Below are 72,089 nucleotides of genomic sequence, written 5' to 3' on the forward strand. Positions count from 1 at the left end.
TGCTTTCATGCAGCACCTCAGCTGGCTGGGCTCTATTCTCTGGTGATACAACCAACATTTTCATGCTGGAGAGGTTGGAGCTCTTGGTGATTCTGCTTATATGGGGCCATGGCAAAGTTTTGGGGGTGCCTCTTTTTAATTGTGATAAACTATACATAACATAAAATTTACCATTTTGACCATGTGTCAGCGTATATTTCAGTGGCATTAAAGACATTTGCAATGTTGTGTATCCATCACTGTTTCTGTCCAGAACTTTTTCATCATCCCAAATGGGAACTCTAGACTCATTGGGCAGTAGCTCCCCATTTCACCCTCCAACACTTGCCTGTAGAGAATTCTGTTGTACTTTCTGTCTTTTTTGAATTTGCATATTCCAGGTTCTTTCTTTAAGTGGAATCATACAGTATTTGCTCTTTTATTTCTGGCTTATTTCAATCAACGTAACGTTTGCTATGTTGTAGCAAGTATCAGAATTTCATTCCTTTTTTTGTCCGAATAATACTCTGTCGTATGCATAGATCCATTTTATCTGTCCATTCCTATGCTGATGGACAGTCGGGTTGCTTTACCTTTGGGCTGTTGTGAGTGCTGCTGTAACTCTCGGTGTAGAGTGTCCATCCGGGTCCCTGCTTTCAACTCTTCTGGTTTCATACTGAGAAGTGGAATCGTTAGATCACATGGTGCTTCTGTGTTCAACTTTTTGAGGACCCGTCACGCTGTTTTCCACAGTGGCTTCACCTGGTCCTCTCAAACCCAGCCTGCAGTACGTATTCCGGGCAGACGCTGAAGCAGCTTTCACTGCTGTGCCCACCTCCTGGTCATAGTCAGACCCTCAGCGCCTTCACGTCCAACCAAGTCAGGCAGCCAGCCTCAGGCTTCTCTTCCTCGCACCTGAAAAGCCACCTCTACCACCGGTTACTGTATCCATCCATCGGGATATCCATCTAACCCGTTTAAACGGACACTAGGTAGTCTGGAGAATCTTCAGGAGGGCCGAAGAGCGGGGCTTGGGGGTTGCTTCACCGCTAGGAACAGAGCAGCCTTGAGAGAGACGTAAGTCCGACACAGAAATGTTTTGAAGAAAACGCTCCTGTTATCACGTTCTGTCGTGTGGAACCTGTCACTGTAGGAACTGGAAACTCCAGAAACTCTCTCACGGCGGCCCTGGAAGAATGGACGTTTCTTCTTTTCAGGAGACCTGGTGTCCCTGCGCAGGTCCGCCACTCACATTCTTCACCTTCGTCTTGAAATTCTGAACGGTCATATCTGCTTGGCGGAAGCTAGATCCCATTAGGACCGCTAAACTGCAAGGGAGTGTGGGAAGCGTGGTGTCCAGCATCTGGCCTATGGCAGAAGAAGTCGAGCTACAGAGAGGTTATGTATGGCCGAGGCACTCAGCTGAGGGTTGTTCACACTCGTCGGGGGAGCCATCATACCTCTGACCCTTTCCTCCATTTAATTCAACTCAGCAGATCGCATAGGCAGGACGGTGGGAGTCAGGGAGGCCAAATTAGCTGTGGGTCATCTCTTCTTAAAGATTTAGAAGGAAGAGAGGAGCTATCCACAAGGTACTAGAATTAAAATATAAAAATAGAAAGCAGATGTGTCAAACATCACAGCAAGGAAGGAAGAGAAGTCAATATTTACAAAACAAAGAACGAATGGCATCCCCCCTCCCCCAATCTTTAAGGTATGGCAGTAGCACAGCCAAGAATAACAAAGAACAGGATGCAGTTTCTCTTAATTTCCATTCACATCCAAATCCTCTGTTCTTAGATTCTTTTTAAATAAAAACAGCAATAGGAACTTTGCTTTGGGCTAAAACTAGAAACAATTCAGGTGGCTATACTTTATTGAAAACAAGATTTGATTTTTTCAGATTCAAATAAACACAATTCAAAGTGATGTAATGATAATCACGAATGAAGGACAAGTGTGGGAGGGGTGTTAGGATCCGAAAGAGATGCTCAGATTGCAATTAATTTGGGTGCAAGTTCGCATCTGCTTCATCTAAAATGTCGGGATCGTAAAATCAGGATGCGAAAGTTAAAAGGAGCCTAGAAACCAGTCTGACTCCTCACTGCAAGGCAGAATCCTTTTTACTACATCCCCGACAAACGATTCATCTTTTGTCGTCGTTTCTGGGGATGAAGAACAAATGACCACATTGGTTATCAAGTGAGCGATCCGTGTGGTTCCCTATAACTTTTTCTTAGGGAAGCTTTACTGTTCGTCATCCGATGATTACCATTTTCTCAGTTTTCACAATCTATTCGGTCTCTTATTTATTAATGTTGTTACACAGTTATTAGACTTCTTAATAGGTGTGAAAGGATTTTTTTTTTAAACCAATTTCAACGTGTTATGTCTTCTACTTACAATCAAAATTAAACATGTTAAGAGCATTAGCCCCTTGGGTAGTTTCTAACCTTCCCACCTAAACCCCACATATAGTACTCTGTGGTAAACAACAGGCACCGTCAAAGAAGTTCTCAAACCCGCAAAGAGAATAAAAATTCATTCATGTGTTTTATTTTAATGTAGTACATGTCGAAGAGGAAAAGGCAGGGGAAGTGGAAAGGTTGTTTATAAGGTCGATTTATACTGATTCAGCTGTTACTGAAAGAAGTATGGACCCCACTGATAGCAAAACCCAAAGTAAATTCAGTTACATAAATATCATCTCCTGTGAGACTTACCTCTTCCCACCGTGGCAACGTACCTGTCAAGATTCTTTTGGATCGTAAATGGCAGAAAATCATTAAACTGGCTGATTCAAAAGAAGGAATTTATTGGTTCCATCCAGATGCTCATATGATACGATTAACAAACTCACTCTGGTTCTATCACTTGCCTTTGGCCGACTCTTTCCGGTTGATGACGGTCAGAGTCAAGTGCAGCCCCAGGCCCATATGCCACCATTCAATCCACCTCACTAGGAAGTTAAGAATGCCTCTTTTCTAATAATTCCAGCGAAAGACCTGCATGAACTCATCTCGGTTCTTATGCTTGTTCCTGGAACTCTGCATGGCGGCCTGAGAGGTTGACGAGGCCGATTTGCCAGCATGAGTATTCTGCTGGGAACAGGAGGGGCTGAGACCACCACCGTGGCACAGCGCCCCCAGCTGGCGGCAGGCAGCCCAGGTAGGATGTGTTTTTCTAATTTGCGCGCAGGCATCCTGGGGACTAGCTGTGGCCCTGGAGCCATGGACGCCAACCAAGCGGACTGTGAGTGGGGGACGGCTGGTCCTCTGGATGAAAATCAGGAGCTGTTTCTATGGACACTGGGCCAGGCCTCTCCGATGTACGCTACGGAAGAAATGCTGTCGCACTGATGCCGTTAGTGCAATTCTGAATGTCTTGCCTTGTAGATCCAACGCGAGTCAATTAAATCTACTCAACTCAGCCCAGTCCAATCCTACAATTATTGATCTCTTATTCTAGGCCAAAAAGGGGTGTGTGTGTGTGTGTGTGTAAAAGGTGTGTGTGTGTTGCAGGGTGGTGTATGAGGTACTACTAAAAAAAAAAAAAGAAAGAAAAAGAAAAAAGAAAAGGGTAGAAGAGACCGCTTCCTTAAAGAACATAAAATATTCTAACTTTAAAGTATGTCGACTATGAAATGTCTTTCTCCTTTTTAACTAAAATTCTACTTTGCTTCATCAAATAATTTTAAAATTGTCATGTGAAATCAAAGATGGTAGAGTGTAAATATTCCTTTAGTTGCTTTTTAGCATAATAACCTGTACATCAGTGAATTACACATCTATTGTATTTCAAATTTGAATATAGTCTGTTAAAGTTACAAAATGAAAGAGTTTAAAATAAATATTCACTTCGTTATGTTTGTTGGAGTTATAGCAATCTTTACTTTCTAATAGTCTGAAAAACAGCCAGTTAGGTATCTTATAGGAAGTCATCTTATGTTTTCGGGTGACTTTTAAATACCATTTAGTTTTATTCTTAAATTATTGCCAGTACTCATAGTTTATTAAAAAAAATTACCTCTAATATCTGTAAAGAAAATACCTTTATGAAGCCCCGTTACATACAGCAGGAGTGTCAACAATGCGTGTGTGGACTTTAAACCTTCGGGGAAAACGCCAAATAAACAGCAGGCTGATAGCATCATCTCGGCAAAGAAAAACAAGGACGAGAGGGCGGCCACCGGCCACCGGCCACCGGCCACCAACCAAATGCCCATGGGATGAGTTTTCACTTAAGCCTTTACCGAGCATCAGCCAGAACTGTCTCCTCAACTGAAAATATCTAGCCCCCGAAAAAATTTAAGTCTGGTTCCTTCTGGATCAAAGAGAACAGAACAATTTAAGTGAATAAATACTTAAGGTTAAGTGAGTAAATACTTGGGGGCGGGAAGCGAACCGCTACTTTGGAGCTTTGGAACATTGTGTTTGTTTTGAACTCGGCAGTGAAGTGAATGTTTCTGTTCCATGGCCAGTAACGGGGATCCTGCGTGGAAAGTCTCGGGACACCTTTAGGGGCCGGGGAGGGTGGAGAGTGAGAAGGATGAATGACCACGGTGACTGGAAGATGATTTACAGAACTTACGAGGACAGCAGAACTCGCCGGGCGGGTTCATCCCGCGGAGGGGTGGGGAGTGGGGTGCGGGGCGCGGGAGTGGGGGGCTGGGGCTGGGGCTGGGGGCGGCCCAGGCCGCTCCATTTGCATTTCAATGAGACCCGCTTGTTGACTCAGAGCCCGGCGCTTCCGCAGCGCCCAGCAGAATCTGCCTTTGTTGGTTTTCGCTCCGGTCAAGTCCACTTGTGGCCGCGGGGGAGCGGCGCGCATTGAGCGTGTGTAGCCAGGCGGAACGGGGGACAGGAAGGAAGGAGGAAGGGGCTCCGCGCGGCCATTGTCTGGCCCCGGGGCTTAGGCAGCCGAGTGACTGTTTAATCTGTAAGGTGCACTCGAAGCCCCCGCAAATCCTCTCAGTGTGGGGCGGGGGCACCCAGGCAGGGACAGATGGTGCGGAACCTCTTTGTTTCAAAATATGGAAATGCCCCCTTTTCATTTACTGAAGGTCGTCCTTCTCTTTAACTGTTGCTTTTTCCCCTGGTCTCATTGTCCAGGGCGGACCCGAAGTTGCCGGCGGGGTCCGCTCGGCCCAGCCCAAGCGCCTCTGCAATTAAAAAAAAAAGTAATTGCTGGCAGTGAGTCTGCTCCGTTTGCTAAGCCGTCCTACTAGTGGGGACCCTTTTAAGCTCAGGCGAGAGCGGGATTTGTTCAAAGCCTTGCGCGATCTCTTTTTCAGAGCTGCCCCCCCCCCCCCTACAGCCCGTTTTTATCTTTTTCATATTAAACATCAGGTTCTGCCGTCTGAGATGCTTCACGTGCAGCTGGGCGGGGGAAACGTCCGACGGTCCTGTCCTCGGGGTCCCCTGCTGCTTTGCAGTGACCTCTTGGGCCAGCAACAGTGAAGGAAGGACCCGCCTGGGCTCCGGGAGCGGGAAGATGCTGCGGCCCGCGCACGTGTTTCTGCCGCCGGGGCTGTGATTTAGAGACTGTGCGTCACAGGCCGTGGAGCGTCCGCGTGTCCTTGCGGTACGTCCGAAAAGCGGAAGGATGCCCCAAATCCCTTGGACATGTTGGCAGCTCACAGAATGGGTTTTCTGATTATCCTGAAAATATAGAGGACTCCACTTTAAGTGGGGCTCTGGGAATAGCGGAATGCACCCCGAGTCAGTCTGAAATGAGGTCAACCAACTGTCCACACACGTGACCCATTTTTTCCCCGCCCCAGCTTTTGTGGAAAACATGCCAGTTGGTCCTGCTGGCCTCTTCTAGAATCGAGTAAAGGAAAAATCTGAACGGACAGGTGTCTGCTAAAGATCAGATAATTTTCCGTTTTCAGCACAGATTACACAGGAAGCAGATTATTGTCTTGTGTTTTTTTTTAGGTAGGTTTAGAAATGGAATGAAGTATTTTAATCTTGGGGTGTTTAAACCTTGGGCATGTTAATTCACATTTAAAGAGACACATGTCTGTTTGGTCTCTAGTTCTAATGCAAACATGCGACTATGTGAAATGCTCACAATCCCTGTTTCTATTTTTCTTAAAAGGCACTGTCTCTTACCTGCCACCGTGGCTGCAGAATCTTTGCCCCCACCTTGTCCTGATATGCCCCTCTGAGAACACACACCACACACGCACAACACCTGGATCTGTGGACTAATTGCTACCTAGGCTACCGTGAGAGGCTTTCCAAGCGACGGTGCAAATCTTGCCTCTTATCCATGACCATTGTCTCCTCCAAGCCACAAGTCCGTGAACTGACCCTAAACTAAGAATTCCTGCTTCATTTCCATTTAGAGCAGGAAAGAGCCAGAATCACGTGTCAGCCAGCAGGTGTGGTTTATAATCCATATTTTTCGCAGAGAAATCTAAGTTGACTTCAAGGTATCGTGTTAGAAATTAGTGAAAAGTGTGGGGCTGGGAGGACCGGTGTTTTTATACGCTTAAGCATTGTTCAGGAAACAAATTTGGTTAGAAAAGAAAAAAACAAGAGAACTATGCTCGGAGTTTTAAAATTTTATGTTTTCCTTCCAAATGGTGAAAGATGGAATACATCATCGTCATCATCGTCATCATCGTCATCATCATCGTCATCATCCCATAGGCAGGCGTGAGCTTGAGCATGCTCAGTTTCTTAGCTTCTTTTAGTTTTCGCTAATGACCTTTTGTTGGACATGGCGGTGATGGTCTCCCTCTCAGATTCCGATTAAACCGTGAAACTCCACGCACTCGCTGACATCGTCATGTCGTTTCGGTTGGTAAGTGAATTTTGATGAAGCTGTGATGTCGCAAATTCCCTAAGGCCCTGGGAAGCCGTGACGAGGAAACCGCCCCATCCAGCAAAGAGATTGGTTTTCGCCGATCTGCGGCCTCGTGCTCACTCATGCTGGGTAAATGGCGCCTACTCGCTCGCTCGGGGGTGAGGTGGGGGTCACCCACGCTCTGTTGGGTGTCGAAGGCTCAGGAGGCGCCTGAGGCCAGGCTGTTGTATGGGAGGGACCAGCCTCTGTCAGAGATCAGAGAATGAGACCCTAGGCTCCGAAAGCCACCCCGGCTCTCACTCTGTTGGTGGGACAGGATTTCGCCAGCTGGGACGTGACTTCCGAGGCTTTCCTTACGAAGCGATTCCTCTAAGGCGCATGTCTGGGCTGAAGGTGTTTAAATGGAGCTGTTATTTTCATTTCTGCATTGCTCGGGTTTGTCCAAAGTGAAAATAATCATGGGGCCTTCCACAGCAGAACGAGGCCTGTTTGGCTCTGGGCCTGACACTTCTGCTGGGGCCTGGGCTTTGCTTAGGGACGTTCTGCAAGCCGAAGCTGATTTCCCCAGGGCAGGGCCGTTTCCTGGCTGACCTCTGCAGGGGTTGACACGTGGACCGCGGCCTCCTCGGGGAGCCTCCTCTGGCTTTGGTGACAGGACACCGTCCCGGTCTCTCCCTCTGTCTGTAGGCCTGGCCTCCTTCATCCTCTGCGCGGGCTCTGCACTGTACTCCCATCTTATTCTGTGCTCTCGCGGAGGTTCTGTCTTTGGCTCTTAACTCTTCGGTACATTATCCATCGGTGAGATTCCTAGGAGACCTTTCTTAAATATATTCCGCACCCTCTTGGCTCTGGGCCTTCGCGTATACAGTTTCCTCTGCTTGGGCTGTCCTCTCCCCAGATATGAGGGTGCCTGGGTGGTATCTTTATTTAGTTCTCTACTCAAATGTCAGCTTTCCAATGAGACCTTCCCTGGTTGTCCATAGATGATGGCGGGACTGGGGCGAGACAAGTGAGGTACTCAGGGCACAAAATTAAAGGAGGCAAGTTCAGGGTCCGCGCCTGAGATCGCGCGCCTCCTCACATTTGGGGCTGAGCGCCTCGCTGGCCTCACCTCCGCTGGCTCCGCACCTGTACTCAGCCACTCTCCAGCCTCTTCATTTAGTTTGTTTTCCTTCACAAATATTATATCTAACACGTATCATCGGTAAATGTGTGTCTCCCCGCCCTTACCCCACTCCCACCATCGGAACGTGGGGCCCTTGTCTGTTTTGGATTTTGCTGTTTCCCCAGAACCTAGACCACAGCTCAGAACGCAGCAGGCACTCATTACGTACGTACAGGTAAATACTGTGACGTATACGTGACTGTCACTCACATTCTTCAGCCCTCTCACACGCACATCGGCAGGTCTGTAAACGGCCCTCCCCCGCAGGTGTTCCACAAGCTTTCCACATTCAGCGTATCTAAAATTGCATTTATCCCTCTTTTACGCCCAAACCTACTGCACGCTTGAATTCTCTCTTCTGATGGATGGCACCTCCATCCAGCTCAGCACAAAATACTAGACGTGTGGGGGAGGGGGGGAGAAGCTCGAGGTGTGGTAACTCAGGCCCACCAGTTCATCCCCGGACCACCCCCACCCTCCCTCCTCCCTCCCTCAAGCCTCGCTGTCACTCAGTCTCTCCCTTCTCTGGAGAAACTGTACTGCATTCCTGTTTACCCGCCCTTCTCCATGATACCTTGAGCACCTTAAGGACAGAAATCCGGCCTTGCTTGCACACCCCGTATAGTGTTGGCCTTCCATACTGTTTGTCAAAGGAATGTGTAAATTCATCTAAAGGTTATTTTATGTGGCATAAGGTATGGATCTAAATGACTTTTTTCCTTACTTACTATTTATTCCAACATTATGTTAAAAACCTTTCCTTGCTCCCTTGTGTGGAGTTTACTTGGTCATATGTCACCACCTTATAGATAGTTGGACGTCGTTCCAGTTTTCCATTCGGTCCTATTGATTTAAGTATTCATCTCTGCATCACCAATGCAGCAGCCCGGACTCTCTCGGAATATTTTTCCAAAATATTCTTTGGCCTTTGTCCATATTTGTTTTCCTAAATACATGTCGGTATCGAACGTTTTATTGATTTTTTTTTAAATACAAAAATCCAGCTTGAGTTTGAATTGGCCGAAATGATCTGAAAATTAACGTCGAAAACAACAGATCTCGTCCTCATTTCGGTTTCTTCACCATGAAGTGGGTCAGAGGCTAGTCTGAGAGGAACCAGGTCACAGAAAAACCACATCAAAAACTGGCGGCAAGCGATAGCCACGCTTTAAGCTAAGCGCTCGACTTTCTCATGACAGAATTCACGTGCCGTGACATGCTCTTTCCATACCCTGAATGGATGACCCACTCAGGGAGCTGACGTATTTGTCTTTTCAAACTCTTTATCGAAGATAGGCAAGGTCTTTCACGTGCCATTTCAGTGTCGGATGGAATATCACGATGGGAAGTTCTTCCTTTTGTCCAAACCTAGTATTTAAAAATAAATTCGGCCGATTTGCTTGGTGCGGATGAGAAACAGCTGGCCGTCATCTCCGTTTCCACAAACTTTTCTTATACTTTTTGATCGGTAACAGCGAAATACATCTTGAGCTCAGTTTGTCTGAAAATTTATGTCGTGGGACTTTCTGAACATCCCTAAGTTTTACACAAACCGTTCAAGCGTTTTACGTGACGACTCCTCTGTTGTTTATCTAATGCAAGATGCTGCGGACTCTCTCAAGGGCCGTGACCTTGGGGACTTCCGGGTTCAGTGACCACGGCATCATCAGCCTTTTCCATCCTTTCGTTTATATTATGGATGAAAATCACTGTCATTTTGTTTTTCATTTTGCTTATATTAAGTCCCTAGTGTCTTTTTTCTTTTTCTTTTTTTCCTGGGAATAGAGTCTAAACTTTCTAATTTAAGCAAAGGAGTTTCTGAGCCTCTGGGGCAAAGATGTCATTCCACAGCCCTGGAGTTGGAAGCAGGAAGATGATTTGGTTCATTGATTTTTCTTCTGAGTCAATTTCTTTCTAGTTCTCTAGCGCCTGATCCCTATCTGCCAGGGGAGTAGTTAATAATTTTTTCTCATATCCTCTGGTTTTCAATTAATAAGTGCTCAGGTGATCAGATTTAAGGCAAGTCTTAAGTTTGCACAAGCCACTTCCATGAGCCCAAAGCTACAATTTATTCCAGGTAAAGTTACTGATAGTGTATAAAGATGGCAAAACTTGGTTAACATTATCATGAAATCATATAATTTTTAAACGTGGTTATTTCTACGAAAATAGATACAGTTTTTTTTATAGCTATGGAAATCCACTTTCGCCTTCACTTCTGTGTAGTATATATTTTTTAAACTGTTTGAGACAGCCAAGTGTTAAGTCACTGTCAAAGAAAAACAAAACAACGAACAAACAAACTCAACTTATTCACTTGGACCACTGTCTACCTGCTTTTCCTCCATTTCTCTGAGAGACATGAAGAGTGCAGGTCAGTTTTTAACCCCGAAACAGCTTTATAAAGCAGCGCGTGCATGCAGCAGGGGGTGCCCTGGGCCGCGTAGGTTCCGTCCCGACTTGTGAGCGTGCAGAGTTGGGGGGGCGTAGGGACAAAACATAGCAGAACATGTTCCTCTGCAGTGAGGACTCTGGAAAGCTCTATGCTCATCTCAGGGATGATGCTATGACTGAAGATTCTTCGATTGTTTGTTTTTGAGACTCCCTGTAGGAAATGCCTTCAGACTTTCTAACCCAAAATATTTCTTAAATCTGTCTATTTCTTTTCATCTCTACAGCTCACGTCCTGGTTTAGATGCTTGCCATCTCTTAAGCTCGTCCGTGGAAGCCTCTTCTCACCGCTTTTATGCCCAGTTTTTCTACTCCTTCGGTTAACGTTTTACTCTGTTGCTAGAGTGATCTTTTCTCTCTTAACCGTATCCTTCAGCGTGACGCCCAAGGCTTTCCACAATCCAGTCTTGTATTACTTTCCTAGCCTTTTCTTCCCTCTGTCCCATCCATATGTGTTATTTCCAGGCAGGTATTAAAACCCAGACTGACCCTACATCCCCATTCGCCTGAGACAGTCTAGGTTTACACCTGCTGTTGTGGGGCCCTGTCTCGTTTAACATTTTCAGCACTTTCAAAAGTGTCCCCGTTGGGATGATAAATTACATGGTCACTCCTTCGTATTTTTTAACAGCTTTATTGAGACATAATTACATATCATTAAGTTCTCCCATCTAAAGTGTACGATCCAGTGGTTTTAAGTATTTATACGGAGTTGTGAAATTTTAGAACATTGTCATCACCCCAAAAAGAAACTTTGGATCCATTAGCGGTCACATCTCATCTTCCGCCAATTCTCCCCAGCTTTAGGCAACCTGCTTTTGCCAATCTGCTTTTGCTCTCTACGGATTCGCCTATTCTGAATATTTAAAATAAATGTCGTTCAGTATGTGGTTTTGTGTATGTGGGCGTGGCTTCCTTCCCTTAGCATGATGTTTTTGATGTGTGTATCCTGTGTCAGTACTTCCTACCTTTCTACGACTGGATAATGTTCCCTCGTATGGGTTTAGCACGTTCGTTTATCCATCTATCAGTTGAAGGACATTCGGATAATGAATAAAGCTACTATGAGCATTAGTCTTTGTGTGGTTATACGTTTTAATTTCTCTCGGGTATGGTATATACTTATGAGTAGAATACCTTGGTCATCTGGTAACTCTACATGTCACATTTTGGGAAGACTGCAAAACTGTTTTCCATAGCAACTGCACCATTTACATTCCCACTAATGCATGAGGATTCCAATTTCTCCACATCCTCATCAACACTTGTTATTGTCTGTCTTTTTGATTATAGCCATCTTATATGCGAGGTAGTATCGCCCTGTGGTTTTGATTTGCATTTCTCTAACGAGTAACAATGTCAGGCATCTTTGCACATGCTCATTAGCCCTTCACTTATCTTCTTTAGAGAAACGTCTATTCAAATCCTTTGCCTGTTTTTAAATTGCGTCTTTTGTCTTTTAATTATTGAGTCATAAGAATTCTTTATATATTCTCAGTGTGAATCTCTTATCAGATATACGATTTGCAAATATTTTCTCCCAGTCTGTGGTTTGCCTTTTCACTATCTTGATTGCATTTTGAAGCACAAATGTTTTTCATTTTAATTTAGTCTGACTTACCAATTCTCTTCGATGGCTTGTGCTTTTGGCATCAATATCTAAGAAATCATTGCCTAAGCCAAGGTCACAGAGATTTACTCCTGAGTTTTCGTTGAAGAGTATTATATTTTAGATATTTCATCTAAGTCTACGATCCACTTTGAGTTACTTTTTGTGTATAGTGTGAAGTTAGGGATCCAAATTCATATTTTGCATGTGGATTTTCAGTCTTCAGACCATTTGTGGAAATGACTAATTTCCCTCTGTTACATTGTCTTTGCCTCCTACTTCTATGCATCTTTATAGTTTATTTATATTGTTACCTCAACCTAGAAAATTGTTTTATATCATTTTTTTCTTCCTATTGACATTTCACTAATTAATTCCTTCAAGGATACATTCAGATTTATCATGTCGATGAATAGTCCCTAACACCCACGCCGGATTATTGTTCCCTCCTTTGTGTTACCGTAAGTAGCATTTATTTTATATCTTGAATATGGCGTGTACTTCTTTGTCTTTTGATTAGCTGTGTGCACTGCTGTCCCTTCTATTGCCCTGTGTGCCCCTTATGGGAGGACTTTCGCGTGCTCTGGATGGATGATGCTATTTTGAGCCAAAGGGCAAACTCTGGAGGCCATTCCAAAGGAGGACAGCATGATGTTTAGACCGATGGTGGCGCTTTCGAAATAACTTCTCCAGATGCCTCCACCGAGGTGGACAGCATTTGAATAGACGAGTGAGGGCCAGTTCGTTGGTTTAAGAGCCTCATTATTTAGTTGTCACATCCTCCTCCCCCGCCTGGATATCTGCCCTTGACCAGGGTACTGGGGGACATAGCGCCAGCGTGGAAGTTATGACGGAGGGATGTCACGGGCTTCTGCTTGGCCCGTACCTCACCGCCTCCCCTGCTCACCTGTCACGGCGCCTTCCTCCCTGCTCTTCGGCCCATGAGCCCGGGTTTGGTGGCCGCAGTATTTGCTTCCCCGTGTTCCTTCCCCGTGAGACACCGGAACTGAGGCATCCTCTCTGGAAGGTCACCTTCAGAAAGCCATGCTGCCCACTCTGGGAAAGCACATGGCGTTTAGGCTTTTCCTTGGCATTAGCCGAGCTTAGCGGATCTGGCTCGTCTGTCGTTATGTAGGTTACATTAGAGCACAGGAAGTGGGTTGATGGAGGCAGCGGCTGGTGGTGGCAGATGTCTGAGGTGGTTGGTGCTAATAGACGTCGTGGCCTATATGACCTTGAGAAAATACGTCGCTCTTTTGCAGGCATGGGGGCTCTCCTGGTCCCCAGCTATCAGGCGAAGCCGGAGAGAGCTGGTGGTCAGGAAAACCGGGTTCAGCTCCAAGCCCGTGCTTGGCGCGTTAGGTGCTGAGATAGTGCAACCCACTGCGACCACGTTACCGGCTCTCAGTGTCACAGAGAGAGAGCTCACTTTGCACCACCGCCTACCGGGGGATTTAATCTGCAGTATAACCGAATCCCTAGAAAAGCCAGGCCTGGGCCTCCTATGGGTTTTTACTATATTTATTCCAAACCAAAGCCACAAAAACTAATAAGAATCTTTTGTAGATCATCGAAAGTAGAGTTAGTCAGGCGTTGGCACTGTATAATCATGTTCTTCTCAAGCTGTGTATATGGCGTCTGAGTATCCGCAAAGCAGCATTACAAAGAGGGGTGTCTGGGAATGAATGAACGGCAGCCGGATAACCCAAAAAACAATGAAAACGTCCAGCTCACAGAGTCACAAATGGGCGCTCTGCTGAAATGACTAACAACTCTTGCCAGATCAGCACATAGAAATCACAAGACACCGGCGCTCCTTTCGTGCGCTTAAATTCACATTTATTCAAATAAACAATTGTTCATTTGCATAAAAAACTAATTCTTATATGTTATAGCATCCATACGAGGCTTAATGTAGTCAAGGACTATATTCATTTAAATACCATAAATCTGTATCAGAATTAAAGATCCAATGCTCTCCATTGTCCACAGGTGGGAAGAATAATTGGAAAAGTATCAGATTATTTAGGATTCTACTGTTAGGCTAATTCACATAAGTTAGAAGACTCAAGTTGTTTAAAAACATGTAGTAAATAAAAGCCTAGGTGATTTTCACAAATCTTGCTATTTATCCAAATACGGCATGCCTAGCAAACCCTGATCTGAGAGGGAGTTCTCATATAATAACAGATTCATTTTGAAAATAAAACAGAAAATAATTCATGCATTTTCTATCCATTTAAACAGCGATTTTAATTTGTTTAGTCACATCAAGAAGGGCCTGTGCAGAGACATTAGGCATTTATGTACATAGCAAGACAGGCATATTCTGCTCATTAGGGCACTTTGCGAACCTCTATTATTTACCAACTGTCCAATATTATTTCACATCACTTGAACTTGTCCTCTAGAGCCAATGATGAATGGTCTGTATGAAGATGCCTGTGGGGGATAAGAACTGAGACTAGATGAGCGAGCCCCAAATGACGGGGTGCCACAAAATCACCTGGGGAGTATCTGTATTTTGACCGAGCTCACCCAGGTGATTTGGCACGCACCAATATTTGTGAAATACTGATTTAGGTGACTTATAAGGTCTTTTTCAACTCGAAGGTGATATGACCTTATAAAACAGAAGTATATATGTCTTGAAATATCACAAGTTATCAAAGCTCAAAGAAAATAAAACTTATTTGAAAGTCTCGTATAAAGAAAACCATTTTAGTGATTCTTCTGTATTCCTGGTTTTCTCCCCACTGACTTCCTGTCACCTTTCTCAGTCTGTATTTGTCCTATTTCCATGCGATTTCCATGTGTTACACAAAGTTTGAGGACATATGACGTAAGCTTTATGAAATGGTGCGGGGTTTTAGGGATCAGCTTCTCTGCTCTCCATGTATCAGCCCACCCTCTGACATGGGTTGAGGCTAACAACCCCTTAGAGCTAATTAGAAAATTTTCGGGAAACACAGAAGAGCTCCTTGCTTTAGAAAATATAGCTTTTCTCTTGCTCAGAACTGGTTACAGCCTCGGCAAACTGCGGGGGATTTGAAGCAGAGGCCTCGGGAGGCCGAGGAGCCCGAGCGAGCAGATGCAGCCTGTCCTGCTGAAGCCCAGGACCAACGAGATCTGGCTCCTCTCTTTGCTGCTTTCCAGAAGGCCGGAACCTGTTTTCTGTATTAGTGGAAATTAAATCTGTAAGACGTGACAGTGTAATTCCAGGAGGGAGGGTCGAATGCTACTTAAGAAAATATCCTTTTCCCAATTTAACCTTCTATTGCCCAGGCAAGAAAGATATAACCCCAATGAAGCTAACGATGCAGCTGGAGTGAAATTCTTTCACGAACGTTGGGGAAGAGAATATTCCATTTTGTAATGTCAAATGTGTCTTTGCCACATGAGTGAGCATTACGTGGCCTGGTGAGTAAGAAACAACTTTGCTGTTATTTTTTAAATTATCAGCATACGGAAACTCATGTCGATTTCCTGGCACAGAAAGAGAAATGGCCGATTCTAAATAGGCTATGGCTTTAGCATCGAATCACTCCCATGCTGTAAAACGATTAGCTCCCTGGCAGAACCAGAACACGATGTTTGCTTCGCTCTGATTGCATTTCTCTGAAGGCATTTGGGAATCTCTGATGACAGACATCTTTTATGCGGAAAGTCAAGGTCCCCCAAACGGAATCACGTGTGTGCGTGCATGCTAGCTAAGTTCGTTATCTTAGTTCTGGACCGATTAAACTTTTGAGAACGTTCGGTATAGAAAGGAAATAAGCCTAGCCTGTGGCTGCTTAAATACTGAATAGAGAAAACGGGATAATTTCAACCCGTGAAAGGAGAATGTGTATAACAAGGATGCTAGGCCGAGCGAAAGAACTGAAGTCCCCACTGCAGGCGGCCCACGTACCCAAAACACTACACAATTTTTTAGTGGACTCATAGCATGTGAAGTCTTAGAATGAAGGTGCTAGCATATGAAATAAAATTTCATAAATTTAAACCAATGAAGAATGACTTTGGAATGGAATAGTCAAACCTATTTAAAATATTTTAAATAAATAGATAGACCTGACTGTAAAAAAAATAGCTCCGTTAAAGAGAAAAACCATAGGCCCAAAATGGCATCATGTGTGCTAAAAGCTCATGATTCTAAATCTAAACTTAACACCCAACTAAATGGCAGTCTCCACCTCCACCAGAAAAGTAATCTCAATCAAGCCAGTCTGGAATTTTCCGGTCGACGCCAGTGAGGCAATCTGTCAGGGCCCTCTCCATTTCCCCCGTGGGAAGGAGAGGTGATCTGCATGATGAAATGCTTGCCTTTCCCTTCCCCCCAAAAGAAGATTCCCTGGTCAGAAAATAATCCTATTATTTTGCTAATAACTCCCTCGCTATACTCTTCTTCCTATTAAGACTCTTCCATTCCCTCTGAGTGTCCTTCTTGCGTTGGGGTGCTGCCGATTCACAAATCGCTTAATAAAGCAGATCAGATCTTCGAATGTACTCAGTTGAATGTTATTTTAGTTTGACAGATTTAATTATTCTTAAACAGACATGGGCCAGAACACATCGGACTAACTTCTGGGCTTTTTTTTAATCCAACGGCCCCCCTCTCCACACCTGGTTTAGAATCACTGCCAGGTGAGTGGAGGTTATTGACGGGAGGGTTGTACCTGTGTTTGGATGGGGCAGGAAACCAGGATGGGAGCTACTGGCCCATGATGGGAGGTTTTAAACATCTTCCAGACGATCTTATTTATTTACATCACTAAATTTCTTCATATGTGGTACAAGAGTAAGCTTCCACCTGCTGCTAAACTAAAGGGTTTATAAATGATTGGAATTGTAGGTAATGAAGTTTTAGTTAAAAATTTTTGTTTTAGAAACATACATAGATGTGATAGAATGTAGGAAATGTAGCAAAGTGAAATAGCCCCACCAGCTAGAGTCCCTGGTGTCATTTTGGGTGTCCGTCTAGGGCAGCCAGTCTGAGACGAACCGTCCCAGTTTGCCCAGGACTGAGGGCAGATTCTTCAGCGCTAACACTAAGAAAGTCCTGGACAAAGTGGGGTGAGGTCATCCTACAGTAGCCTCCAAATGGGACTAACATTAGAACTGCTCACTGTAGCCCAATACCCGGAGACGAGAGCGAGAACAAGATAGGTGTTGTTTTAAGTTAGCAGGTTTTGGGGTGGTTTGGTTCTATCTATCTATCTATCTATCTATCTATCTATCTATCTATCTATCTATCTATCTATATCTGTCTATCTTCTATCATCTATTTCTATCTATCTATATCTATCTATCTATCTATCTATCTATCTATCTATCTATCTATCTATCTATCTATCTATCTATCATCTCTCTATCTATTTATCTATCATCTATCTATCATCATCATCTATCTATATCAATCTATTATCTATCGGCTATCATCAGTCATCTACCTATCTATCATCTACCTACCTACCTACCTATCTATATTAGATTGTACACAGAACATTGTAATGGGATTTTTAAAATAACTACATTATGGACGGGTTTTCATGTTTTAAACTGTCCTTTACGACATCATTTTTAACGGCTTCATGGAATCCCATTGGAGGGGAAGCAGTCTGTTGAACAGCTTCCTTTTCATTGGATATTTATGTTGCTCCCCATTTTTCTCTCTTCCAGACTATGCCATCCCAAATATCCTCACAGCTAAACCTTTGCATACAAACTCCACAACCGCACCTTTAGAATTAATTCTTGGAAGAAGTCATATGAGGCGAAGGTATTATTTTGGAGGCTTTTGATGAGTATTGCCAGACTGCCCTTCTTATATGTTGTGCTAATTTACAGACCCACTGACCATGTATGAGCATGCTTATTTTGCAATCACTGGGTTTATAACAACAAAACAAGCTCCCAAACTCTGTCCACTTGACAAGTTAATGAGACTTTCTTATATTCTACCACGGCGAGATCCTTCTGGTCAGTTTAAAGCTGTGCCCTGAGAATACGTTCTGTGCAGCAGCTGTTGATGTTTACATAAATCATTACTTAAGCCCTCAAATCATCAAATATTTATTTAATATCCACGGAGGGTTAAGAATTGCAACCACGGGCCCCGGTGCAACTTAGAATCTGAAGGAGAAGAGAGAGCCACACTTCCCGTCCTTGCCTTGGGAGTATTTTTATTAACTTCCTTCCCCCTCCCCGCGTGAGAGCTTTATAGAATCAAATTATGGGGGAAAACATTGTAATTAAAAAAAGTAAGCATTTTACATTATGCATTATAAGATACTTTTACAAAAGATCGTAATACATACGTCTACATTACCAAATGGTTAAAAATTGAACTTGGAATAAAACAGTAAATTACCATCCAACTCAAGAGATGGAACATTACCAAAATGTGAGAGCCCAGCCCGCCCCCAGACCCCCACGCCCACGTGTCCTTGTGGAATTGCGATCTTCCTGCCACAGGAAGGTGACCACGGCTGCACCTCTGTTAATCTTTTCCTTTTTCTCTCTCGTTCTATAAGAAAATTGTAATGAATTACTCTTCTGATTCGTTGGTTCTGCTCAGCATTATGCAAAATTTATCCATTTTGTCGTGGGTGGTTGTATACTATTCCACATTTATAAATATCCCACACATTTTAATCCATTCTGTCAGTGGATTTGGGTTGTTACCAATTTTTGGTAAGATTCATGGTTTAACCATGCAGCAGATGCTTTGAGGCAATCAACTTCAGAGTAAATGATAAATCTTTAAAAGATTAGTTTCTTTGTGATGAATTGTTCTCCTTCAGTCCTTTCAGCTATGATGATTTGTTTTAGCTATAGTTTTGATTGTGAATCCTACTATCTCGAATCCTAATATCAGTGAAAAACTTAGAGTTCTGGAAAATCTGTGGGTTCAGAGTGAGTTGGAGTTGAAGGAATTGACCTGGGAAGAGAAAGTAGAGCCACCGAATCAGAGGTTTCTTTAGATTAGAAAACATCATATTTTAAGAAAACAGTGGTCTTTTGGAAAGTTGGGGAGTCGTCAGTATGTAGCAAAAAGGGATTTTTACCCAATTCGATCTGAGTTCAAATCTGTTTCCACCATTTAATCATTACATAATAATGAGTGATTTACTCACCTAAGAATCTTTCTTCTCTTTCAAAACCAGGATAACAAAACATATCTTGAAAAAAATTAAGGAGTGAATACAAGTAGTTAGACGTATTTATGGTTTGAAATATAGAATGTCGATAATATTCAGTTGTTAGCTTTTAAAAATAACTTTCAAAGCTTATGGAATTTTAGGTATAGAAATGACATAATTTAATTTGGACTTCAGTCCTTCCGATTGTTTTTTAAAATCTGTCATATTGAAAAGACTATTGCCCTGTGACCTTTTATTTTTGTCTCTTTGGGTTGAATATTGTACTTATTACCATGTAATTTAATAATTCAGTGGGCAGATTCCCTACCAGAAAATGATTAGAATGTAAGATTAAATTATAGCATGGAACACAGAATGAAAACTTTGTACGTAAAAGATAGTATTATCCATTTGGTTATATTAGTTTCTTTCCCTATCTTAAAAAATATACATATCTGTGTCAGCCTTACAACTATAGCCATGAGGATGATAATGGGAAAAGCGATGTGAAATGCCTCAGATTAAAGTAGTTTACATAAAGCGAAATCTTTCTTTATCCCTCTTATTTGTGAGGTGGTTAAATGTAACTTAGTTGTATTTATTGTGTCTTAATCCTTCATGACCACAGAAAGACCAGGTACTATTTATATTTAGAAATTCATAACATTTGGGATGAAAGAACCAGTTTCACAGTTAACTTACAAATAAATACTTCATCAAAAACAACAACAACAAAAAAAACAAGGGAGATCATTGAATATAGGTGAGACGCTGTAGTATCTAGTGTTTCATGTTAAATACCTACTGCGAAGGGGCGTGGGGAGAGGCAGGGACACAGACGGAATATTGGACAGGGCTGATGGGTTGCTGGGAAGTTGGGTAGTGTTGGAACTGGTAAGTGTATTATGTTATTATCTCTCGTTTTGTGTATGTTTAAAAACTCCCATAATAAAAAGTGAAGAAAAAAGAGGATTAAATAAGATAATCAATTTAAAGCGTCAGTCCTAGTTCTAGTAGGAAACAGTAAGTGTCACCTCCTCACCTTCCATCATACGTTGGTGAGTGACAGACAGATCAGCACCGAACGAATGGCAGTCTTGATGGCGGCGAGGAAATGGAGATGTTTTACTGTGTGCCAATGATCGCGGAAGGTCTGAGGGAGGAAAAGGCGGGTAAGACCTGGTCCCGGTACCTACGGAGCTCTGGGTCAATGGAGAGAGACCGGAGCGTGGACGGACAGCGTGGCGCCTCAGTGCCACGGAGTGAGGAAGCTCACTCCAGCCTCAGAAAGCAGGGTGGGGTCGAAGAAAGGATGGCTGTCAGTGCAGACTTTATCCTCTGTAGAATTTTTCTTTGAACCAGCCTCATGTCCAGGGAAAAGGTGGGAGCAGATCTCTTTCCCTCTTCAATTCGTTTTCTCTGGAGTCGTACGGCTTTAATTCTGTGTCAAGAATGCATGCTGTGACCCTTCGTTTCCTTGAACAGCTGAACTATGGGTTGAACAGGACTTTGAGAGCAAACCCCACTATTTCCCGTGTCATTGAAGGGGCTTCTTAATCTCTGTTTGAATTCCCCACGAAAACTGGAAAGTCACCTGGTAGGAGCTGAAAACAAGCCAGACACCACAGTAGATGTCACGCGCGGGCGGCGTACCGAGCACGTGGAGAGACACAGGCTGACGCTATGCCAGAGTAAGACGCGGGCCAGGCCTTCCAAACACTGAGCTCGTTCAGATGCACGGCAAATGTGCGTGTGAACGTTGATGTGTTTCTGTGTAGGAGAAACGAGATCCTGGGAGGGTCAGAGGGCATCCATTCAGACCTGCCAACTACGGGTCTTAGGGCCCTTTTCAAAATGTGCAAACAGTCCCAATAGTTTGGTTCTGGTCCTAGGTGTAGTTCAGTTTCTTCTGACTGCCATTTACCTTTAGCCAGCTGCTCAGGGCCCCCGTCGGGGGGCATGGCGGGTGGTGGTGGTGGTGGTGGTGGTGAGGGGCGTGGGCCTTTAAATCATGATGCAAATAGCTCTTCGCCGCATAGGGTGCATTTTTGCGGTTAAGGAGGTTTTTCAACTGTCTCCTTCAAAGACAGGGATAACAAAGAACAATTTCTAAATTTTATCAGATTAGTTTCTGATAGAGTTCTGGATTCTTGATGGAAAAATCTGTCACAGGGGATCAACGTCCAATGAACCTGGCAAGTGAATCAGATACTGTTCCCATGAGACTCCCTAAAGTTCCTTCTGGTGGTTTCCATCACGCAGGGCGGGCCGCTCAAGCGTCCTCGTGGAATGAGGAGGACGACATGTGTCTTACTGGAAACTTAAAACGCATAATACACGGTGAACATTCAGCACGATGTCGCACGCACGAAACGTTTGTTCGTGTGGGATTCATTAGTCAGCTCATAGCATTCTCTTCACCGTTGGCAAGGGTAGGTGGGGCTCGTGAATACCTATCGGATAAATAGCTGATAAAGCTAGACAAGAGGTGTACAGCCGGATGGTCATGCCGCTACCTGAAGGGACTCGGTCTCACCGGTGGGTCTTCCCAAATGTGTGCCAGCAGCTGGTTCCTGTCCCCTTTGATCCTTCCCCTTCAGCTGCTCTGGTCCAGCAGGCGTGATGGGTGACCCCAGTGGCTGGTGGATACCCGGTGTGCGTTTAGGGTTCTCACGTGCGGGTTGGTACCTGGACTTGGTCTCTGTTCGGGTGACATCCCTTCAGTCCAGAGCAATGTGCCGACTCTGAAGACAGCACAGTGACACCTGCAGTGACACCCGCAGTGTGCTTCCACGGAGTGTATTTGTGTGTACGGAAGCCCGAGTTCCTGAATGACACTCTCACGAATGCTAGATGACGTTTATAGCTTGAGTTGCATAAGTTTTACAGCTGAACTTTTGTCATTGTGCCTTAGGTTCCAAAGGAATGACCCAGCGTTTTCTGTAAAGGAGCAGATAACAGATAGTTTGAACTTTGCAGGCTAAGTCTCAGTCTCTGTGACTTCTTTCTCTCTTCTTTTTTCCTTCCTTCCTTCCTTCCTTCCTTCCTTCCTTCCTTCCTTCCTTCCTTCCTTCCTTCCTTCCTCCTCCTCCTCCCTCCTCCCTCTCCTCCTTCCTCCCTCTCTTCTCTCCCTTCTCCTCCTCCTCCTCCCTTCCTTCCTTCCTTCTCTGTTTCTCTTTCCTTCTTTCTAAAAACAACCCTTTGAGAATGTAAAATAGTCATTCGCTGTGGGCTTGGGGGTGGGGAGGTGGCAGGAGGGAGGTCAGAGGCCCTGGGCCGTCCCTGTGTGACATCACCGTGGGGCATACAGGAAAGACGTGCTCGTGCTGTGCAGGCTGCCGGGCGTCTGTGCGAGCTGAGCGACTGAGCTCCCGTTCCTGAGTCACTCGCTCGGTGAAGGGGGGCTGAGCCGGTTATGTCACCACCAACCCGCCTTTGTAGCCGCATCATTATGGGGGACACTTGAGGTGACTGTAAATTTCTCTACTGTACATCATTAGTGAGTGTCTGAGTCCCGTGGTAACAATCTGTGAAGTCCTTTGAGGGGAAGGGTGAAATCGTAAATATTAATTATAGCCATTGTTTTGATGAAGGAGGATTACTGGAGGCGGAGAAGCCTCTAAATCTACCTATTAAACCGCGCTCCAGCTCTCAGGTCCTTGAAGGAAGAAGGGGTTAAATTACATTAGGAAAAAAAGTCCATGGGGTTCTTCTGTGGTCTGAAATCTAATAAAAGGCCGACTTTTCACATGACATTATTTTAGAAGTGCCTTCTAAAGCTTCCAGAATCATTTTCACGAGGAAAAAAAAATTCCATAAAGAAACATTTGAAGCTATTAGTGCTTTTCACCAGGAATGCAGAAATAGATTCAGGTTATTGGTGCAAAGCCTCAGACATCAGTGGGAAAATGAACCTCATCTACAGAGTGAAATTTTTAAGGAGGTATAAAACACACTTAAGGCTTTTTGAAATAGTTATGAAAGAGAAGGGAAAAAAAGCTTGAATAAACATTTTTCATATTTTATATGTGTTGCTATGGAGAAAAATAATTAGAAAGTTACTGAGTGACTTCATTTAGATCAAATGTTTCTTTTTGCACTGCTTCTCCAGCCAAAGAACCATAAAGTGTGCTGGCAGGAGGTGCCGATTATTGACTGTCTTTATAAATGTCATCTTTTAAAGTCCAAATGTTTGGAAGAGAAAGAGGATGGTATTTCATCACGTTAAAGGAAGCTTATTTAGGAATGAACGGGCGTGGTAAAATTCAGAAGGAATCAATGGGTGATTAGGTTTTAATTTGTACCTGGAAAAAGATTGGACCAAAGTCTTGGTTCTTAGTATCATTTTTCTTATTATAAAAGTAAAAATTATAAAATATGGAAAATGATGTTAAAAACCCATCTGTCTCTGCACCCCCTCAAAAAGCCACTATTAAAATGTTTTCCCTTTTTAAAATATAATGAATCGATACTGTGAATACTGTTTTGTAACTAGCTCTTTGTTACTTAATATATCAGATCATCTTTGCGTGCCATCTATTCATTTAATTTTTATTGAAAGTTATACTTTAATTAGATCATTTAATGGTCACACGAGTTTGAACCTTTGAGTATATTATGGTTGGCTTAGCCAATCTTGTTGGACATGTAGGTATATTGGTCAGAATCATTCAGTTGCCGTGACAGAAACTGATCTCAAAATAATTTATCCCAAAAAGGGAATTTGGTAGCTCTTGATATAGGGAAAGACCAAGAGGCAGTGACCTCAGAGTCACCCGGATTTAGAACCGGAAGTATCAGGACTGTCTTTCCATTTCTCAGCCTTAAGTCTCGGCTTCTTTCGTGCTCACCACTCATCCTCGGTCACTTCAGATGGCTTCCTGAATGGCGATGGCCACAGGCGGCCCCAGAGTTAGATGACAATCCTCGAGGAAAGCTTAGCAATACCAAAGGAGAGGAAGTTATTCCTCTCACCTTTAGTTTGGGGAACCTCTGAAAAAGAAAGGGCCAGAAAGGCCCACCTTCGGGCGGGGGCCCACTCCTGGACCAGCTGCGAGAGCCGGGGGGCTTTACTTCAGTGGTCCCCGCTACGGCCCACAGCACAGCTATGGGGGGGATTTACAGGCTCAGCCTCACGGCCGGGGTAAGGTAGGGTTTTCTTTGTAGGGAGTCAGGGGAAGGCTGGTCCTGGGAGACTGGAAAGCACAGCGCTGGGCAGGGATTTATGAGCCTTGTCCGCCACATAGGCCGTAGCCATTTATGCAATTAAACGTTTATGTTTATAGCTGAATTTTGAGAAAAAGTTTTAAAATAGAGGTCAAGTTGCTCTCTCCAGGTATCTGTTGCACTTTTTCTAAACAACCTCAGAGGATTAAAACAAAGCACGAGAGCGATATACAGTATAAAATCTGAAGGATCGTAGCGCCCTCGATATTCTACCCCAAACCCTCTTACAAACTGTGCTCTGGCTTCTAAGGACTTGGCCGTATCTGCTTTTCCTTTTATTAAATAAACTGGTTTCGATTTCGCCAACCCTTGTTTCCTGAGTTAAGAACTTCCTGCATTAAGAGGTTCATTATCCGAATTACAATTTGCTGTAATCATTCTGCGCACAAGCCAGCAAGGCGTTTCACTTGTCCAGGAGTCTGAGCGAGGATCTTTCCATCTGTTCTTTCCCTCGACAGAATCAGGTTTGTGTGTTGATGAAACAGATTGCACGTTATTGCTTTTCTCGTCTCCCTATTATTACGTGAAACGTCTTTTAAGATAGTGCGAAAGCCTCTGAGGAAATGGGGTGAGTCCCGGAAGTCTTGCAGAGTGTCCTTTAGGGAAAAGCGTCACGTGATGACACATGCTTTCTCCCCTCTCCTCGCCGCAAAGCACGGGTGACGACAGACTGACTCTGCCTCTTGCCACCAAACCTCACTGAGGGACCTCTTCCGGCAGTGGCCATTCCAAAAGAATGGTCTTCTTTATTTGATTGTGCTGAGTCTTATTGGGACGTCTAAGCATCTTTAACGTGTCACTTCATGGTTTGTTTAAATTGCAGTCCACGTTTACGGCAGTGCAGGAGGGAAAGCGTAAGTCGCCTCTGATTCAGTATGCCACCGCAGGTGCTGCATTCAAGGATTCCCACTGATGGGTCCGTTAAGTGCTAAATAACCAGATAATTGGCGTTTTAAATGTTCTGCAGCGCGCAGGAATCCTCGACGCGTTGTTGTGGAGATGTCCAAGGGTGTTTTAGTGATGTTTGTGGAAATCGGTTGGGATTTTCAGACACGCTGGGAATACCACCTTGTTTTTCTCATTCAAAACAATGAATTTATAGTTGCTGTCATCCAAAACGTTCGCTAACCCATTTTGGGGGAAGGATTAAACTTACTATGCAACGTATTTTCCATGATGGGATGATGAGGCATTCCTCTATAAACGAATTCAACTTGATATTATTTTGATTAAGCGATAGCAAACGTCTCGTAACTGAAATAAAGTGCATTGTGTGTCATTCCCCCCACCCATATCCTTTCCCGTATCAGATCCACGGAAATTTTTGCATAAATTCTTTTCTGGTAAGATCAGCATGCTATTCATCTTCGCACGTGAGTGAAGGAGATCAGAATGAGACACTCTGAACCGTGCTTCAGGCAGAAGGATTATTTTGAGCTAAAGGCAATGAAGAGAAGCCAATGCAGGAGCTCTCTGCTCTCCCCTCTTCTGCCTGAAACCAGGGCAAAATTTCTCTTTTGTAAAGAAAATTTACATCTCTCAAGGAAATTCTCATTCGTGGAGTTATTCTCTTCCGTAAGCCTGGTGAGATAAGTTTTATCACCTCGGATGGCTTGAGACCGCATAACAAACCTGACTACACACCTCTTAATTACCATCGAGTTCCCAGTCATCTTCCTAAAACTTACCCCCACCCACACTTTTCCTTTGTATAGTATTCATCGCCCTTTGTCAAAATGGTATATAAGACCCTGCCTCTAACTGCCTCTTTGGGCTTTTCATTTCTTTTCTGCGAAGCTCCCTCTGTATATCGAAAATAAGGCTTTTCTCCTATGACTCCGTTTTTTATCGGTTTAATTCACAGACTCCAGTCACTGATCCTGAGAGTAGAGGAAAGGATTTTTTTCTCCCATACATAGAGTTCACAGTCTGCTACAGCACATGCTCATTACATTATTTTTAAAGAGACGATTGTCTCAATTTATCAATCTTGATGCCTGTTGTGTCTACGCTATTCTAAGTGGAAACCTAAAAACGCTTATATTAATTGTAGCAGACGAATTGGATAATTCAGACACTACAAATGGATTAGGCCTCGATGTTTTGTCGCTGTATCTGGGATACTTACTACCTGAAGCTACTCATACCCATTGACAATTTAAGAAAGTAGGATCTTGGCTATGCTTAAAAATCATGAGGAGATAGTTATCTCATCCCTGACGAGTAATAAAATGTGATTGGTTTTAGATATGTTTATGCTAAGATGGCTACTTGAGAGAGGTATAGGGCTTAAAAGAAGTGATTCCCAAAATCAGAAGGAAAAAAAAAAAGTGCGATTAAAATATTAGATACGTTTACATTTCTGGAGGCACATTATGGTGGCAAGGCGCGTGGGAAGCAGAGTAGGGAGGGGACTTGGAGCTCGATAGAAAATGGTGGGCTCCAGAGATGACAAGAGGAAGCTATGGAGCAGGGGCAGCTCCAGGGGACAGACCTGGAGGTGTGTCCGGAAAAGTGGAGAAGCGAGTGGAATTGAGTGGAGTCCAGGCAAGGCACAGAGTTGTGATGTGGGTGGCTGGAAGGAAGATGCTTCGTTTGTAAAACGATCCCCCTAGTTGCTTCTTCTCTCCCCCCGCCCTCCACCTAGCCAGTGATTTAGCGCTCACTGCATTCCCTATGCCGTGCTCCCCATCCCCGTGACCACCTATCCACAGCTAATTCATTCTTTTCACCCTTCACCCCATTCTCCCAGTCCCCCAACCCCTCCTCCGTTAGTCACCAAATTGTCCTCTATCTATTGGGTCCGTTTTCGATTAGTTTCTTCTTTTTGTTCCTTAGATTCCACATACAAGTGAAATCATATTTATCTTTCTCTGTCTGACTTATTTCACTCAGCATAATAACCTCTATGTCCAACTATGTTAGAAAATGGTAAGATTTCATTTTTTTAATGGCTGAGTAATATTCCATTGTATATATGAAACATAACTTTATCCAGTCATCTGCTGATGGGCATTTAGGTTGCTTTCATATCTTGGCTATTGTAAATTGTGCTGCCGCGAACATTGGGGTGCATAGATCTTTACGAATTATTTGAACAGGATCTTTAAAATCCTGATCTGTGTCTATCTAGCTGAAGCTCAAGAAGCCCAGATACCTGGAAAGTATCCATTTTGTATCTTTGATATCACCTCAGTGTTCAGAGTTTACTCTAAGCAGTGACCACATGTGCTATGTCGTAGAGGCCTCAGGCAGAAGTAAGTACCCTTTATGAGTAAGAATATTCCCGGAGCACGGTCTCTGGAGGAGAAAGCCCAGTCCCCGAGGTAGTCCAGGCATAGGGTCACCTAAGAATGGACATCCTTCTTCACGGAGGCTTCAGGGACGTCGCTGACCTTTGTCACATAGAAAGCCCCCTACTTCTCCAGCAAAATGTGTTTATTCGGGAACAGCAAAGAATTGCAGTTGGGGCCATGTGGTCTAATGGTGACCGACGAGCCAGGCCAGAGAAACAAATGTGAAGAACGCTCTTTTATGGACGTGAGAGGGGCCGTTGTAAATGAAGAGTGCATAGTAAATGTAAACATCCTGATTCAGGGCTCGTGCACCTGGAAGACAGCAGCCGATCCCCACAACATCCTCTTATTATTCAGGAGTCATTCCTTTGAATTAAGTCCCTCTCCTGCCACCCTCTTTTTTTTTTTAAAGATATGTTTATTTGGCCATTATGACATTAACCCATGAAGCCCTTAGCTCAATAATACAGATTTTTATTTTTAAAGAAACTGGGGTGCCAAAGAGGAGAGGTCAGAGGGAGCACATGGAAAAGGGAAAAGTGGGAAAAGGAAGCCTACTGAGGGCTTCTAGAAAGCACTGGCCAATTCTCGATAAGGAACTCCATGAAAAATAACCGAGACGCAGGGACGAAGTTTGCCTGTTTCGCAGTTTTGTTTGAGGTGAGCCTTTTCAGGCTCTGAGAGCTGGTGATTTTATTTTCCTACCTAGGAAGATGCTAAACTTCCAGTGTAGCCTCAAATTAAATGATGATATAATCTGAAAGTCAATTCTTTTTAGTATTCTATTCAGTTTTAAAACTTTTTTGATATTAAAAACTGAAACATGATAAAAGAATGCACTTAGAATGAGTAGATTTAGTTTTCTTTCTAAAAATGGGTAGCTCAGCTTTTCTTAGAAATAATGAAACTGTGTTAAATTCCAAATACAAAACAGTATTTGCCCTTGCTTGCTATCTTTCGTCTAACCAAAAAACTACTCCTAACATAACGTAGAGCACTGGTTCCCACACTTGGCTGATGATCAGAACACCCGGAGAATTTAGTACAGATCCCCAGGTACCGCTCTTAGATGGTGCGGTATGGACGTCCAGGAATGGGGCCCTGGGAATCTATATTTTTAAAAGTTGTTCGATACACTGGCAGATCTGAGAACCTGGCCATAAAACCAATAGGGATTTACGATACTTGGTCTTATGGTTTTATCGCAGCCTCTCACTGAATGCACTCCCATAATGGTTTAAGGTTATAATGCCCTCCTTGCGGGCTGTTTCCTGTTGGTTAAGGACCAGCTGGAAGAAGGTATCTCTAAGCATCTTTCGATTCAGACTGCCAGTAACCACCCACCTAAAGATACGCCTGCGGTTCAAATCCTAAACTTCTCTGCAAGGAATACTGCACTCTTAGGTTGTCTTAATTGCATTCCTTTTCTAATGCATCTCTCAAACGCCGCAGTTGCTCTAAAACAGAAAAAAACAAACACAAGGATTAAAAGCGGATGCGTCCGCCGGAACCAACAGAAGCAAGAGGCTCTCGCTGGGTTTTGCTGCGTGGTCTATTTGCGTGGCAGTGATTTGTACCAGGTAACGTGAAGGAGGTGGCCCTCCCGTCCTTTACCGTGCTGCTGAGTGATTCGTAGGGAGTCACTCCCCTCAAACTCCTCTGCCAGCAGAGTGCTTGCACCTACGCGTCCCCTGAGCCAGGCTGGACAGCCACCGCCTTCCAAACCTGTCCCCGGCGCTCAGACTCGGTCTTGTTACCAAGCAACTGAGTTCCATTTGCCAATTGCCACCATTTCCTTCTCAGAGTATTATAGGCCTTATTATTAACATTTAGTTCAGAGAAATTGCTGTCATTATGTGAAGTAACTTCCTTTAGAGGTTATTCATTAACCTTAGGTATTTTACTGTGTAATTATAATTGCCAAGTGCCGCAGGTCTGGAAAACCTTTGAACTCCTCAAGGCATTAGGGGATGGCAGGAAGTTTCTTCCTTTCCCAGTTGTTTTAATCCGGGAGGTGCCCCATTCCCTTACACCCCCACCCCCCCAGAGGTATCCGCCTGCCTCGTGGGCTAACTCCCCCACCCGCTTCCTCCTGCGAGGGGAGCTCCGGAGGAACTTGGCAGCGAGTCTCATTTCCCCAGACGCTGCAGACCAGACTCAAACCGTTCCTCCTTTGTCCTACGGAGAAGCGTGGGGAGATTCAGAGGGCCCATGTGGTCGGCGGGCCCCCTCGTGCACGCGTGGGGCTCGGTGAGGGCCTCGCACAATACCTGGAACCGTGCGCTGCGCCCAGCCTTGCTCCGGCGCAACGGGAGGTGGCATCCATTGCTCACTCGATGGCTCTTCCAAAACCATCTTTCACTCGCTGGCTTGGCAGGGGCCAGGTGTGCGGTCCGTAACGCGCCCATTACAAGCCGCGCTCCGCAGCCCCAGCTTATACCGTGATGCCTCCGCTTTGCCCCATGACGGCGCGGTGGCCAATGAGTCGTCCCCACCCGGGACCACTTCACGTATGGATTTCACGTATGTTTCAGGCCAGGAAAAAAAAAAAACACCCTCCTCCTCTTTCTGTTTCGAGACAGTACCTGGCGCATTTCTTCCCTCCGCCGCATGCGCCGGCAGCACGGGCGCCCCAAAACCAGGAAACCCGCTTCCGTCCTCCCAGGCTGCTGGTTTCTGCACCGGGTCTCCCCAGCGCCCGGCCCTGCCCAGCGGGGAGCGCCCACATCCAGGTAACCTGACTCCCGCTGGGTGGGGCGGTGGCCACGTGACCGTCCCTGCCCCCACCAGGGGCGCGCGCACCGCAGCCGGAACACACGGGACAGGTGAGCCCGGAACATGGGAACAGATGAGCCCAGGAACACGGGACAGGTGGGCCGGAACACGGGACTGGGTGAGCCCGGAATATGGGACAGGTGAGCCCGGAACACGAGACAGGCGAGCCCGGAACATAGGGACAGGTGAGCCCGGAACACGGGACAGGTGAGCCCGCAACACGGGACAGGCGAGCCCGGAGAGCGCGCATCCGAGTCGGAGAGCCCGTGTTTAGGAAAAGGGCACCTGCTTCTGCGCGGGACAACCTCTCCCCTGGTCACGCAGCGTGGAAGGGCATGGCCGGCCGGGCTGGGGCTCTGCAGGCTGCAGGACAAAGGCCACCGATCCTGGGAGGAGAAGGCGGAGCGGGCTTTATGGGGCCGCTGCGCAAGCCGGGGCCCGCGGCTTCGGGGAGGGCGCAGCGCCGGGGCTGCCGGCCTGTCCCTGTCAGTCCCTCCTCTGTCCCCTGGCTCTCGTCCCTCCCTTGCCCTTGACAGCTCTCTTCTTTGATCTGTGAAATGGGAGAAAATGGGGACCCTTTGATAATCTTGGAAAGGCTCAGGGATTTGCCGCTTCTTCCCTGCGTGAGAGGCTTCTAGGGAGAGTCTTGCCTCTGCTGTCGCATGGAACCCGGGACCTGGGCCTGCTCTTCCGAAGCCCGTTAATCAATCATCCAGCACCGGGAGCCGCGAGTCGGGATGCCGCGGGCGGTGGAGAAGACGGGCCTACGGTCTCTGCCTTTAAGCCGCTGACAGTTTAGCCGGGGTGATGGAACATTGAGGTGTAAAGCATGACAACGGCCAACGTTTACTGAGTGCGTCCCACGTGCCAGCCTCTACGTGGCGCTCTCTTTTATTCCTCCTGAGGCCCCGTCGAGTGGGTGATCTATTATCATCTCCGTTTTGTAGACGCTTCGGCGAGCTCCTTTGCCGCGGGTCACTCCGTGTGTGGCTGGCAGGCGGTGCGCGCAGGTCTGGCGCACTCCGCGGGCGCAGCTGCGTTTGCCAGCCCCCATCTGGGTACCGTCTGAGGCGTGCGGCCAGCGGGCAGGTGCATGTGGCCGCAGCCTCCCCACTCCGACGCCGGACGCTTCTCCCTGCCCTCTCTCCGGAGAGCGAGGAGACTGCCCGCGGTCGCCCCTGGGGACATTTTAGCCCCCGCTGCCGTTTGGGACACCACACAAGGTCTGTTTCTCCCCCTTACTGTCTTTCCATTCTTGACAATCACTGCCCAGTTTATTTCTCCACGGGCAGCGTTAGCCCAGGACATCCATCTTGTCTTCTGTGACTTTATTATTCCAGTGGAGAGAAAGGACCTGATTCGAAACAGTCCAGGGTTTAAGGTATACGAGGCGGGACTTCGCCTCAGTGGGTGGGACTTGCGGTCTAAGTTCCTTCCTGGGACATTCAGTGACTCGTTCCCTCATCCCTTCGCCCGAAGCGCTGCCCTTCCTTACACAGTCACCTACAGTCAGGCTTCTCACCAGTTCCCCAAAGCCAGGTCTAGAGCACAACTTCTCCACTCGTGACGACGGAGGACCAAACAGTCGTGGTTTCCCAGGGAAGCCGGCATCCCGATGCTTTTTAATAGTGTGAAACAGCAGCCAACAGGGTTTTATGAGTGTCATGGGGAGACACATCCTTTGACCTGGTGTATAATCCCACAGCTCCGGACGCTGGGCTAATTACGGCAGCTCCCTTGGGCATGGGTCTGAATGGGAAACATTCTAGCGTTCAGAACATTCCAGTCTGATGGGAATGGACCCCACTGCCGCTGTCCTTCATGTCATATCCCCCACGGACCGGAATTGAGGAGGCCTGGCAGTCTTTGCTCAGAATAATTCCAGAAATGTGGGGGATCGGGAAACCTACTGCCCTTAGTTTTCCTTTCAGTGAGGCCTCTCGTGCCTCACCCATTGGACAGGACAGAGTAGGCCCTGGGAGATCTAGGTCCTCCTCCTGGACAGCCTTGGGCCGACCAAGCATGCCGGTTCTCACCCAAGGGGGCCTGTTCCCTCACTTTTAAGAAAAATGAAACAAGAATCTGGATCAAATCAGCAGTTCTGCTTTTATCCTTGACACACTGGAGTTTTGTGTAAGAGACTCGTTTAAGACATGGAAAGGGAGATGCACTGCAAACGACCGTTATTAACCCACCGGCCCCAGGGGCTCGGGGGCGGCAGCTCTGACATCTACGATGCTCTTAACGGCGTTTGGTGGCGATCCTGCTTCTTGGAATCACAGCTTCTTCGTCTGGCTGGCTGATATCTTGCACGAGGGGAAGGAGTGGAAGGCAGGACTGAAAATGAAGAGTGTTGGTGGGGATTGGGGATTGCGTGGCTGCCAGGCCAAGGAGTCTGGATGCCGTTTCCTTGGAATCCAGGAGCCACCGATGCTCTTGAAAGCGCGGTTTCCTCGGTTATGATTTGCGGAGTAAGAGACCTGAAAAATGGTGGCTTAAGCGCAGAAGCGTTATTCCTTCCGTAAAAGCCTCAGGACGTGGGCAGATCCTCGCAAGCGTGTGAGGGCCACGCGGTCGTCCAGGATCCAGGCCCTCCCGGGTTTGCTGCTGCTTCTGACGCGGCTGAGCAGCCTTTCATTTCCATGGTTACCTCGTGGTCCAAGGTGGCTGCTGGACTCTGCACACAGGCTACGAGGAGGGAGAGCGGGTGGTCCAGGGCACGTGGCCCGGCGGAGTCGGCTCTGCTGAATCAGCCTCCTCGGTGGTCGCACAACTCAGCTTTTTATATCTCATGGGCCAGAACTTGGTCCCATCGCCAAGCCCAGGTTCAGGGGAGGCTGCAGCGTGTGCAGTTCATTCTGGGCAGCGGCGTGACTAGCTCAAGTCCGGGTTCTGTTAGCGAGAGAAGGGAAAACGGCCTGGGGAGGCCGCCTGTGGCCTCTGCTGCAGACGATGGTGGGGACACGGGCCTGGAGCCATCTGTTCGGCGGCCGTGGCGGTGGACAGGCGTTCCGGGCGTGGAGGGAAGGGGGGCCTGAGCCGGAGCTGCCCTGGGAGAGAGGAAGGGGGAGCAGGGCCAACGGGACTGCCTGCGCGCACGGGATTTGGTCAGCTGGGCGCGAGGGACTAGGAGGATGCAGAGACCACACCCGGTTTTGGAGCCATGTGAACTGGGTGCTGCTGATGCCCGTGGCTACAATAAGGGGGTTGGAGGAGGAGGAGCAGTTTTAGGGGAGGGAGTCGGGGATTAGAATCCGGCGTGTCCAGTTTGTGGTGGCACTCCAGGGCTGGAGCTTGGGGGCGGGGGGAGGGGTTCCAAGCAAATATGCAGCTCGCCTAGGACGTCCTAACGCCTGAGATGCTTTTTGGGGCATCCGAAGTTGTTAGGGACATTCTGTTAACCAATAGGGTTACCCCTTCTCTGCTGAACCCGAGCTCCATAGATGCCCTTTCCCACCACGGGGCTTAAGGGACCCTTAGAGTTACTGGCAAGGAGGATCCCGCTGTGACCTTCCACCTGGCGAGCTCAAATATGGGCAGAGCACAGACTCTTTAATTCCAGTCCACACACATTTCTTGGTAGCCGACTCCCCTATTGGCCTGCAGCTCTGAGCCTCCACCTGGCCCCGCGTGACCTTCTCTGTCTCGGACCCACAGTTGGGGCGGCCCAGACATATGCAGCACCTCTGGCCCAGGACAGAAACTTGCAACGACATCGTGGAGGTGAGGGCCCAGTCGGGTGGGGACTAGGGACAGACGGCAAGGTCAGTAGTCAAGGTTGTCGGGCATCGAGGATCAAGGCGAGGGGTCATGAGCATGGAGCATGACGCCCTCAGCACGTCTTGCCTGGGTAAAAGCAGCTCCTGAAAAGAGACACTTGGGATAACAGTCGCCAGTGAGCGGTCCCAGCCTGTGCAGAGTGCGCAGCGTGGGCCCGCGCGCCCGGCACGGAGACCTAGGTCTGGCAGCACTGGCGTCCTGCCTTCTGGCCGGAGCCGCTGCTACTGAGGAGTGTGTGAGCGATTCTGAGCACCGGTCCTTTATTTGTGAGCTTTCTCCCTCTTTCCGGAAGCTTTCGGGATCTTCTCGGTTTGACATCGAAGCGCTTTGCTGTACATCTTTCATTATTCAGTGCGCTGCCCACTTCATAGGTCCTCGCCTGTGTCCTTTGGGGCGTTTTCCCATGTTATGTCTTTGATCGTGCCTTCTGTGATATTGTCTCTGTTTTCTCGTTCTAGAAATTTTATTAGTCACGTATTGGAAATCCTAGACATTGTTTCTGTCCTATTTTTTCTCCTTTTGCTTTTTACTCTGTGGATCTTGGTATTGCCTTCTTGATAAGGCCATTAAAAGTTTTTTTTTCCTATTGTCATCGAAAGGATGGTCCAGTGAGAGGAGGTGGGGACGGAGCAGGTTTTTCGGCACCGGGACCCAGGTGGGAAGTGTCCCTCCCGCATCCCCCTCACTCGCAGCCGCTCAGCACCCATGCGGCTCCAGGCTTCTCTGTGGCTGGGTGCACCTGAAGTTCGTTGGCTCCTTGGATTTCTGCGTGGAGATGGAGGTGTTCCTTGCACACTCAGCCCTTCCGGCTTTCTGTGTCTCTGTGGCTTAGCACAGGTGTGTATGCTTCGGGTCAGCAATATAACTAAGAAATCGAAGAAGCGGATGATTGCAAGTGAATAACCGGATGCTTTTAGTACACGCAGAGCGGTGTCCTTTCTACGCAGGCCGATGATGATTTCGCTGCGTGGCTCCAGGCGGCCCCTACCTCGACGGCTTGAACGAAGTTCCTCTTCTGCAAGAAACTCCAGTGTTTGAATGCTTTCCCTTGAGCGTCGGAGTGACGTAACACAAATTTAAGAATGCGCGCCTGTTCCTCGAATAGAATTTGAGCCCTTTAGCAGAAGAAACCGCAGCGATCTTCTGCAGATGTCCTTCTCTCGTGATCGGCCGCGACACCACATCGCTTCGTCTGCTTTCCAGGCGGCCTCTCGCTCAGTTTTGCCTTTCCTGAGTCCTCGTTCTACTCATCTCTCTCCCTTGGTGATTTTCAAAGTGTGGTTTGTGGGTATCTAGCACCAGAAGCACTTGGGGCCTGACCAGACCTGTGGGGTTGGCACTGCTGGGGCGAAGGGGGGTCCCGAGCAGTCTGCCTGCTGGTCAAGCTCTCCTGGGGATGCCCTGGCACACCAGAGTTCCAGACGCGTGCCTCCCATCTGCCACAGCCACCGAGCCCAGCGCCGACTCTGCTGCGCGTCCTAAGCCCGTTCTCTTAGGGGGTTTGGACGCCCACAGGCTTCATTTTCCTGCCAAGCACCAGGGCCCCCTCCAGCTCTCACTTCTTATCTGGAAATCTGCTGCTTCCAACAACTCACAGGGACTCTCCTCTGTGCCCAGTGTGGCCACTCACACCTGCCATCTATTGGCACCACACCCCTGGGATTTGGGTGGTGTCTCCCAGGTCACTTTTAGATGACACAGAGCCTGACGGGGATACATATGGTAAGATTTGCTTTGTTAAAGAAAATCCTAATAAACGCACATTGAGTAAGTAGGTGGCTGCCAGGGCGATTCGCCCATGCGTACTGTCTCTGTCGCCAGGAGGTGAAGTCTGGCTTTGTTGTTCTTTCTCGAATTACTTCTCCTAGAGCCAGTGGGAGGTGGGGGAGTTCAGTATGAGCACGCAAAGTGGAAAAACTGTGGGAACCCCCCCAGACGACGACAGGGCCAGCCAGGAGTGCCCCCGAACGAGGCTTTGCCCAGTAGCATTTCTTTGGGAACTGAGAGGTGTTCATTGACTGTTGATTATTGCTGATCTGGGTCAGTCGGGGGTCAGGAAGGCAGGGAAGGGGGAAGCTGCGGGCTTAGAGGTGAATTAGGCAGTTCTACGAATCCATGCCGGGTCTCCAGGGAGAACACAGGGCGTTAAAAAACACGTTTTGGGGATTTTCTTGGTCAGATGATCGGAAGAGTGGGTGGCCGCACTGTCCACACTCTGCACACGAGACTATGCAAATGTCACGGGGAAGAACCCCACCGTGAGGACATCAGGACGCCTGGGTCACTGCCGGCCGGAGAAAGGAACGTTTGATCTACCACGAGCGGCCTGGAGGCCTCTCCCCCCGCTTCACAGGTCACTGCCGGGTCCCAGGGGAATGGGAGACAGGCCTGTTTTCCTAGGTGTCTACCCTTTAGTTTCATCTGTCTCTCGTGGACCTCTTAGTTTTACAATGAGTCAGTTTATTTGCTTGTGCAAATTGAGTTTTCTTAGAGAGAACGAGAACAGAGCTAGAAAGAGGCCAGTGTGTTATTTTCTCTTAGGGAGGAGGGACAGCTATGGGACTGGGCAGGGCGGAGGCTGTTCATACCAGGACAGGCCTCGCTGTTGGTTTATTTTAATACCGTGAGCAAAGTCGAGTGGGGCAGAAAATGGAGCAGAGACATATCGCCTCCCTTGTCGGAGGTGGAAAGATCTGCAGGGTTTACAAGCTAATTACTTTTGGATTCCCTGGGAGTTCAGAGAATTTGCTTAGCAACTGGCTTGACCAGCCCCTACCACCCCCACTGCCTTGCTCCCCACCCCCCGCCCCCCTTTCCTGCACTTACCAGCGGGGCTGATGGAGCGGTTTTTGGACAAAACAAAGACTAAGCATTTTGTGAAAACGATGCCAGTCTTTTCCTCGATGGGACCTGAGCCTGTAACCCAGTCCAACAAAACGAGGGCAGAACAAGCCAAGAAAAACCTTTTTAAGAAACGGCACAGGCCGTAGGAAATCGTGCTGGTCAGGGCTTGTTTCGCGGGCCCAGGGCCTCATTCCAACCTGCTGCAGTCGGCTCTGGGGCGTCTGTGGGGACGCCCAGTGCGGGGCCCCTCGGAGGAAGGGAGCGTTTACAGTCCTGTTTGCCTGGGCTCTTTGCCAGGGGCTAAGTTCAAAGTGCAGTTTCCAGTAATTTGCTGGGCCTTCTCTGGGTTGGATAGGCCAGGACAGAAGCCTGCAAGCCCGAGTAATATTTCCTGATTTCTGTCATTTCTTAAGAAGACAAGGAAGGGTGCGGAGGGACTGGGGCTCGAGGACTCGTGTTGGCTCCAAGCACGTGGGGCCTCTCCCTTTCACCTCTCCCCCTGTAGGGCCCTGGGCCGCCTGGCACCGGGCAGAGTGGACGGGCTGCCTCCCCGGGCCCAGGCGAGGAGCCTCTCCATTGATTCACGCACACTCGTGCTGTTTGGAGCTGTGAAGTCGTCAGGGGATGGTGACAGGCTCTTGTTTTCTCGTACCTGTAGCGTGCAAGTGATCGTTTTCATAATCCCGCCCTCCCCGCCGCATTTGTTTCCTGGCATTAAACACGTGGGCTTGATTCAAGGGAAAAAGAGCTACAAAGAGAAGGTAGGTTTTACGCCTCTCTCCAGAACCCCTCACTCCCTCAGCCTCCCCCTTCCGGATGTGAAGGGCAGGGCCCACCCTCCTGCCGTTTCATCTCCGTGTGTCCCTCCCTGCGTCTCTCCAAGGACTCGACGCGTCATCATTCCGAACGAATCCTTATTAAACGGAGGGGCGGTTAGCGGTAGAATCTCATTTCAAAGACGTGTTTGATAGAACGATTTCTATGCCAGGCGGAGGCTCACGGGAGGCCGCTTTATTGGTTTGCTTACAACTCGTTTTCCACAAGCCCTGTGTTCCAGAATGTCTGCTCTGGTCCCCACAGCGGCCACCGTTGACTCGGAAGGGACCCGGCTGGGAGGCGTTAGGGGCAGCGGGAAGAAAAGGCGTGGGAGGCAGAGCTTCACTCTTCGAGATTCTTCAGCCCTGGCATCGAGTTGTGATCACCTTCTCACAGTCCCCCCACTACCTCCGACATCCTTATGTCCACGAAAACAAGAGCAGACCAAACCCCAGGAGAACACACAGGGGCGGGGGTGGCGGGAAGGGTCTGGGCAGGGCCCGAGGGCGTCACTTCTTTCTTCCCCCGCCCCAAAGTTCCGTCTCCCAATTCCTTAGTTTTCCCTCCACACACGTGTTTTCATTTGCTGATTCACCTCAGAAATACTGACTGTGTGAGCTGCTTCTCCACAAGCCTGGAAACTGGAATCATACCATTAAGCATTATAAAGTAATTCCGCTGCCATAAAGCCATTCGAGGCTGGGGGTGGTGATTGAGTGGACGCTGGTGGCAGTGGGGAGCAGAAAATTTACTATAATAGGTGTTTTCTGTGTCTGTTTAAGAAATGCAAGCATAAAGCTATGTTGGTATGAAATGTTATTTAAATATTTTCGTTACAAGATCTGTGCCATTTGAAACCATCTAAATACAGGTCTATCTAAAGCCAAAAGAACTAGTTAAATGTTTTAAAAAACATGGAAGACGGTCTGGTGGTACGGACTTGTAGGACACAGATAAATGAGTTTGCGTAATTTTTCCCCTTTACCGAATTGACTATTTTTGGAAAACTTATGTAAATGAATTATTTGTTTCTGCAATGTAGAATGAAAGAAGAGTCTCAGATATTTTAGTAGTCTTTAGTTACCATTAACAAAAACACAAACAACTTATGACAAATCGTCTCTAAAACCAGGCACCCGGCTCCCGGGGCACTGTCAGCGGAGCGGAGAACAGACAAAAAGTTGATCCTGAAAATTCTTCTCGCCCGATGACTTCTCGCACCCCGGCGTAGTGAAATTGCGTACGTGAGACTCTCGAGTGGAGTAAAGACAGCTTTCCCCTCATCGGACAGCCCTCCCAAGGCAGGACGTGGCCTTCCCAACACTGTCCGACTCTCATGCGTCGCTGTCCAAAAGGAGGCAGACACGCCTGCAAACGCCAGCCGGGACTCGGCTCTAAAACACGAATCACCGCCTCTGGCTCCTGTGCGCGCGAGTGGCTGGGGGATGGGAGTCACAGACGCCTCCGGCGTCGGCAACGTTGAGCCTCCGGCGTTTGTGGCGCCACGTGGGCAGGTGCGCCTTGTCAGGGGCCACCCGAAGGCCCGTGGTATGTACCCGTTGTCATCTCCGTCAGGCCCAAAGGGCTGAGCTCTCACTTGGTGGGTGGGCGGGAGCGAGCTCCACACACGGGATAAACTGCTCAGCTTTTATGTGACTCTTGTTGGTCATGCGTGACTCTTGTTCGTCATGCGTCCTGGTGGATACAGCCAGTAACTCTTGTCAAGCGATCAGCGTTTGGTACCTTGTGCAAAATGGACTGCTAAACAAAGTCACCCGAGGGTTTGATGAAAGTGACAAATGCAGGTCTAAGAAAATGAAAGTTCTTAGCCAGAAAATATTTTATACAATTTTTAATCCTGTATTTTTAACCTCGTTAATGAGTCAGTTAGGCTTCTGGAATGCACTGTCCTGCATGTGAGGAGGACTGTTACAGGCTATAGTGATGTTTAGGAATTTGAGAATTGGTGTGTGAAATAAGTGCTTGGGGTCACAGATTCAGTTTTTCGTTTTTGCTCTGCTGAGGATATCTTGGAAACAATTTTTTTAAGACGACCATGCTGTAGGAATTAATAAATGTTAATTCTTTTGGAATAAGCACGATCACAGCCTATAACATTTAAATGAGTGAGGTAAACAATGTGTTTACAGTAAGCCGCGAGCAGCTACGTAAATGAATGGGCATCCCGTGATTAAAGAAATTTAAAGATTAAAAGCATTGAGAGGCAATTATTCCTATTGCAAAAGCACTCTCTTCAGGGCGAGGCGGGTTGGCTGCAGGTTACGTGTCAGGTATGGGTGGTGTTTCTTCCAAGAACGTACAGACCACTCCCAACTCCTCCCTTCTGAAAGAAAAAGAGGAGGCAGATAATGGAATCCTCCCAGCCCACACCTGCTTCCTCTTTTTCTTTCGGACCCCTTTCTTCCCATTCAGTCCCGAAGCAACGCAGCAACGGGGTGGGAGAAGACAAGGAGCTCAAATGTAAGGAATGTCCTGTTTCACACACATTACCTCATTTAAATCTCGCCACACCCTCTGAAGCGAGGTAATGATAACACCCCATCCTGCAAATGATGCTCAGAAATATTAAGTAACTTGCTCTGAGTCACACAGCAAGAAGGTAGAGGGATTTACATGCAGATGTGTGCACCCTCTTCCCCTCTCGAGGTCTGACTACACCGTCTCATAGGTAGTGAGTTCCCCTGATACGCCGAAAAGTATGGCTGAATGAAGGAAAGCATCGTATACGGCAAGGAACACTTGGTTACTTTTCATGAGTCTGCGGATGCTGGAGTTCAGAGGTCCCGCTTACAGTAAATGCACTTCCAGAAAAGCTACTCTTTCAATGCACGTCACCTTATTCTTTCTTTTCTGAATAATTTCAGACATCTTAGCCAAAAAGCTATAATTTTAAATTTATCACTATGCTATCCTTATGAAAACTTTCAACTTACTCCCTCCCCAAACATGTCTAACATCACCATTACCTACTGACTGTGGATTGAAATAGCAAATCGTTATGATGTCTGAATTCACATCCAAAGCACACTGGTTTTCTTCCAGCGTCCCCATATTTATTATTGTTAAAACATATAACTTTTAAAACTCAAATGGTTTTCCCAAGCCAATTCTCTAATCACAGACATAAATTTCACTCCATGAAGGAAAGGAAAACAGGCAGTATGACCAAAATTAGGGATACGATCAAATTTCAAGGAAGGGGAAAAAAAAGAAAGATCAGGCATGGAATTCTTTCCATCGCTTTTGCTCGTGAAACACGGTTAGAACAAAGCCCTGCCTTCCTCCTCACAGAAAGCATGAGGTCGCATGGAGGAGTGGGGGCTGCCATCCCTCAGGCTGATTCGGCAAGGGGCGGGGGTGGGTCTCTGCACCTGCATTTTCTCTCAGGAAACACCCGTTGCATATTGATGAAGCTTCTAAATTATGACAGTCCCTGAGAATTGTGATAACCGGGCACTATAAATAAGGAAAGGCCAGCTATGGATGGCGGACTCTGAGGTATTCTTTTGATGGCTGCTACTAAAAATACCTCCACCCTCGAGGCTTGCTTTTTAATGTTTATCGAGATTTTTCTCTACAGGAGTCTCTTTTCATCTTTCAGACTTGCTATTGTTTGAAGCTCAGTAGTGCTCGACCGTCTTTTATAAATGTTAATTCTTACTATCTGCATTAAGAGCCTGGGACAAGACAGGTCCCCAGTCTTACTGTTACCCAAAGTGGCGCAGCTGTCCAGGGCCTTTCCCTCCAGTCAGCGGTGTCATCAGCTGCCCTGTGGGACCACCAGAGGTCTCAGCGAGGGGCATCCGGGTGGTGGGGCCCAGAGGCGGTGTTGGGAGAGAAGGAGCAGGCCCTAGGGGTGACAGAGGCACAGGTGGCACTGACCTGAAGGCTCCACTTCTTGGGAGTGGCAGGTAGAGTGTCAAAATGGTGACAACTGGAAGATTGGTCAGTCTTCATAATCTATTTAGCTGCCGTATGTATGTGTTGGGGCGGGGGTGGGGTGGAGTTATGCTGGGCTCCGCACTAGGAAGAAAGAATAACAATTTCTCACGAGCCAATCTTAAGGATTCGAACGCCCAGAAACTCCATGCTAGGGCTTCATCCAAGTCTGTGGACCCTAAAAATTATCAAAGCGGATGTTGAAATGTTTACCCTGTATCAGAACAACCCACCGAGGCGGTGACTATTTGTATCATTCCTACGTGCAGGTGGGGACGGCAAGTTACAGAGAGGCCACACAATTGCTGGAATCTGCCCAAGATTACATTGCTCTGAAGCAGCTGAATTGGGATTCAAACCTAGGCAGTTTGGCTTCAAAAAAAATTTAATTATGGCACATTTCAAACATACACACTAAAGTAGAGAGAATGGGGCGATGAACTCCTGTGGACCCATCTCCCAGCTGCGATGATTAACTCATGGCCGGTTCTGGGTTTTTTTCTGTATCTCTTTCTACTTCATGGTCTCCCAGCCCCGTTTCTGGATTATTTCCAAGGAAACGCAGACATCCTATCATCTCATCAATAAATATTTCAATAAGTATTGCTAAAATCATAATGGCTTTGAAAAAAACTCACTCTCTTTTTCATAAGATACACTGAGTACCTGTTGTCTTTCTTCTAGTGACGTTAAGAGCTGTGAATATCTTTGTCCGCATCTGCGATAATCTAATTCTAACGTTTCTTCTTTACTTATTTGCTGGAATTCTTATTTGATTATCCTGATGTACAGTTTGCACAGGGCAGGCCAGACAGATGCCAAATCTACAAACATCTCCCTCTCTTTTCATTCTTTACTAGTTGCAATGAGTCGGTTTCTGAACATCAGCCAAAGCTGATCACTTAAGTTTTAAAAAAGTATCATAATGAACTTATGGATCTTTAAACATATGTGATATTTATTTGATGCTCAGATTGTTTTGTTTTGGTCAGGGGGATGCTCCTTTAAGTTACACTCATGAGTCCATCGGTCATCTTCAACATCTCCCCTTCTTTTGCTTGTATAAAACATTCTAGGCTCACTTTGTATATTTCTTGTCTGTAATTAGGTCTTTTTCCAAGGAGCTGGAATTTCCAAGGAGCTGAAATGGTATTTAGAGACCACCACCTGGATATGAGGGGTGCTTATCACTGCTGGATTGGTCACTGTTTTGTCCTTCCTTCTTATTGCCTCTCTCCTCCCTCCCGCTTTCGTTTAAAGAGAAACTAAATAAGTTCTTACTGATAATTATGTATTCGTTTTCTCCTTTCATATAAGATATGTAACTAAAAATAGTTTCAGATTAATAATATAAAATATTATTATTAAAATATAATTATAAAAATAGTTTGAATTAATTTTGCAGTTTTTTCATGAGTAGAAAATACACCACTAAGGATGTACAGTCAAATTATTGTCTTTTCTTACTATGGTAAAATTGGCATACAACATTATATATATTTCAAGTGTACAGCATCATAATTCAAAATTTGCATGCATTATGTAGTGACCACCACTGATCACCAAGGCCAGTTACCATCCATCACCATACACTTGATCCCCTTTACCCACTTCGCCCTTCCCAGAATCCCCTTTCCTTCTGGTAACCACTCATCTATTCTCTGTATCTGCGAGTTTGTTTTTTTTTTTTCCAATTTATCTAAAAGTTTTTTTTAAAACATATATTCCACATACAAGTGAAATCATAAGCATTTATCTTCCTTGGTCTGACTTAATTCACTCAGCATAATACCCTCAAGGTCAATCCAGGTTATTTCAAATGGCAATGTTGCCTTCCTTATGGCCGATTAGTATCCCGTTGTATATGGTACTGTATCTTCTGTACCCATTCACCCAGTAACAGGTTGTTTCCATATCTCGGCTATTGTAAACAATGCTGCAATAAAGATGGGGAGCATTTATCTTTTTGAATTAATGGTTTTGTATTCTTCACATGAATACCCGGAAGTCGGGTAGCTGGGTCACATGGTAGTTCTCATCTTAATTTATTCGGGAACCTCCACTCTGCTTTCCATAGTGACCACACCAGTTTACACTCCCACCAGCGGTGCACGAGGGCTCCCTTTTCTCCGCATCCTCTCCGACACTTGTTATTTCTTGTCTTTTTTGATAATAGCCATTTTAACAGGTGTGAGGCGATAGCTCATTGCGGTTTTGGTTTGCATTTCCCAGATAATTGGTGATGAGCATCTTTTCCGTGCCCATTGGTTATCTGTATGTCTTCTTTGGGAAAATGTCTATTCAGATCTTCTGCCCATGTTTTAATTGAGTCGTTTGTTTTTTATATTGTTGGGTTGTATGAGTTCTTTATCTATTTTAGATATTAACCCCTTATCAGATATATAATTTACCAATATCTTCCATTTACACTATGTGGAATAAAGTACTAGGAAAAATGGTTTAAAAACCTGGAAAAATGAGCTCTAATTAAACAAAAGAAACTTAGGAAATGCCTTGGGTGATGTTAGGACAGAAAGCGACCTGATGTGAGAGAGACTGAAGCCACATCCCAGTAGAAACACTGAAGGGCGAGGCGTGATAGCCGGGCCGACAACGAGAAGCTGTGGGACTCTCCGGTTCTCAACCCTCCAGGCTCTCCTGTAGAGGACGAGACCCATCCGTCTGGGAAGGTTCTGGAAGCAGAAGCAGGCCCGGGAGGTGTTAGAAGTGTGTCACTCAGGGCTCCTCAGGGGAGCGGTGCCACTCCCGTGGGCAGCGTGGGCTGAGGTGTTTATTATAGGAATGAAACCTTGCTCGGTTGTGGGGAGTTAGGTGACGGGAAGGACCAGAGGGTAGAGCTGGAGGTCACAGAAGGAGTCATCCCCTCGAGAAAAGGCTGAAGCACTGCCTGGGTGGGCAAGTCGGAGCTGGCAGGGAGGTCCGAGAAGACATGCCCAGGTAGCTGTGGAAGTGGGGCTATGAAGGGGAGCTGGGGAGTGATTTGGGGGGAGCTGTTTCCTCTGAGCAGCCTCTGCGACCCAGTGACCGGTAGCGGGCTGCTGGGGTCTGCAGGGCTGACACAGGGGAGAAGAGCTAGCCGTGGAGCAGGGGAGAGTGAGGACAGTGGGACCAGCCAGGCTGCTCTGCACCTTCCTGTCACCATGTCTGACTGAAGACATGACCTCGGCTTCCCAGATCTTGGCAGGCTCTTCCTCAGGGGAAAAAGGAGACGTAAAGGGAGGACTTGATATCTGTCCCAGTGTGAGACCTGGGGAGGCCGTGGGGGACCACCCGCATGGCTGGGTGTCGTAGGATGCTCCAAGCAGTGGCATTCGAGGGTCATAACTGCCACGTGCATCAAGTCTACTCACTTAGCCACGTCTGGACCACTGTACTCTCCTCTTCGCCTCTGTCCCTCTTCATTTTCTGTGAACTGGGAGTCTCCATTTAGAGACTTGATCTAAATGCAGATGAGATTTTTCTTTTAAGTGAGAGTAATTCAACATAGGTACCCAGTATCTGCTGTCTCTCTCTCTTTTCGCGATGCGGGGGGTCACGGGTGATCATTCGTTCGTTTGACCCCTCACCCTGTTTGCTGTTGCCTTTTGCACACACTGTACCCAAACCTTCGTAAGCCCAGGCAGAACGGGCAAGGCCTACAGGAAAAGGACTGTGCACACATTCTCAGGAGCGCGTGTGTCTACATGTGCGTGCACCCCACGTGCGTATCCTCGTCAAGGTGAGTTATTTCTGCACTACGGCGACATAAGGCCTAGGTGACCCCAGCCGGATGCCAGCTGGGAGAGAGCAGGTCAGAGGAGGCGTAGCATCTGCAGGGAGCGTGCGTGCTGTAAACATTACAGCCCACGGAGTAAGCACGCTATCGAGTGTACTTTATTTTCATGCTGTGTTTTTGTACTTTCCCTCCCGGGAAACAGAACCAGATCTCTCCATTCACATGAGGCTGGCGGAGAAGCGGGGCGGCAGACGGTGGGGTCTGGGGAGCAGCGAAGCTCTGGGAGTTAAAGGATCGGGCATTGGTTCTCATCGGCCCCGGTGCCAGCCCAGCCTGGGGACCGGGACAAAGCGTCTTTGATGCCTTCGCTTTATGGAAGTTCATAAATACGGTTCGGTGCGGTTCATACAGGACCAAACTAGTCTGGAAGCTAAATCACCTGTGAGGTCTTGACAGAGATTCTCTTCTGTGGCGATGGAACCGACACCTTGGCTGCGGCCCGAGAGCCAGGTCTTACAGCGTCTTAAACCGTTTACCCTTTGGAACACGTTTTTATAGCCTCCCTGAGTTAAAAGGTCCCGCTTTTTTCTCTCTCATTATTTCCTATGGTTTTGGAATTATCCCCTGAAAGAAGGCTGGGGTTTTCTGCTTTATAGTTTTTTGAAACAAAACTTCTCAAGGCAGTTAGAGGTCTGACCTGTGACACGTAGCCATGGGCTTGGAAGGAACCTAGCGACGTCTTTCCGGAAAACACTGGAACCTTCCAGAGAAAGCAAGAGTCCTGTGGAGAGATGTCTCAGGGCACCAGAAACTCTTGGGATTTTTCATCCTATTTGTTCGTACATATAAATTGCCATTTTTGTGTGTAAAAATGGTTCACTATTGACTATTTCATATGGTTTGAACTCTGTAATTTGTAGATATGTGCGGCAGCCATCTTGGCATTTTGGGATCCAAGCTCTTATGCATGTGACATTAAGAGGGGACATTGTTAAGGAAAACTGGTACAAAAAGATGAGGAAAGGCACTCTATTGGAAAAGAAAATTCGAATTTCCTGAGTTAAATCAGAACCCCAAGGTCTCCTAGTACCTCCTCCGTCACTGAGAGGGGTTGGAAGGTGTACCCATGTCTCAAGGTTCTCAGATACTAATCGGAAGGTGGTTGTGTCCCTTTGTGCGCGGCGTCCCAGCGAAGGGAGACTTGGGTTGCACAGAGTCCTTCACAATACCCAGGGAAGGGTCACAGTCCAGACTGGCCTTCTGTCTGCTGGTAGCTCTGAGTTCTGAGCCATGGGGGAGCGGGGGGGTCACCACTGAGCAGATTTAGATATTTGAGTTTATTATTTCATCCACAGATAACAGGGCAAGGCCATTCAACTCTTATTTACATGATTTTTAGGAAACTAGATATTACTTATTAAAAGGCCTATTTATGAATTCCCTACGCAAAATCTAACTTCTTGGTGAACAGGAATTTGAGTCAGCTCACCAGTGCATTCACATTTGAGGATTCCGACCTAAACAGAAATATGCTAATTAACAGTTTGAGTCAGTTTTGTTTAAAAGTACTTTTTCTTCCCATTATGCTAGTCTCCGAAATTATTTTTCTCCACTAAAAAGAAACACTCGCCAAGTAGGCGATCCGTTGTAATTAGCCCCGCGCGAGGTTCGAGAAGGCCGCTCTCTTTCCCACACAGAGTCAGCATCAGTAACTTACTTTTTTTTCTCTTTTTCTCTCTTATAGTCAAGGTACTGCTCCTCTGCTTAGAGCATCATGTCACCAAACCCTTTCGCTCCAACACACTGAACATACTATAATTCTCAAGGCCTCTAGATTTCCCCTGGGGCGAGTCCTATGCGGGCGTGGGTCGTGCCTCGGCGAAGCGGGCTTTGCACCGAGGGGCCAGCGCTCTCAGACAGAAAGGCCTGGGTTCGAGCCATGGCTACCTTCAACCCCGATGGTTTGGTGACCTCGATTTGTGGGCCGTGACCTGGGAGAGTTGCTTAATTGCGCTAACCCTCCTTTTCTCAATCTATAAAAATATGAACAGTAATAGTGCCCAACACAAGGGTTCCGTGGGGATGAAGCCAGGTGCCGTGAAAGCACCTTGGGCTGCATACCTGGTACCAGGTGCCTAATAAAGGTTGACTTCATCTTCTTCAGAAGGCATCGTACCTGCGGGCGCTGGCTACACTCCTAGAGAAGTAATTGCATTTTTGGTGGTCTTTCCTCGATGAAATAGCGCGAGAACTCTTGACCGTCGTGGCAAATCATCTCCAAGTCACATTGTCGGATGGGCTGCTCTGGGGAAATCATCTCCGAGCCAGCGCCCGTCGCTATCGTGTCTGTAATAGTTGTCATGTGAGGGGAAAAAAGGCTTATTTTTCTGAGAAGGGCCGTGACTGTTATGTTGTCATTGTTGGCAAGTTTTGTGGACATAAAATTTGCAGTAATCCTTGCTGGGACCTCCTTTGCCTCCTCAGGAGTTGAGTGGCTCAGCAGTGGGGCAGTAATTTCAACATTTTGTGTGGATTTTGGTTCGTGAAGGTCCCGAGGATGGCCCTTTGTCATGTAGCCGCTGTTTGACGGTTACTTTTATGGGCTTGTAGTACTTTCTGCGTTGAGCTCACCACTCGGTGCTTGCATGTTTTTAAATGGTTGGAGCCAGTGAAAGCTTTTGGAAATAAATCTGTCTTGGGCAGTATATAGCAACTTCTCTTTGAGTAATAGCCGGTTTAAGTTCTGGTCTAACTTTCCTTTTTCTTGTCTATGGACTTTTTTGCACAAACTTTTGAAAGCTAAGAGGTTTTCGTTTTTTTAAAAAGCCCTTGTAAAGATAAAAGATACAAGATATGTGCTTGCGATCACTTTACTGAGGTTTGAGAAGAAATAAAAACAAAACGAAACAACTAAGAAGTTTCTCTGTCAAGGGTCTGGAAAGTACGATTTTTGGATAGATTTTTGAGAAACCTGTTTTGCATTAAAATACCAAATAAAACAAAATGATGGATTGTTTTGGCACCACTTAGGTTGCGCTTATGTGATGAGAACTGTACATATGAGACAGCCAGTTATGGTCATAGTTGACAGATTTTGGGTCCTGTCTCCATTTTCAGCATAGTAACATCCCAGGGGGTGAGGAGTTTTTCCAAGATTCTTATGCCAGGAACGATGCAAACTTCTGCTGTTTTGGGCTGACATTATCTTCCCAGTTATGTAGACAATCTGTACGTTGCGGTCTTGCCTGGCATAGCGAACGAGTCCCTGTGACTTTCTGTGCCAGGCGTTACCATCATGGACTTCGCCTTATTTTTTTGCAATTTGAACGTCGCCTTAAAGTATTGCTCGGATTTGAGCAAGAGGTAGGGGCAGAAGTTTTCAGGTGGAGCAGAGAACTAGGCAAGGAGAAAATGATGCAGAACATGTCCTCGGAAAAGCAATGATTCATGTAATCGGAGTATGGGTTATATCTAGGTGTTTTTGGAGAAATAATGCTCGCAAAGGTATTTCGGGGACATATTTGAAAGGCTTCGAGTGGCAGAATAAGGAACTGGTATTCCATTAACTTAATTTTTGGCAATGTGGATCAATTTCAATCTGGCGAAACACATCGGAGACACTCTTAAGGAAATCCCTAAGGAGGCCAGAGGAGAGGTGATGAGGTTTGATTGGCCGGAGGTGATGGCGGGAAGCCTGCTGAGATTGCTTCGATTCTGCCGCATTGCACTTAATACGCTTGTAACACAATGTGACACATGTCACCGATGGATCTTTCTGTCAACCTATTAACAGAAATCGATGGCCTGACATTAACTCCAAGCTTAAAAGAGGAATAAAATAAAGTCAACAAATATTTATGTTCGTTAGGTCGATGTGAGGGGACGATGTCATGACAAATTTATATACCAGATGGAGATTTAACTGGAGGATGATCCTTGAAGTCAGTCAAAACCTAATGACACCTGGGGACCGTCAACAAAATGAAAAGACATCCTACTGAATGACAGAAGTTATTCATCAATGATATGTCTGATAATGGGTTACGATCCAGAATTTATGAAGCACTCATACAACTTAATACCAAAAAACCACACGGTCCAATTAAAAAATGGGGAGAAGACCTGAATAGACGTTTCAACATAGAGGATGTACGGATGGCCAATAGACACGTGAAAAGATGCTCACCATCACTAATCATCAAAGGAATGCAAATTGAAACCTCACACCCATCAGAATGGCTGTCATCAATAAATCTACGAACAACAAGGGTCACTGAGGATGTGGAGAAAAGGGAATCCTCGTACACTGTTGGTGGGACTGCAAATCGGTACAACCACTATGGAAAACAGTACGGAGAGTCCTCAGAAATTTAAATAGAGGACTGTTTTATGACCCAGCAATTCCGATTCTGGGTATTTATCCAAAGAAATCGAAAACACTAATTTGAAAAGATATATGCATTCCTATATTCATTGAAGCATTATTTATAGTAGCCAAGATATGAGAGCAACCTAAATGTTCATCAACAGACAACTGGATGAAGAAGATGTTATTTATACACTCACGTATGATATATATATTATATATCATATGTATATATCATATACATCTATATTACATATGATTCCTATGTATACATATGATACACGCACACTCACACACACACGATGGAATATTACTCAGCCACTTGCGACAACATGGTTAGACCTAGAGGGTATTCTGCTAAGTGAAATAAATCAGAGAAAGACAAATACCATATGATTTCACTTATACGTGGAATCCGAGAAACAAAATAAACATGAACAAAACAAAAACAGACTCACAGATACAGAGAACAAACTGATGGTTGCCAGATGGGAGGAGGTATGGGGACTGGATGGAAAAAGGGACGGGATTAAGAAATACAAATTGGTAGTTACAAAATAGTACGGAAATAGGAAGGACAGTGGAAGGAATACAGTCGAGAATATCGTAATAACCGTGTATAGTGCCAGGTGGGGACTAGACCAATTCGGGGGGTCACCTTGTAAATTATGGAAATGTCTAACCACTGTGCCGTGCACCTGAAACTAATATAATAGTGACTGTCGACTACGATTGCAATAAAAATTAAAAAACAAACAAACAAACAGAAAACCCTACTGACACTTTGTTCAGCAGTGCGGAGTTTTTAACATCTATTCCCTTTTTACCTCATTGAATCTTTACAACAGTTCTGCGAGGTAGTTCCTAGTGACCTCGTTTTATAGAAACTGAGGCACAAGGAGGATAAGTACCTTGTTCAGAGGATAAAGGTGGCAGAAACCAGACTCCAAAACCACGTTGCCAGGGTCCATGTCCATTTCCTGCCATTTTTTCCCAGCTTCGGCTATACGTGAAGACCCGTTAATTTGCAATTTAATGCATGTGTTTGCTAATGGGGCCTGTTTGTCACTTTCATCGAGGGAATGTTAAAACGCCCCCAGACCTCTTTGTTTTCTGCAGACGCTTCCAAGGGCAGTAGGAGAATTGGATCGTGAGTCACTTGCTCCTTGTCGCTGGCACCAGGGAAGGAGAGAATGTCCGCACGTTTGCGTTGAACACATTCGAATGAACCCCTGTGGCACTTCCAACGGCAGGTCAGGACCTTTACACGCTGAATAAATGTTAGTCGGTGAGCACCGTTCCTGAGAATAAGAAAGATGCTTAGGAACGGGCCTTCAATGAAACATTAAATGGTCCCCTAGTGGCTTGAGACTCACGGTGCTTTTCTAAGTGCCTCATTTATGACAAGGCCCTTGGGAGCCTGAGCCCCTTTAATTTTATCGTTTGTAACATTTGATATGTTATTTGGAGTGAATGGAAAGCATTCCCTGAAGTACCTCTTTCTAGTTTCTCTCATCTTTTCACTCAAAATAGAGTTCTCGTTTTCACGTACCGTTTAATTCTCGACTTTCAACTGAGCTCGCAGAATGAAGATTTAAGGTTTATCAATGGGTTTTCTATAGAAAACCCAGTCATAAGGACACGATTTGATGAGGATGAGACCCTGGACCTCTGACCTGAGCCTAAGCGAGAGCTCGATGCCGTCCTGGAGGGCCCGGGAGGGAGGGAGTCTATTTTTCATGTGGGAGGCATGTTAACATTTGTGGTCGGAGGAGGACCAGAGCGGTTTTAAAACTCGGTTGTAAATTCATCGAGATGTGGGGTCTTGTTCCCTCTCTTTGAATCTGGGTGGACAGTTTCTGCTTTGTGCACTTCTCTGCGTGCTCTGGAATCCTGAACCACCAAGCGAGAGGTGGTCAGTCACTCCTGGCCACCATCCACAATAGGCCTCTCGTAAGTGTTCTGGCTGACAAGCCCTGCTGAGCCTGGCCTTCCTGCCACCCTGCCAGGATGTAGACACGGAAATGAAGCTGTCGTGGACCCTTCTGACGACCCCCGCCTCTAGCTGAATACCAGCAAATTCCCTACGTTGATATATACGGAGCGGAAGAATCACCCAGATGAGCCCCACCCAAATTATGGACCCATGAAATTGTGACGAGGAATAAAACGATGGTTGTTCTAAGCCACTACGTTTTGAGGTAGTTCGTTTTGCAGAAATAGATGAGTGGAATAGAATTTGGTACCAGAGGTAGGATTGAGAGAATGCCTACCTGCCCGAAGAAGTCGCTAAGAGTTAAGGGGTTGAGTGCTGACCTGCCTGGTGTCCACATGCAAAGGGAAGACTTTCTGCTGTTCTGAAAACCCCTGAATGTGTGTGTGTCTGTAAGTTACACAGCACTTAAAGACCCACCCTAGAGAGAATTAGTACTCAGATGGCTGTGTATCAGTTTGTTCTGATTTCAAATCCGCTTGCGTATGACTCGAAGTTGTTTTGATCTAAGGGTGAATTTGTGTACCTTGGGGGGGGCGGGGCACGTCTTGGAAGGATGATGTCACCAGGATCGTGCGAGCGAGGGCTCAGCAATGTGAATGTATGGAAGAGCAGCTATGATGCAACGGACATTCGACTTTAAATACCAAGAGTCCGCGGGGACTTCCCAAGAGTGTTTTTCTGGGCAAGGCTACTCTTTGCCGGAAGCGGTGAAAACCACGCACGGGCCCCGCGGAGGAGACCGTCTTGCCCGCCAACACGGGCACCTCTGTTCCGCCTGTATTGTGCTGTGGGAACAGGGGAGGGGACTTTCCTTTAGTACCGGCGGCCGGATGCCAACACTCGGTTGGCTGCTCTGAGAACCAGCTTGTGGAAAGCTGCATCTCAACTAAATTTGGCCTTTCTTTCGTCCTCCTTGGCCTGGAACAGCAGTGAAATTTGTCTATCATTGCTTTGGAGCATGGTATTCTTTAGTGGCTTATTAAGAGACATTATCCTGTATGCCGCTGGCTTGTGAAATATTATTATAAATTATAATTCCTGCAGTGAACCTGTGTCAAAGAAATTTTGGGCAAAGACGATCTCAGCCTATAAGCCTAACTTTGCCACGGATGAAGCACGGATGATTCGTCTTTCTCATTCCTCACATCCCAGAAGATGATATTCTGAATTCTTGCTGCTCGTAGCATGGCCTGAGAACCGGCAGCATCACTCTCGCTTGGGAGTTTGTTGGAGAAGCAAAGTGTCGGCCTTTGCCGCAGAACCTGCATTTATCCAGGTCCCAGGAGATTTGTTAAAGTTGGGGGAACACGGGTCTAAACATTACTGGTTGCTGTCGTCACTGCTTCTGTTACTGTCATGGCCGCTAAAACCCAAAGAAGAGCTCTCACTTTTTGTGCCATGTAGGAGTGACTTATTCCCATTGTCACACGTGATTTCATTCTTCAAATAGCATTGCAACGTAGATATTAGCATCTCCGTATGTACCCGAGGAAACTGAGGCTTAGAGCCTTCAAGGAGCTTGGCCAAAGCTGCACAGCTAGTGAACCCCGGTGACGAGGGTGGAACTCAGGCCTGTCTGTTTCAAACCCTGGACTCAATCAACCCTGAGGACCACTTGGAAGACGATCCCAGGAGATACCTGTGGGTAGGGGCATGGGGAAGCGAGGCAGGAAAAGGAGAAACAGGGGGTGCATTACCGAGCCGGAGTTCCCTGGGGAACTCTGGGAAATGCCTTAGAACAGATATCTCAGGGTTACTCCATCCGAGCCACGAGGGAGCTGCGGGATCCATATAAGCATCGGCTCTGGGGCAGCCTCTGTGGTGCCAATTCCCTGGACAGCCGAACAGGTGAACAAAGTGGGCTCAGGTGATGACAGAAAGTTCTTAGGCAAAGACATGCAGTTGCTGGTAGTTGACAGTCCAGCCAGGGGTAGGGCGATTGGCTGTGACCGAAGCAGCAACATATCGGCTGCACTGTGTTTGCCTCAATCCTATAGAAAGATTCCTGAGAGATGCATATCCCTCTTCATTTTTGTTTATTGGACCAATGATTGTGATAGAATTAAAGGAAATATTCACAAAGTTCTTGTTCTAGGATACTGGCATGTTTTTCAGATCTTAAAAGAAAATCTCAATAATGGAAAAGATCACATCGAATCATTTTATCTGAACAAGTAAGTTTTGATCTCACTGTTCTCTATGCGAACGCAGCTCAGTTTACTATATGGCGATTGAGGTACTTCCACAGGCTTTATTTCATTCAAGAAATAGGCGTCGAATAACTTGTACATGCCCAGCTCTGTGTTGGGTGTAATGGTAAGATACAAGGATACAGACAGTTTTTGTCCTGCAGAAGACGAGCTTACTGGCGAGGCAGCTGATGAAAAGATAAACAGTGAACAAGAAGTAAAATACCATTAGAGGAGATGCGACGTGCTGATGGTCACCCGAGCAGGGCCATGTTTCAGCGAGCTTGTAAGTGTGTGGATCATACCGAAGTTCACTGAGATTGTCCTCTGTTCTTACACACCTATAACTCACAGGCAGAAGCTCTGCATCGGTTCTCATGAGACTCATGAGTGGAGAGGCTCTTGGACCCTGGAATACATATTCGATAAGCACACGTTCGCTGGGAATGAGTGAGGAAGGTGTGAAAGTGTACGGCGTGAGTGCACGGATTGCCGAGAAACCCACATGTTCCCGTGGGTTTGCTCCCACGCGGAGCTGGGGTTGGAGCTCAAGGCCATCGGATTCCAAAGCCACGCCTTTGACTCTTATGCTACGCTACCTGCCAAGAAAGATGAGGATCCTAATGGATGCTTTATACAGGGGTAGGAAGCGTGTTGAAGAAGTTCTTAGTATATAATGCCCGTTACTACTCTAAGTATCAAAAACTGATTTTAGTCGGTTTAAACAGAAAAGGAACTTCTTAAAAAGATACCGAATGGTTCGTAGAATTTCCAGAAAGATCCTGGGTTTGAAGGCCATGTATCTGGGAACAATGCCCCAAGCCGTACCGTGAAAGGGACTCAGCGAAGACCCTTCCGGGCTGCTGGCCACACGACTAGACTCCCTTGCATGGGTCCTGTGGCTCGAGGCCCCGCTGTGGCCGCCTCTGGGAAGAGGATCTGGCTACGCATGCGGCCTGCTGCCCGCTTGTCCTGACAGAGCGCTAGGTGTCGCTTCCACGCCTCGGGCCGGTGACTTCAGTTCTCAGAGCCCATGCAGCGTGCCAGTCCGGGAGACTCAGATACCCTACACCTTTAGCTTCTATGATGGGCAGGGGCCTCAGGTGCTGGAAGGTCAACAGGCGACAAATGCCACAGCTAGATTTTTCTTTCTTTCGGTTTCTTCTGTTGAGCAAAATCTCCTCGTGCTTCTGGCTTCGGTTTAAATCCCACTCCCTCTGGGAAATTCCCTCGGACGCCTCTCGTCCTGGTTTTCTCTCTCTTCCGAATCTCTACGTTATTTATGGCCAGAACGAGTTACGAAAACAAAATATCTAAAAGTCGACGTCATATCATTAGACCTGAACCTCATTCTGCCGGTGAACTGTTGTGACTAGAATATCCGGTGGCATTTTTTGGATCATCAGTGGAGCAGCAGCTCGTCTGCAAGGTAGAAATAAGACTGTACGGGCAGCTTCCTTTCCTTCCATCCAACCCACTCCCCTCGTTCCGTCTTTTGCTGACCTAATAGGCAACACGTCTCTGCTGTTGCTAATGTTCCATGTCATTTTCTTGTCTCCTGAACTGGAAGGGAGTCCCGCGGAGCGGAGTGACCATCCGTAACGTGGTGCAAACAGTACGTACTTATGATTGGTTGAGAGTAAATATGCCTGGAAAATGCAACATTCGATGGCATATTTGGGTCCTTTAATCCAAGCAGGTATTTCCTCGATGCCAAAAAATCTCATTTGTAAAAACAGTAATAAAGCTGCCTCCCCTTCCTGTAAAGCCTTCTCTTCGGGTAGGGATTGACAAGGGAATACTTTCCACAGGGCCGACGAGCCTCTTAGGGTGGCTGGGTCCACGGCCCGCACAGCAAAGGGTCCGTGGATGTGTCCGCGTGTCCAGGTCGACTGCATAATCCTTTAAGACGCTTTTCAACAGATTCATTTTCACGGGACTGAGGAGCAAGTTTTCAGTACTGAACAGTCAATTTGTCAGACTTGTCCTCGTGGAGAGGCACACGTATGCTAATAATTGATGTCTACAATAAGAACTTATTTGAAGGACTGGTATCTGATTGCTCAGCAAAAATGCCTGAAATGTCTGTTACGGTTTTCTTTCAAAGAAAAAAAGTAAATGATACATCTTTTTTTTTTTTTTAGTGATGGGGGGTTATGCGCATATTCATAAAAGGAATTCTCCTTGGCGATGACAAAGAATGACCTGCCACAGTAGAAACAGGCCAGAGTCTCAAGCGCCCTGTGCTAAGTGAGGATGCCGTACTCAAAAGGCGGCAAACGGTGCGATTTCACTTTTATGACATGCGGAACCCATGTTTAGGGACAGCAAACAGCGGTTCCCAGGGGCTGGCAGGCAGGCAGGCGGGGCTGACTACGCGGGCCGGTGGGGTGTCGTCGGCCCCAGTGCTTCCTTGGCTTGGCCGTGGTGCTTCCGTGGCTGTACGCTTTCTCGAAACTCACAGAACCGTACACCTAAAAGGGTGATGTCGACGTATGTAAATTATACCTTCGTACAAAAAAAAAAAAATGAAGTTCATCCTGGGAGGGAATAGTTCCTAAGCCCTGAGAATACAGAGATCGATAGGAAGATAAGTCAGGCTGAAGAGGTGGACTGAAGGGGCGCAGCCGAACCCGAGACGAGCCGGGCCTCGACGTTTTGTAATAGAGAGGTAGCGAAGTGCTAGGGTAGCAGGCAGAAGGTTGCAATAAACTGTAACCTGTGTGTGTGTGCGCGTGTGTGCGTGTGTGTGTGTGCTCACTCATGTTTGGGGTAGGCAGGTATGTAAGCAGGGAGGGCCTCACAGAGGAAGTGACCCTTGATGGGTGAAAAAAACTTCCCCAATAAAGAAAGTTAGGTGAGGGAGAGAGAGCAGGTACCTCAAAATCACAGTGATTCCTGTGAATAGAGTAAGTGAGCAGTTACTCCAAAAATATATAGGAAAAAGGCAAGCGTGAGCTTTTCATAAAGAAACCAGTTGAAATTCATTTATCCAAAGGAGAAGAAAAACAAACATTATTGGAAACATGCGAGTTGTGCTTTTCGTTCGCTGCAGCTGCTGAGCACAGAGGCTGGCTGGCAGAGAGCAGGTTACCTACCCTGTGACTGTGAGGGCACACCCTCCCTGTGTGCGCCCGAGGCGAACAGATCATGACAGTAGCGAGCTGGCCTGGCAGCCTACGCTGGACCGATCTAGGAGGTGGAAGCTGCAATTACATATTTCTGGGCAAACATTAACCAAGATCGAAACCCAGATTGGAAGAAAAATAACAGGCTGGAATCTCCAGACGTATTCTGTAGCTGTTCTGTGGATTGCACGCAGGAGTCGGACACGGTGGATGCTGAGAGCTAAGGTAAAATACTGAGAAGACAGGACGTAAAACTTGGTAAGAACCCTTTCTCCCACCTGCCCACAGCGACATGCAGAGCGCTGTCCACATCTGGATGGGGAGGAACTACATTCGTTGCAGCAAAGCCAGAGCCGCATGGTGGGGCCGGTGGTCCGCCTGGCAGGGGCGACCGAAATCTACATCCCCGTGTGGTTTGAGAGCTCGCCACCGTGCACCGAAAGGCCGCCTCTTGGCGGCGTCTCCAAGGGCGTCTCAATCACTGCTACCACCATCGGAACAATTTGGGTTCCATGCTGTGGTTTTGTAATTTCCATTTTTAAAACGACTTAGACCGAACCGTGATGTGCCCAGTCTAGGTTGGGCATACGTAAAATGAAACAGCTAAGCTAAAATTAGCTTGACATCAAGATGGCGTGTGTTCCATCCCCCTGTATTTATAGCTGATTACGGTCATTATACAGAAGGCATCCAGTCCTTCCTGTGCACTCCAGGGAACAGGACGGGCAGTGGCAGTAACCAAAAAAAAAAGGAGGAAGAGGTTTTCCAAAGGCGGATGGTCGTAACTGCATCTGGAGTGGTGCCTGCATCTCAGCAAGGACAGCCGCCTGGGGAGGGAGACGTCTCACTGCACAGCTGTTTATGCTTCAGTTTTTCTGCAGTTAATCAAGAGCGTTGGAACCGTTTCTAAAAGTATTGCTTGGAAACCCAGAATTGGACTTGCATCGCCAGCAAGGAAGTTTATGTAATGAAACTTCCTCTTAGAGTTTTGTCACCAACTGACTTATCTACTGACCTACCCAAGAGGTGAAGGTAAATTCACCCACCATGATGGAGAGCGAAGAATTTTGGATTCGAGTCAGAAGATCTGGATTTTAGTTCAGTTTCTGTCTCTAGCAAGTTGCGCGGTTTGGGTCTCAGTTTCATCTGATAAATTCAGAGAGTTGGACAAATAGTCTTCCAGTTCAGAGTTCTGACGATTCCCAACTCCTCTGAGGAAAGAAAGATAATTTTCATCATTCTCGTTGCATGATAATTGCAGAGGAAAAAAGCAAATCTTCTATTAACCCTATAAAATCAATATTTTGATTTTTTTCAATTCCGGGATATGTGAAAAATTGCTACACTTCAGGGATAAGATTTCTTATGAGACAACATCCGTTATCCTTGACCTTGTCCGGCATTTGACTTTGAAATTCTAAGTGATATCTATTTGGTTGTTTTGTGTTATTCTGATTCTACTATCATTCATTTGACTGAGACATGTCATTAAGCAGACAGAGGTGCGAGTCTTTTTGATCATAGGCTGTACTGTATGTCATATTTCTTCTTTGATTTTCCTAGTTTAGTTTTCAAAGTTACGGCCTTTAGGTTTAGCGCAGAGGGATGCTTCATGGGTTATGTTAAGTACCCATGTAAAATGAGAATTAAAGTTGCTTCCAGTCTCGGCTGTTTACTTCTAATGCATGATTAGAATCTTTTTACTGCCTTCTTCCCTGAATATTCATTATACTGTGGTTACTAGGGAAGAACAGTCTCTGGTGGCATACGACCCTGTTATCTTGTGAATAATCACAGATATGGAGAGGAGATGAATGCAAAAAAAAGTCAGGGCCTTAGACACCAGGGGGACGTTGAAGATGAGATGGGTGCATTCACAGGAAGACACCCAGTTCCGAAGGACACTTTTTATGTTGTGACTCATTGCCCATGAAAACTCTTTGTGACAGTGACCAGTTATTTAATGACTCCTAGGGGATCTTTTAGATAAAGAGTTGTCAACTGTTTCTGTTCAAAGCCGGATCACACGTACGCTAGGCTTCGTGGGCCATGAGATTTCTGTCCCAACGACCCAACTCTGTTTCTGTAGCATGAAAGCAGCCATAGTGATTTGGAAATGAACTGGCGTGCTGTGTCCCAATGAAATTGTATTTAGAAAGACAGGCGGTGGGCTGGACTTGGGGCTATAGTTTTCTGATTATTGACTTCATCCACTTCGTTATCCACTTCAGTAACAAACATTCGTTGCACCTCTATTATGCAATTAATAGTAGAGTTAGGGTCAGTGTTCAAGTTAAAAAGAGAGAGAGACAAGCTTGAGCACCGGTGGCCTACAATTCGGCCTCGGCTCGCTGACCAGAAAAAGACCAGTGTTGAAAAGAGAAAACTGAAAAAATATAGTAATGATGGTCACGACTTCTTTTGATTCCTCAAGTCTACTCTTCAGTTGTATCTAAATTTTTTAAGTGTGGATCAATTTATTTTTAGTTATTATGCACCTTGTCTTTTTGGACTACTCTGACAAAAAAAAAATTGAAATTAAAACCAAACTCCTGAGCACTTTTGAATATTCCAGCGCTCTTTTGGTGACGTCAGTTGATTATTTAGAGTGTTTTAGAAATTCCAAGATGTCAGGTGACAGGCTCATGCTAAGCCAAGCCAGATTCTTTCTTACGGTTTATGTGTGTTCAAATGAGCAAATGTTTGTGGAAACACGGGTATGTATATTAACTTTTTTCCTCTAGTCGTGACCCAACCTGAGAGAAGAGAAGACTAATTTTCATCAGATCCATTTTCCCTGTTTCTACTTTCAAGTTGAGCATCCGGTTTCTCTTGGTGATCCCAGATGAAATAAAACTTCGAAAATTCAGGAGATAGACGGACGGACCTACAGTCCTAACATAACTGCTTATTTTTATCTTTGTTTTTGACTCTAGCTATCCTCCCTGACGGAAGGCTAAACAGAAGTGTGGTTCCTGAATTTGCTGATTGTTCAACATCTTAGCTTCTACCGAGGTGTTAATTTTAGAGTAACAGATCCACGCATAGGGATGCGGAAAGGAAAGATTATGTACTGTTATCTTTTTTTCTTTAGTGTTCAAAAAACTCGCTTCTTTGGCTTAGGGTCTATTGAAATACGTGCATTTTATACGGCAGAGGGGTATTTGTCGGCTATTAACTTCTCATCATAGATTTGATGATATTGTGGCTCACAGAGAGAGAGAGTGAGAGAGAGAGAGAGAGAGGGAGAGAGAGAGAGAGAGGGGCCAAGGGTCCGGAGCCCCAGATACTTTTAAAAAAGAAGGAAGGAGTCGTAATTTGTTCTCTCTTTTACTGTACCATTCTCTCCCTCTATTTCAATAGCACTGACAAGACAAACATTTTCTAGGGGTGGTAGATCGTGGGAAGGTAAATATATGGGAGAAACTCATGGAAGATAGGAGTTATTTTAGTAAGGTTTGTCGTGCAGACTCCGGGGTGCTATCTCTAGTGATCGAAGCCGTTGCTGGTGGTTCAGAGCCCTTCCCCTCTGCCTGGGATGGGAGAGGGGAAGGAGGACACTGTCACAAAGACAAATCTATGCTCTGCTTTTAGGAAGAAAAAGGGAGGGTGGACTGTTCCTCCTGTTTGTTAGTTGTCTTTGGTTCAAAATAATCCTTATGCCCAAGTGGCATATTTTGAGGTGGCTTATTCTGATCCCCTGCAATCTCTAATCTTCATTTTCTTTATCTGTAATGAAGATAATGTTACCTTAAGAGCTACCGTGAGAATGGAATGAAGCAGTGTCTGTGAAAGCATTTTCGAGACCTAGGAAGCATTCTGCAAATGTAAAGGTTTACTCTTACATTTTCGGTTGCATAATCTTTCCTCAAATTGAAATCTCAGTTTCTTATAAAATTCGCAATGAAATTGCCCCAGCTGAAAAAAATGAAATAGAGACGAGAAAAAATAAAGCGGCAAATAAACATCTTTGTGTAGCTTTCTAAAAACGCACGTATCCTTTCATTGCCAATAAAGAGCCTAGGAAGATAAGAATGGAACTAATTATCTGCAAATGTCCTTGACGCCTCTACTTCCCATCTGAATTTAATTCTGAAAAAAGAGACCCCGATGGATTCCTGCCTTCAGGTATAATTACTTCAAAACTGACTGACATCTAAAACACACATAACACTTTTTAGCTTAAATTAGAGTAAATTGGTAGAATTTACGTGATGGGTAGTTTGGGGGGATGGTTGGAGGCATGACTACGGAGCACATCATTTCCTGCTGATGCTAAGATTTAGCCCCTATCAGAGAATTCTGTATTTAAGATAAAATCCTTTTAAAATGCAGCCCAATGATTGTCGTGAAATAATTAATCCGGTTGGTGAGAAATGCACCGAGGGAAAAAAAATTGTCACTGACAAGAGCAGAAACCCCAAATTCACAGTTTTATTTAAAACAAGCTCGAAGCTTTTCTCGATTTCAGAATATTAAAATTCTTTTGCTTAGAACATTTTTTGACATTGATGCTACGAACACCAACAAGAAACGTAATACGTAAGAAGCGTCGTACACCAACTTTAAAGAGTATGAATATGAACATTCATCTGAGTGCCTTTAGCGATAGCTTTAAATTGTCCCATACTTGTGGTGATTTCTCCTTCTTTACAGTTTTAACTTTCTTTTTTTTCTGGGTTAGGCTAGCTCATCGTTTTGTTATCTCATTAGCTAGTTCAAAGAATCGGTTTTTAGGTTGATCACTAATACTCTTTTTTTGGTCATTCTAATATCATTAACTTTCTTTTTCTTATTTATAATAATTTTTCTTCCTTTTTTACACTTTCTTAATTTTATTTTCTTGTTCTTTTTCTAATGTAGGGAATTGAACGTTCAGCTTATTTTTACTCTTTCTTATTTAATACTGTGCTTATGATTTTGGGTTGAATTTTAAGAGTTTTAGCTCATCCCAGTTTTTAAAAATATGTAGTGAATTTCATTATTAGTTTGTACATATTTTCAAATTTTAGTTTTGGTTTTTTCTTTGACCTGTTGATTTCCTAATTTTCATGAGATTGGTTTTCTTCTTCATCTTGTCTTTCTCTTCTCTTTCTCTTCTTTATTTATAGTTTAATATCCTTGAAGGTCACAGTCAGATAATATGTTCTTTGCTATTTCTAGTTTTCTTTTCGTTTTGATTTATGGTCAGAATTTTACAAATGTCCCATGAATTTTTGGAAAGCAGGTGCATTATTTTTCACTAGGCTAGCAAGTTCTACAAATCTATAACGTTCATGTTCATCAATTATATGATTGAAATCCAGCATTCTTAATTACTTTTTGTCTAATTGATTTTCCATGGACTAACTACAATTGTGATTTTCCTAATCTTATGTGTTAGTCTATTTTTCTTTGCATTCACTCTGGCCTATGTATTATGAATTTTCATATAATTATTTTGGGCATCAAGACCGTTATAATCTCATTGTGGATAATTATCATAAAGTTTTCTTTTTGTTTTATTTAATACTTTTGCTTGAATTTAACCTGTCTCATGTTAATACCGTGACCTAACATTTATGATGATATTGCAAATGTAATAACTATAAATTGGATGAGCCAAGTAAACTGTCCCTTCTTTATTTTTTACATGGGCTAATTTTCTTCCTAAGCCTTTATCCTGCTAGAAAGGAAGGGCACCGGAATGCCAATTAATACTATTCCAATCTTCTTTGGGTTACTTCTGCTCCTTTGAGTAAACACCAGGGTTTTGAATGTCCCCCTGCCCCTGCATCTCCCTGAGACGGCATCCTGGACATGAGGTTGTTTTACCTCCCGTGGCAGGCTCCGCCATCCATCTCCCGCACCCTGTCGGTCTCTGCTGCCAGGGTCTGTGGGGGCGGGGCGGATCCTGGTCGGGCTCCTGGGCGTGTGGCTGCCGGCACGGGGCTGGGAGATGCTCACGTCTGTGGCCTTTGCTCCTTCCGATGCCAGGTCTCCGTTGTTCCCGCAGCCTGTCTAGGTCTTCCGGCCCCCCTCTAGGGCACATGAAGCCTTCCGGATATTCTGCCTGCTACACACAGACTTTGAGGAGCCGTCCATCGCCCCAGGTTTCCAGCATCGTCTGGGTGTGGCACCAGGCCGTGCGATGGGTAGGGGCGGGCCGCCTTCTGCAGGGCGTGCTGGGGGAAGAGGGTCCCCAGTTCCGATATTTTCGGCTCCCTCCATACTTACGGGAATGTTTTTATGGCTTTATCCCTTTTCATGTCCATTTCAGAAGTTTTGACTTTTCTGTGTCACTCTGGGCTTTAAATCAGAGATAAATGTAAAGCACCATTTTAAAAAAAGCACAATGTAATCTGAACATCTTTTTCCTAAATTGAACGTTCTCCTCAGTGACCTATATTGTTGATCTACGAACACATCCTGTTGATTTTACCTTCGAAACCTCTCCCAGCTCCATCTACTTTTTGTCTCCACCACAATCATCCTAATGTAGGCTACCTTCTTTTTTGCTCATTTCGTCTGGGTCTGTATAACTGCAAGGGCCTCCAGATTTATCTCCCCGATTCTAATCTGCATGGCATCCAGAGTGATTATTTAAAAATATGAATAAGGTCACGTGAGTTTGCAAGACCCACAAAAGCATCCCTCGAACTAAAATTCCGATTCCCTCCCCGCTCCTGCATGGGCCGCGTTTGCCGGCCACGGCCCGCCCAGTGGCCTCACCTCCAGCCCGTTTCTTCCCTGTTGACTTCCGTCCAGCCAAAGCACGCTGACGTTCCTTCTGCTCCGGAACTGGACAGGCTCCTTCCTGCCTGGGGCTTCAGGGCTGGTCTTCCCTGTCGGTAGAATGCCCTTTCTCCATGACTTCTGAGGGCTGGCTCCTCCCCGGTCTTGCTTTCAATGGTCTCATCCTTAGAGAGGCCTTCTCTGTCACCCAGTCTAAATGACCTTTCAACTGCATTTTCTTACATCCCTTCTTTTTCTATACTCGTCATAGCGCATAGGACTCCCTGGTTAGTCTTTTCGATGTATTTATTTGTCTGTCTCCAGCAGTGATGTGTAAGCTGCATGAGAGTTGGCACATGTCTGTGAGTTATCACTACTTCTACTAATAATGCTAATAATAGAAAAACAATCTAGCAGTTTCTTGGATTCTTCAGTCTGCCGTTTTATAGTTAAAAGAACTGAGAGACAGAGAATTTCAGCGACTCACCCAAGTTCACACAACTATTCAATGGTAAAGGTTGGGATCTGAACCCAGGCAAGGTGGCTTCAGACACTCCGCTGCCATGTGCCGGTCACAGGAGTTACAGATCCCAACAGGCAGAGCCCCCTCCAGGTGCTCTGTAGGTGGGAATGCAGGCAGATGAAAGAAAGTCATGGCGAAGCCTGATAAGTTTTATATTCCAGGCATCTAAGCGGGGCTGGAAAAGCCTCTAAGTGGGGCACCTTATTTATATTAAAAACTCTTTTATATCAAAATATATCAGAAAAACCTGGACTATCTTTATTAGTGTAATTGTTGGGCCATCAACCTTTGTTTACCGGGTATCTGGCGTCATTATCATAGAAAAATGAAGGTAGCAAGGTGAAACATTTTCCAATATATAACATAAGACGGGTTTCTTCTTCTGAAATGATTTTGATATTGGTTTCCTATTTCTTTACTCCCACGAAGAGAGAGATTCTTTTATAGATGAAAGGTGAAATGAGGGGACTGGAAAGAGGTGACCCAACCATCGGGAGAAAACCAAGATCTGCCCGCTTCGAAGAAATCGTTTTGAAGGAACGAGGCATGATTAACATCAGGACTCAGGACCATGTGAAAGTGCATCAAGCTGCCCGCTTCAACTCTAATGGCCAGAAATGGCCGTTTGATCACAGCGAGGCCCAGTGGCCACCCCATGCCTCCCTGCCTTAAGCAGGAAAACAAGATTAACTGTGTGCATCAAGTAATGAATTAGACTACGATTATCGGCAATCATGGCCGGTCTTCATGTAGTGCTGGGAGCAGGTCGAGGGCCTTGTGGCTTAGTTAATTCTCATGGTACACTTGGCGGGCAGATACTATTATTATCCCTGGTTTGCTGATGAGGAAATTGGGGCCCAGAAAGGTTAAGTAATTTGCCCAGTATCACACAGCGACGAAGTGTGAATTGCAACCCAACCGCAGGGCTGTGCGAATGGAACAGGAAGTAGTTAGCACCGTCGGGTGACACCAGTTGGCCTGGTGCTGTGCTAGGCACCCGAACGTGTCGTCTCATCTACTCCTTAAAACCCTGTGACACGAGAGTTACGCTCCCACAACAGGTAAAGATGCTGCGGCTCGGGTAGGATTGGGGAATTTTCTCAAGGTTACGTAAAACCAGGTCCGTCTGTGACATCCGTACAAACCAGGAATGCGCTAAACTCTTTACACTACCAAGTGGGGAACTGTCCTTCCTTCTCCATAGCGGCCTTTACCACCCCACCTTTTTCTCCACACGTATCTGTCTCGCACACTTGGTGCTTTCATGACACACAGCTCAGTGCGGTGCACACGATACCGCCTGCTAACAGTCCATGAGCCTGGGCTACGTGCCGGGCACTGGGCTACGTGCTGGGCACCGGGCTACATGGCTTTCCATTCATTACTTCATTTAAGCGGTCAAGAATCGCAGGCACTCCTGTTAATACCATTTCACAGAGGAGCAGCTGAGGTCGAGGGACACTCTTAAGTCCGGGGATACGGTTTTCCTGTGAGAAAAAAGGGTACTTTCAAGCCTCATTGCATGCCCCGCACCCAGCATGAAGGAGCCAGAGTCAGAATGCTTTTCCTTTTTGAACATCAAAAACAAAAAACAGACAGACAAATAAAAAAACCAAAAAAAAAAAACAAAACCAAAAAAACCCAAAAAACAAAACCATGGCATCCTAGTTAAATGTTTTATTTTTATTTTTTGGAAGCGGGGTGGTTTGGAGTCGTATTCTTCGGAGTGTGTTTCTCGCGAAGTTCTGTTGGGCTAATCTCGTTAATTCTGGACACTTCCTCCTCCCCTCGCCTTTCTGTGGCTCTCCGCTCGGTTCTCAGGACAGCCACCATTAGCCTGTGTCTCCTGAAGGAACAAGTGGAGAGGGCCGGGTGTTGGGTCGCTGGGAAGCTCATTAGCATACTTCTTGTTCCAGAGGCCTGCCACATCCTGGTTAAGACAATGTGCTGTCTGATAAACAGACTGCGTCCCCAGAGTCTGCCTGGAGCTCGGTCAGCGTGTGGTCCGCCTTTGTCACAAGGTGCTGTTTATTCTGCCTGGAAGTCCACGGATAGGACAAGCCAACTAAATGGACCCTTTATTTCTCCCATTCTCTGGCAGGAATTCCTTGGGTCAAAAGCATTTATTAATATTAGATTAAAGGGGAGGCAGCGGAATTCTCCAGAGAGGCTCCCCTAACACTGGGGAAAATCTATAAAAGGTTTTGCTCTTCCTGTCCAGCTATGAATTCTTTGGGGAAAGTAGAAAATTTGAAAAATACAGGGCGAGGGTGGGAAAAGATCAAGGTTTACCGAGACTCGGTGTTGATAAATATGTATTTCCACATCTTTCATGGGTTCTCTCTCTCTTTTCCTTCTTCCTTTCGACCCAACAGCACAGGCGAAGGGAAGGACAGGCTTAGACAATTAACTGGGGACTGTCGGATGGGTTCAAGGATCTGGACGACTGAGTTCTGATTTCCCTACAATTTCGTCAATTAAAAAAAAAAGTTTTTCAGATGCAGTCTCATTTATGGCAGGCGAGGTGAGACATCTCTCTCTCTGACCCATTTACTATTTTTCCTTTTTAACTGCCCTCGGAACGATTCAACATGTCCTGCTCTGCTTAAAGTATTTTCAAACCTAAATGTGGTACGTATTCTAAGATTTGTTTTGACTACATATCTTATCGGTGACTGTAATCGCTAGAAGGAAGGTATTCTGTGACGCAGAAGTTGTTTGAATGTTTTTAATCGGTAATTCCTATCAACAGACTCTGTCTTGAGCGGGTAGAATATGCAGCTCTTTTCCTTCTGGATTCACTGCCCTCAATGCGGTCCAGCCGCTCACCTGTAGCTAATCGCGCATGCGCAGTGAGGACAGGTGGTACAGGTGGAGCAGAAGCCTCCGGGAGGTGTTCACGGAAGACGATACTGGAGAAGAACTTGCAGACCAGTTTGGAAAAGGCGCCAGTCGGCCTTTGGAAGGATTACCAACGTTTCTAATAAGGCCTCTGAAGAGATTTCTGGCAGCTGAGGAATAATCATATAATAGAGGTTGATTATTTTGAGGTTTAGAAGGAGAATACTGACAGACACGTGGTGCCTATCGAGGTTTACTGTGACAGTGAAAACAGAGGTACCCTTACCTTGCTGCATTTTGTGGTGAGCATTGGATGTTTATCGGGTCGTGTCGGGCACAGTACTCAGCCCTCAGCAGACACGATTTGCTCCCCTTCCTGCCCGCTCCTCGCTCTCCTCACTTTGTGCGTCGTCCTAGGCACTGAAGATCCGGCATGCCGCGGTCCCTCTGTCAGGCTCGTTTCTGAGAAGACGTGTGGCCGTGAGACGGTGCTGTGACGGTGCCTCCTCCGTCCCATTTAGCGGCGTCCTGGTACTGAGTTTCACGGAATCTTGGAGCGTGGCCATTTTCATGCTCCCTGGGCCTGTTGGAGCCTCAGGGGGTGGGATGGTGAGTTCTCTGTTGGGAACAGTTGCATGTTCTCCGGCCATCTTCTGGTTTCTGGTTTTGCTCTGGGGGACATTGGTCATCAGGGACCAAGGAGATCCCTCAGGCAGACCTCTGGGAGCCTCGTGTCCCTCAGACTGCCTGGCAGATTGCAGGGGCTCAGACACAGCTGTCGAAGGAAGGAACCAAGTCGATGTCAGTTACTGAGTCTCTACCCGAGCCCGGGGCTGCCCTGAGGTTTATTTACATTGCTGCATTTATTATAACACGAGTTAAGTACAGATCAAGCAGCGATTTCTCCATCTCCTTTGGAAAAGGAGGTGTAAGAAGACTGTCCTCGATCAGACTTCTTTTGTCTGCTTCTCCAGCCCTCCGCTTTCCCTTCGATGGCCTGGTGGCTTTAGGAGCGGGTGTTTGAAAGGACAACAGACTTTTGAAATGTCTTTTACGGCCTTCGGTATCCAGGGGCGCGACCTGACCTGTCCATGGAGTGTGTTTCAACCTGCTGCAGCCACAGCGCAGCGGTCCTCGGAGGGTTTTATGTGCGGGGCTTCCTCTTAGAGCCATCATCTCAATTATCCACGGAGGGCCCTTCGCACGGCAGTTGCGATCTGGCCCCTGGCCTCTCGGAGACTTCACTGCTCCCTGGCAGGTGTACCAGAGGGTGAGAGAGGAGAAGTCATGAAAGCTGAAACTCAAACGGGTGCGTTTTGTTACTCGGTTGCAGTTCTGGTAAATGACGGGAACAGAGGAGAAGGAAATCGAAGTTGTCGGGTTTCCACAGCCCGTGGGGCCATTTCCCAAATCGTGCTGGCGGGCGCGTTCGAGGGCAGGAAGTGGCTTCACACCTAGGCCTCGTCTCTCTCACCAGAGATGTGGTAAACCTGTAGGTCATCCCTGTGTTTGAAAGGGGTTGATCAGCTTGTGTGTGTGATTATTGCTGGAATGTGGCATGTAGGGTCTGTATGCCAACGACGTGGCCGTAGAAGGTAGGGTGTGGTGTGAGGGTTGCCTGTGGTCACTTCTATCCCAAGTTCTTTGATATTCGGGACATGGGACAGGAGTGTACGTTCTGGTTTGGCATTCTATGACTATACAGATGAGTTATTTTTTTTCTTTACTCCTCTTTGACGGGGTGGTTTAAGGTTTAGATTTTCTTTTTACCACCGAATCTAATTTAATTGTGGTATTTTTTAAATAATTTTTTTGTACATATGCCCAGAGCTTTTTTGCGTTATTGGTAAACTTAAAAAAATACCACAGTGCATGTAAACGTATATAATTTAAGAACCGGTCATGACTGAGGCCTATGATATCCTTTGGAAAATTCTTACTTGGAAGCAATTCTAATTAATGAGATAGTTTCTGGTTTCCTTCTTTCATGCTTTATTAATAATAACGCTATTAGACAGAATCTTTTTTCCTCTTGACATTTATTTTTTCCCTATTCTCATGAACCGATTCTGTTCCCATTACCTTTAATTAAAAAATGTGGTAAACCTGCGATCGCCAACAACTAACACGATAGAGATAAAAACACTTGGATTCTGAAAAGTGGGAATTTTGCAATAAACTTTTTGTAATAAACTCAATGAAGACGAATGACAGGGCAATCACATTAAACCGCAATTGGTTTATTCAAAATAATTTTACAATTTAAAGAACATGTTCTTCCCCCAGTCAGCAAGATTCCTTATTATTATTTTTTTAAATAAGGATATTGGAGAACTCGCTCGGCTATTCAGAACTATTTTGTCTTTCCTGTCATTTGAATTCCAGATGAAGACAGTGTAATTCTTTAAAGTGGGGAAGAGACAAATGTCTGAATGAATCACCGGTAGAATTTACCACATATTTCTAACTGTGCTTTGGACCACAGTGAATAAGGGTGGTGAGGCTCTGACATTTTGGTATTCAGAAGATATGGTGACCTCAATCTTCATTCTTGAATGTGTCGAGGTCTAGTAAGAAAAGGGTGTTGTGTTCAGGAAGGTGAGCTTGTGCCTCGTTTTTAAAATGTAAGATGCATATGTCCCATATTAGAATCTCTGAGTACATTCGCCGTAACTGTTGGTTGTTTTTCACTCCTGGCATGGGAATTCATTTGAGGAATTTACTTAATTTATCTGGCGTGGGAACTTAATAAAATAAAATTGGCTTATCAAACTATTTACATTGCTGTCAGTTGAGGGCTCAAAAATGAATTAAGCTCGTGATATATCTTGGAGCTATTTTATGCAGTAGCCCTAGAAACGGAGAACTTCTCAAGCCTTCAGGAAAGTTATACTTGATCCGACAAAGGAGTGCCAACGTCACCCTACATTCAAGGATCCCTTCCTACGACGCTGAAGAATTTTAAAAGAAGTTTATTCGTAAGGAAGAAAAGTAGTGTCTAAACCACGTATAGCAATGATTAATTGATATTATTATGAGAAATAATAACATGCACAGGGGCATACAATCTCTACACCGCATACTTGCTTAGTTTTTAGTCGTGTACCCTGAACTCGCTCTGTAGCACATGACCTTCCTCTCTGCCAGCTGCGTGTGTGTGTCTCTTCTGCCGAAGGGCTGGCTTCCCCAGGCACCGCCTCCTCCGAACGAGGTGGCGATATGGCTGTTGGATCAGGGTGGAAGCCATGCTGTGGCCACCCATGCTGAGACCACCGTCTTCTAAATGTTTCCCTGCCCTTCTCCTTGTGTATCGGGGCTGGGGAAGCGGGTAGCAGGAGCAGGTTCTCATCACGTAAGAGAGAGATTCATCTTCCACAGTTGCGTGTTGTTAGTCTTGGATGAGCAGCTGAAGGGAGCTATAGAACTCCCAGCCTCTTCCCCTGGACCCCCCTTCTGCTCCCGATGGGTAGTGTTTGTTTGTTAGGAAACGTCTCCTAAACTGAGGAAAGGCTTAATGACCTTTCATGGTTCTTAATTCGGCAGTTTCTATGTCACCGAGTTGCCAAGGAGCCACTTCACCGTGCTGTCTAAAGTTTTTAACTTTTAAGGTACATAGTAATACTAAGTTAATAGTAAGCGATTTTGGGGAAAAAAATATGTTGACAGGAATCAGCAGAGGTGTTTACTAAGTATTTTATCTAACCTAAACTTTATAAATTCACGTTGAGGGTTCTCATGGGCTACTAAACCGCATTGCGTGTTCTTACGTACCTCGGTCCAGTCTGGAAGACTGACGAGAGACACTGGTGTTTGTTGGCCACCTGCCGTGAACTGGGCACCTTGCAGGGTCCTTATACACACCTGTGTGTTCGTTCCTTTGAGGTGGTATTAATAGCTCTATTTTAAAGATTTTTTTAAAGGTGTAACCAAATTTCCCAAGATCACACAGGTGAAGTAAGTGGCAAGCCAATATTTTATGAAAACCCATGCCCTTCTGACTACACTGCTACAGTCTGTTTTTCTAGAATTTCTAGGTCTTGGCTGTTAGTGAAATAGGTAATCACCACATCTATCTATAGCGTCGGATACTTAAGCAAATCCCCAGGGTTGCAACTATAAAGCAGCATTCTACCTAACACAGGTGTGTATACACTCGTCACCGTCTGCCTGTCTCCCGTCCGTCGGCTAGCCTGGTCCTGTGGTTCTTCCTTCACCAGGTATACGAGATTTATCTTCCCTGAAAGCGTCCTCGTTCGCTGTGAGGTGAGGAGACCGTCCCCGTGCAGGCCACTCCTTGTTGTCTGAACCAGTTGTCTGACCACGGCCGTTTTCTGCCTCATGGGAAGAGAACAGGTTTCAGCATGACCCTCCTCCCTATTGTCTGTGAAACTTCAGGCAGGTCGCACTATGGATTGGACTCGGTTTCCTTCGATATAAAACTAGGATGGCATTTGACCTATCGTGGGCAATATTCTTTTCTCCTCTGCGGCTCAGTTCCTTAAGTTATAAAATGAAGATAATGAGAGCAGCTAAGACTGCGGAATTGGTGTGAGAATTAAGTCTTTATCAATCGGGGCGAGTTGGGTTACGCGGCAGGAAAAGTCAACCCCAGATCTCAATGCCTTCAAACCACAAAGTTTCATTTCTTGCCCACACGACATGTCCGCCCCTGGCTGTCAGGGACTCTGCTCCACGCTGCTCAGATTTAGGGCCGTCGCTACCTAGAAGGACGCAGGT

At 46.0% G+C, this 72,089-nt stretch overlaps 1 long non-coding RNA gene across 2 annotated transcripts; it reads right to left on the reverse strand.

The window, feature by feature from the left end:
- Positions 1 to 18,185: 18,185 nt before the first annotated feature.
- Positions 18,186 to 37,240, reverse strand: LOC120616231 (uncharacterized). 2 transcript variants are annotated; one of them, XR_005656534.1, is made up of 3 exons: positions 37,066 to 37,240; positions 20,205 to 22,102; positions 18,186 to 18,960 (listed from the first exon to the last, which is right to left on the reverse strand). It is a non-coding gene; the product is annotated as an uncharacterized LOC120616231 (long non-coding RNA). The 2 variants fall into 2 exon arrangements; XR_005656533.1 differs by having other exon boundaries at positions 18,186 to 22,102.
- Positions 37,241 to 72,089: the final 34,849 nt, after the last annotated feature.

Source organism: Pteropus medius, unplaced genomic scaffold, assembly GCF_902729225.1.
Source record: "Pteropus medius unplaced genomic scaffold, Ma_sr-lr_union100, whole genome shotgun sequence".
In the NCBI taxonomy this organism is placed as follows: domain Eukaryota; kingdom Metazoa; phylum Chordata; class Mammalia; order Chiroptera; family Pteropodidae; genus Pteropus; species Pteropus medius.